This window comes from Triticum urartu, chromosome 3 (assembly GCF_003073215.2).
Source record: "Triticum urartu cultivar G1812 chromosome 3, Tu2.1, whole genome shotgun sequence".
NCBI classification, from domain to species: Eukaryota; Viridiplantae; Streptophyta; class Magnoliopsida; order Poales; family Poaceae; genus Triticum; species Triticum urartu.
The window spans coordinates 236379692-236451780 of NC_053024.1; positions in this window are offsets into that span (position 1 = coordinate 236379692).

Here is a 72089-nt window from a genome sequence, read left to right on the forward strand (position 1 = left end):
CCACCTCAGCCTGGCCCAGACGGGGGCAAGGCAGGGGCTCGAGAGCTTCTGATGACCCCAGGCGGAGTTTAGAATAGCAGGCCCCACCGGAGCTTGGAGCAGAGGGTTGAGCACGCCTCTGTCAACAAACACCCATCGCATACGAAACTCGCTCGTGGATGAAGGGATCTCGAAGTCGATCCCCATGCCTGCCGTCGCAGCCACAGCATAGAAACCCACGCACCCTGAGTTCTGCCGGGGACCGGTGAGATGCAACAAGAAGAAGTGGTGGAGGAGTGCCACGGAGGGGGTGATGCCCACCATGGCCTCGCACATGAAGGCGAAGACGGCAAGAAGGGTCACATCCTGAGGATCAAGATGGAGCATGTGGATCTGATAGTGCTCGAGCACCGCGTTGAAGAAGGCGGAGAAGGGAGGAAGCAGGCCAGCCCAGAGGGGATCAATGAAGATCGGGACCTCGGTAACTGCCCGAGCCATGCTGCTGCGAGACGTGGGACAAGCCGGCGTCTCTCCCCACTCGTTGAAACTGGAGGCGAGCATGGGGCGCACCTTGTCCATGGCCTCGTCGTCGAGCACTAGAGGCCGGCCGAGCGCCGGCTCGAAGGATGGAGGCGCAGTCGGTGAGGACAGAGGTTTCTTCCCCTTCTTTGTTTGTTTCGGCGCCATGGCGGTGAAGCGGGCGGAGCACAGGTCAGACTAAGAAGGTGGAGCAGGGCGTCGAGGCAGCAAGGAGATTGGAAGAGCCAGGCGTGGCGGAACAAGAATAATTGTGTAAGAGGCGGGGCCGCATAGCCAGGCAGATTCAAGGGCGGCGTGGGGAAGTGGAGGCGCCCACGTCCAATCATCCACCATGCGTCAATCGAGGCCACAGGCTTTGGGGGCTCGCGGTGCTCCGTACTTGGCCCTTGGCTTCGCCGCCAAGCCAAGCCCGAGCGCACCTTGGGCCCGGGGGCTACTGTCAGTGTCCTGGGAACGGGGGTCCCCAGACTTGCCTGTCTGCGGCCCACAGCGTGACCAAGCCAGCAGGTCGTACGGCCCATCTTCTCCAACAAAGCATCCAAGACCCTCGCGAGGGTCCAAGCCTCGCGAGGCGGACGGTGCAAGACCTCCTCGGGAGTAGCCTAGCTAGGCAGGCTCACGAGGAGTGGAGATATCAAGGCGGGGCAAACCTCACAAGACCCTCGTGACGTGAGCCATGACGCACGGCACCAGGAGGGTGCCAGCGCGCGCAGCGTCCTTGTTTCCTCTTTAGTGCTAAGGAGACCAGCACAGGCGAAGAGTACTGAGGCATCAGGCAAAGGTTGCTATATTGGTGCAACGAGACCAACACCAGGAGGACGGCAAGATGGAGGTCATCGTAGAGCCCAAGACGGCGTCACCACCAGAGCCCTTGGCAGGCGAAGACCACTTTTGTCAGGATAGCTTGTACTAGATGTCCCCCCTCGAATTAGCCCGCCATTGTTGGCTCCCTTCCCGCTCGATATTTGGGAAGAGGACCAGGGCCAATATAAATAGGACTAGCCATCACCTTAGAAAGGGACGGATCATTCAGACCATCCTCACTCACGCAAGCTCACCGAGCTCAAGAACACCTCAACCTCAGGAGGCTGTTCTTCCCTTGTACTGTTCATCATCAGCCCTAGAGGCAATCCACCACCACCACACTGGAAGTAGGGTATTACACCACAACGGTGGCCCGAATCGGTATAAATCTTGTGTCTTTCTGTGTTGCGAGTTCATCGAGTTTGTCAGCGAGATCTTAGCGAGCTAGGGCGTAGATCGGTGGGAGGAAAAGACTTCGCGCACACCCCAGTGTTCGAACCTCAAGGGTTTGCCGGAACCCCACATCCGACATCCTCCTCCTCCGTATTTCTTAGCGAAGCTTTGCTGGAGAACCACGAGCTCCACCACCACCACGCCATCGTGCTGCCGGAGTTCTCCCTCAACTTCTCCTCTCCCCTTGTTGGGTATTCCTTGTATCTCAGATCTTGAGGAAGATAGAACTTGATGAGGCTGTTGAACCTTCACTTCAACCAGAGAGTAGCGCATCACAGAAAGATGTTTCTGTGGCACTTACGTCAGTTGAAGAGAAAGCTAATGATGATGATCATGAAGCTTCATATCAAATTACTATCAAACCTCGTAGGTCGACAAGGGTGTGTACAACTTCTGAGTGGTAACCATGTCTTAAAGGCCATGTTGTTGGACAAGAATGAACCTATGAGCTATGAAGAAGCGATGGTGGGCCCAGATTCCAACAAATGGCTGGAAGCCATGAAATCCGAGATAGGATCCATGTATGAGAACAAAGTATGGACTTTGGTGGACTTGCCCGATGATCGGCAAGCCATTGAGAATAAATGGATCTTTAAGAAGAAGACAGACACTCATGGTATTGTCACCATTTATGGAGCTCGACTTGTCTCAAAGAAGTTTCCGACAAGTTCAAGGAGTTGATTGTGATGAGACTTTCTCAATCATAGCGATGCTAAAGTCTGTTAGAATTACGTTAGCAATTGTTGCATTTTCATTTACGTAATCTGGCAGATGGATGTCAAAACAAAGTTTCCTTGACGGTTTCCATGAGGAAAGGCTATATGTGATACAACCAGAAGGTTTTGTTGATCCTAAGGATGCTAAAAGGTATGCAAACTCCAGCGATCCTTCTAAGGACTGGAGCAAGCATCTCAGGGTTGGAACATATGCTTTGATGAGGTGATCAAAGCATTTGGGGTTATACAAAGTTTGCAAGAAACTTGTATTTGCAAGAAAGTGAGTGGGAGCACTACAACATTTTGATAAGTATATGTGGATGACATATTGTTGATCGGAAATGATGTAGAATTTTTGGAAAGCATAAAGGGTTGTTTGAATGGAGTTTTTCAAAGGAAGACCTGTGTAAAACTGCTTACATGTTGGGTATCAAGATCTATAGAGATAGATCGAGACGCCTGATAAGACTTTCACAAAGCACATACCTTGACATGATCTTAAAGGAGTTCAAGATGGATCAGTCAAAGAAGGAGTTCTTGCCAGAGTTGTAAGGTGTGAAGTTAAGACTTGAAGCTCGGCCATGGCAGAAGAAGTAGAAAGGACGAAAGTCGTCCCCTATGCATTAGCCATAGGCTCCATACGATATGTCATGTTGTGTACTGTGGTGTGCCTTGCCACGTGACTGGCAAGGGGGTATAAGAGTGATCCAGGAGTGGACCATTGGACAGCGGTCAAAAATTGTCCTTAGGAATAAAGAAATGTTTCTCGATTATGGAGGTGATTAAGAGTTCGGCGTAAAGGGTTACATCAAAGCATGCTTTAACACCTATCCAGATGACTCTGAGTAGCAAACTGGATACATATAGTGGATCAACCATTTGGAATAGCTCCAAGTGGAGCATAGTAGCAACATCTACAATATGAAATAGAGATTTGCGAAGAACACATGGATCTGAATTGTAGACCCATTGACTGAAACCTCTCTTGTAAGCATAACATGATCAAACCCTAGAACTCATTGAGTGTTAATCACATGGTGATGTGAACTAGATTATTGACTCTAGTAAACTCTTGGGTGTTAATCACATGGCGATGTGAACTAGATTATTGACTCTAGTAAACTCTTTGGGTGTTAGTCACATGGCGATGTGAACTATGAGTGTTGATCACATGGCGATGTGAACTAGATTATTGACTCTAGTGCAAGTGGGAGACTGTTGGAAATATGCCCTAGAGGCAATAATAAAATGGTTATTATTATATTTCCTTGTTCATGATAATTGTCTATTGTTCATGCTATAATTGTATTAACCGGAAACCGTAATACATGTGTGAATACATAGACCACAACATGTCCCTAGTAAGCCTCTGGTTGACTAGCTCGTTGATCAATAGATGGTTATGGTTTCCTGACCATGGACATTGGATGTCGTTGATAACGGGATCACATCATTAGGAGAATGATGTGATGGAGAAGATCCAATCCTAAGCATAGCACAAGATCGTGTAGTTCGTTTGCTAGAGATTTTCTAATGTCAAGTATCATTTCCTTAGACCGTGAGATTGTGCAACTCCCGGATACCGTAGGAGTGCTTTGGGTGTATCAAACATCACAACGTAACTGGGTGTCTATAAAAGTGCACTGTAGGTATCTCTGAAAGTGCCGGTTGGGTTGGTACAAATCGAGACTGGGATTTGTCACTCCGTATGACGGAGAGGTATCTCTGGGCCCACTCGGTAATGCATCATCATAATGAGCTCAATGTGACTAAAGAGTTAGCCACGGGTTCATGCGTTACGAAACGAGTAAAGAGACTTGCCGGTAACGAGATTGAATCAGGTATGTGAAGGAAATATGCCCTAGAGGCAATAATAAAGTTGTTATTTATATTTCCTTATATCATGATAAATGTTTATTATTCATGCTAGAATTGTATTAACCAGAAACATAGTACATGTGTGAATACATAGACAAACAAAGTGTCACTAGTTTGCCTCTACTTGACTAGCTCGTTGAATCAATGATGGTTATGTTTCCTAACCATAGACATGAGTTGTCATTTGATTAACGGGGTCACATCATTAGAGAATGATGCGATTGACTTGACCCATCTGTTAGCTTAGCACGATGATAGTTTAGTTTGTTGCTATTGCTTTCTCCGTAACTATACATGTTCCTGTGACTATGAGATCATGCAACTCCTGATTACCGGAGGAACACTTTGTGTGCTACCAAACGTCACAATGTAACTGGGTGATTATAAAGGTGCTCTACATGTGTCTCCGATGGTGTTTGTTGAGTTGGCATGGATCAAGATTAGGATTTGTCACTCCGATTGTCGGAGAGGTATCTCTGGGCCCTATCGGTAATGTACATCACTATAAGCCTTGCAAGCAATGTAGCTAATGAGTTAGTTACGGGATGTAGCATTATGGAATGAGTAAAGAGACTTGCCGGTAATGAGATTTAACTAGGTATTGAGATACCGACGATCGAATCTCGGACAAGTAACATACCGATGACAAAGGGAACAGCGTATATCATTATGCGGTTTGACCGATAAAGATCTTCGTAGAATATGTAGGAACCAATATGAGCATCCAGGTTCCGCTATTGGTTATTGACTGCAGACATGTCTCGGTCATGTCTACATAGTTCTCGAACCCGTAGGGTCCGCACGCTTAGCGTTCGGTGACGATTGGTATTTCGAGTTTATGTGTTTTGATGTACCGAAGGTAGTTTGGAGTCCCGTATTTGATCACGGACATGACGAGGAGTATTGAAATGGTCGAGACGTAAAGATCGATATATTGGAAGCCTATGTTTGGACATCGTAATGGTTCCAGGTGAAATCGGGAGTGTACTGGAGCACCGGGAGGTTGCCGGAACCCCCCGGGAGGTATATGGGCCTTATTGGGCCTTAGTGGAAGAGAGGGAAAAGAAGCAAAGGAGGGGGCGCCCCCCCCCAAGCCCAATCCGAATTGGGAGGGGGGCGCCCCCCCCCCCCACCTTTCCTTCCTTCTTCCTCCTCCTTCCTTCTCTCCTAGAACCAACAAAGGGAAGGGGAGAATCCTACTCCCGGTGGGAGTAGGACTCCCTTGGGGCGCGCCTATAGAGGCCGGCCCCCTCCCCCTCCTCCACTCCTTCATATACGGGGGAGGGGGCACCCCATAGAGACACATGATCTTTAGCCATGTGCGGTGCCCCCTCCACCATAATCCACCTCGGTAATATTGTAGTGGTGCTTAGGCGAAGCCCTGTTCCGGTAGCAACATCATCATCGCCATCACGCTGTCATGCTGATGAAGCCCTCCATCGAAGCTCTATTGGATCGTGAGTTCGTGGGACGTCACCGAGCCGAACATGTGCAGATCGCGGAGGTGTCGTATCTTTCCTACTAGATCGGTCGATCGTGAAGACGTACGACTACATCAACCGCGTTGTCATAACGCTTCCGCTTACGGTCTACGAGGGTATGTAGACGATATTCTCCCCTCTCGTTATTGTGCATCACCATGATCTTGCGTGTGCGTAGGAAAATTTTGAAATTACTGTGTTCCCTAATAGTGGCATCCGAGCCAGGTTTATGCGTAGATGTTATATGCACGAGTAGAACACAAAGGAGTTGTGGGCGTGGGTATATACATATTGCTTGCCATCACTAGTTGATTCTTGATTCAGCGACATTGTTGGATGAAGCGGCCCAGGCCGACATTACGCGTATGCTTACGCGAGACTGGTTCTACCGATGTGCTTCGCACACAGGTGGCTAGTGGGTGCTTGTTTCTCCAGCTTTAATTGAATCGGATTCAATGAACATGGTTCTTTTTGAAGATCAAAAAGCAATCACTATACCGTGTTGTGGTTTTTTTGATGCGTAGGTAAGAACAGTTCTTGCTCAGCCCGTAGCAGCCACGTAAAAACTTGCAACAACAAAGTAGAGGATGTCTAACTTGTTTTTGCGGGGCATGTTGTGATGTGATATGGTCAAGACATGATGCTAAATTTTATTGTATGAGATGATCATGTTTTGTAACACAGTTATCGGCAACTGGCAGGAGCCATATGGTTGTCGCTTCATTGTATGAAATGCAATCGCCATGTAATCGCTTTACTTTATCACTAAGCGGTAGCGATAGTCATAGAAGCAATAGTTGGCAAGACGACAACAGTGCTTCGATGGAGATCAAGGTTTCAAGCCGGTGACAATGGTGATCATGGCGCTGCTTTGGAGATGGAGATCAAAGGCACAAGATGACGATGGCCATATCATATCACTTATATTGATTGCATGTGATGTTTATCCTTTATGCATCTTATTTTGCTTAGTTCGGCGGTAGCATTATAAGATGTTCTCTCACCAAATTTCAAGGTATAAATGTTCTCCCTGAGTATGCACCGTTGCTACAATTCGTCATGCCGAGACACCGCGTGATGATCGGGTGTGATAAGCTCTATGTTCACATACAACGGATGCAAGCCAATTTTGCACACGTGGAATACTCGGGTTAAACTTGACAAGCCTAGCATATGCACATATGGTCTCGGAACACTGGAGACCGAAAGATCGATCGCGAATCATATAGTAGATATGATCAACATAGTGATGTTCACCATTGAAAACTACTCCATCTCACGTGATGATCGGACATGGTTTAGTTGATATGGATCATGTGATCACTTAGATGATTAGAGAGATGTCTATCTAAGTGGGAGTTCTTAAGTAATTTGATTAATTGAACTTTAATTTATCATGAACTTAGTACCTGATAGTATTTTTCATGTCTAGATGGCCCGTGCTGTTGTTCTGTTGAATTTTAATGCGTTCCTAGAGAAAGCTAAGTTGAAAGATGATGGTAGAAACTACACGGACTGGGTCCGTAACTTGAGGATTGTCCTCATTGCTGCAAAGAAGAATTACATCCTGGAAGCACCGCTAGGTGACAAACCCGCTGCAGGAGCAACGCCAGATGTTATGAACACCTGGCAGAGCAAAGCTGATGACTACTCAATAGTTCAGTGTGCCATGCTTTACGGCTTAGAACCGGGACTTCAATGACGTTTTGAACGTCATGGAGCATATGAGATGTTCCAGGAGTTGAAGTTAATAGTTCAAGCAAATGCCCGGATTGAGAGATATGAAGTCTCCAATAAGTTCTATAGCTACAAGATGGTGGAGAATAGTTCTGTCAGTGAACATATACTCAAAACGTCTGGGTACCACAACCACTTGACTCAACTGGGAGTTAATCTTCCTGATGATAGTGTTATTGACTAAGTTCTTCAATCACTACCACCAAGCTACAAGAGCTTCATAATGAACTATAATATGCAAGGGATGGATAAGACAATTCCTGAGCTCTTCGCAATGCTAAAGGTTGCGGAGGTAGAAATCAAGAAGGAGCGTCAAGTGTTGATGGTCAAAAAGACCACCAGTTTCAAGAAAAAGGGTAAAGGGAAGAAGGGGAACTTCAAAAAGAACAGCAAGCCAGTTGCTGCTCAAGTGAAGAAACTCAAGTCTGGACCTAAGTCTGAGACCGAGCGCTTATACTGCAAAGGAACTGGTCACTGGAAGCAGAACTGCCCCAAGTATTCGGCGGAGAAGAAGGATGGCAAAGTGAAAGGTATATTTGATATACATGTTATGGATGTGTACCTTACTAATGCTCACAATAGTGCCTGGGTATTTGATACTGGTTCAGTTGCTAACATTTGCAACTCGAAACAAGGGCTACAGATTAAGCGAAGATTGGCTAAGGATGAGGTGACGATGCGCGTGGGAAATGGTTCCAAAGTCAATGTGATCGCCGTCAGCATGCTACCTCTACATCTACCTTCGGGATTAGTTTTAGATCTGAATAATTGTTGTTTGGTGCTAGCGTTGAGCATGAACATTATATCTGGATCTTGTTTAATGCGAGACGATTATTCATTTAAATCAAAGAATAATGGTTGTTCTATTTATATGAGTAATATCTTTTATGGTCAGGCACCCTTGATGACTGGTCTATTTTTACTAAATCTTGATAGTGATACACATGTTCATAGTATTGAAGCCAAAAGATGCAGAGTTGATAATGATAGTGCAACTTATTTGTGACACTGCCGTTTAGGTCATATTGGAGTAAAGCACATGAGGAAAGTCCATTCTGATGGACTTCTGGAATCACTTGATTATGAATCACTTGGTACTTGCGAACCATGCTTCATGGGCAAGATGACTAAAACTCCGTTCTCCGGAACAATGGAGCGAGCAACAGAGTTATTGGAAATCATACATACTGATGTATGTGGTCCAATGAACATTGAAGCTCGCGGTGGATATCGTTATTTTCTCACCTTCACAGATAATTTGAGCAGATATGGGTATATCTACTTGATGAAACATAAGCCTCAAACATTTGAAAAGTTCAAAGAATTTCAGAGTGAAGTGGAAAATCATCGTAACAAGAAAATCAAGTTTCTATGATCTGATCGTGGAGGTGAGTATTTGAGTTATGAGTTTGGACTTCATTTGAAACAATGTGGAATAGTTTCACAACTCACGCCACCTAGAACACCACAATGTAATGGTGTGTCCGAACGTCATAACCGCACTTTATTAGATATGGTGCGATCTATGATGTCTCTCACTGATTTACCGCTATCGTTTTGGGGTTATGCTTTAGAGACGGCTGCATTCATGTTAAATAGGGCACCATCTAAATCCTTTGAGATGACACCTTATGAAATGTGGTTTGGCAAGAAACCCAAGTTGTCGTTTCTTAAAGTTTGGGGCTGCGATGCTTATGTGAGAAAGCTTCAACCTGATAAGCTCAAACCCAAATCATAGAAATGTGTCTTCATAGGATACCCAAAGGAGACTGTTGGGTACACCTTCTATCACAGATCCGAAGGCAAGATATGCGTTGCTAAGAATGGATCCTTTCTAGAGAAGGAGTTTCTCTCGAAAGAAGTGAGTGGGAGGAAAGTAGAACTTGACGAGGTAATTGTACCTTCTCCCTTATTGGAAAGTAGTTCATCACTGAAATCAGTTCCAGTGATTCCTACACCAGTAAGTGAGGAAGCTAATGATGATGATCATGAAACTTCTGATCAAGTTACTACCGAACCTCGTAGGTCAACCAGAGTAAGATCCACACTAGAGTGGTATGGTAATCCTGTTCTGGAAGTCATGTTACTTGACCATGACGAACCTACGAACTATGAGGAAGCGATGATGACCCCAGATTCCGCAAAATGGCTTGAGGCCATGAAATCTGAGAACAAAGTATGGACTTTGGTTGACTTGCCCGATGATTGGCAGGCCATAGAGAATAAATGGATCTTCAAGAAGAAGACTGACGCTGACGGTAATGTTACTGTCTACAAAGCTCGACTTGTTGCAAAAGGTTTTCGACAAGTTCAAGGAGTTGACTACGATGAGACCTTGTCACCCGTAGCGATGCTTAAGTCCGTCCGAATCATGTTAGAAATTGCCGAATCATGTTAGAAATCACCCGTAGCGATGCTTAATGTCAAAATTGCATTCCTTAATGGATACCTTAAAGAAGAGTTGTATATGATGCAACCAGAAGGTTTTGTCGATCCAAAAGGTGCTAACAAAGTGTGCAAGCTCCAGTGATCCATTTATGGACTAGTGCAAGCCTCTCGGAGTTGGAATATACGCTTTGATAGTGTGATCAAAGCATATGGTTTTGTACAGACTTTTGGAGAAGCATGTATGTCGGTGGGAACGACACCTATGGGATCACAAGAATCCCTACTACGGTTAGCGGGGCGCGGGGTCGTGAGAAGAGCGGATCAAACAGATAGTACACAGTTTGTTTATCCAGGTTCGGGCCGCGAGGATGCGTAAAACCCTACTCCTGCTTTGGTGGATGTGTATTCCTGTTCTTGAGCTAGCTCCGGGGCATTAGGAGCTCCAAAAAGCCGAATCCTCCTCCTGGTCGCCTCAGGCCTCCTTTTATAGAAAAAGGGGTTGCCACAGTGGCACGCAGGAGGTGAAAAGGGTACAGTGATGCGAGGTTATCCCTCGCATTACATGACAAGGCGCATTTAATGCGTCTTGCTTAGGTGTCCTTGCTTTATCGGGGACGGGGGAGAAACCTGTCTCGTCCGTCGCCGCTCCTTCTTGTGTCGACACGCGCCCTGGCCAGCGATGCCTGTGATGCCATGTAGGTAGGCAGGCAGCTGAGGTGGCGCAGTGGAGGGTCTTCATGAAGATCTGCATGCCGCCACGTAGGTGCCTGCCCAGCTGGTTGGGTCGGCAGCCGCATGCATACGGTGGTGGAGGTTTAGTCGGCGTGGGCCTGATGGTGGCCCTGCGGATGTTCTTGGCAAGAGCCTTGCCGGGGCCCCAGCAAGGGTCTTGCCGGGGCGCCTACTGTCATCCCCGGCAAGGCGCTTGCCAGGGGCCTTGTGGTCCTCCTCGGCTGGGATCCCGCCAAGGGTCATCATCTTCTATTGTACGTATCTGATCTTGAATGTCTTCACAAAGATCTGCATGCCACCATGGGGATGTCTCCCGAATCCTTGCCCCATGGGGGCAGTGGACTCAAGGGTGATTTGCTCCGTAGGCGTGGGGCGAGTTGTCGCGGCAAGGGTCTTGCTGTGGTTGCTAAAACTGTCTCCCGGCAAGGATCTTGCCAGGGGAGTCCACTTCGTCCCTTTGGCTCTTCGTGGTCTTGGCCTTGGCGTCGTCCTAGTTCCCTTGAGCTTCGGTCTTTCCCTGGCTCACCTCCCTTGCCTTGCTTGGTGTGGTGGTGCCCGTGGCTCAGACTGCCCGTGCATAGTTATAGGGGTACAAAAAAGTGTACCCCTCTTTTTGTACACCGACAGGAGCCCCCGGGCATGGGCCACACATAAGCGCAACGCGTTGTTGGGCTAGGCCCAAAAACGGTGCGCGGGCAGGCGGGGCGGTATTTTACTGCGGAAAGATTTTTCGCGCGTTGCGCTTCCCACGACTCCCGCATGTGGCGCGGCGTGGGGAGGTGCGTGTGATGTGGGCGGCATGCGTGGGGTTGGTTCCCGCGGGCATGCATCACATCACAGTTAATGTGAAAGGAGGCGGCCCGTGTTTTCCCCCATAAAAAAGGAATAACCGTGGGCGCGCTGCTCACTTTCTCATCTTTCCTCGTGCCTTCTCCAATCTCAGAGTCGTTGTTTCCTCTCTTCCTTCCTTCCTAAGCTTCCGCCGTCGCCCGCCGTCGTTGCTTCGCCATCCCCCTCCCTCAGTCCTCTAACTTTCTTAGCCACCATGGCGCCCAAATCCGTCAAGGGAAAGGGGGTGGCCAAGGGCGCTGGGACTGTGGAGCCGCCGGAGAGTGCGCTATTGGGGGACCGGACGAAGTCCGCCTTCTTCTTCCCCTTGACGGTTGATGTTCGTGAGCTCCGGTCCTCCTTCAGGCCTCTATGGGGAGTGAAGACGGGGGGAGAGAATTCGGGACATCCGGTGACGCGCGTCATTCCTGCCGCTTGCGCCAATCCTGCCCCAAATCGGTATCCCTTTTTCGTCGATTATCTTTCTTGCGGGTTATGCCCCCCTTTTTCCGATTTCTTCTGCGACATTATGCACACCTTCGGCTTTCGCCTCTTTGATTTTACTCCGAATGCGGTGGCGTGCATGGCTTTCTTTGCGCATCTTTGCAAAGGCTTTACCGGGGTGCAGCCAGACACGGCACTCTTCCGCCATTATTTCTCCCCTCGGATCCAGCCAGGAGGTGCCATCTCTGGTTGCGTCACCTGGATCCCAAGATCCAAGGGGGCGTACCCGGACAGTGCCATGAAGGAGAGGTGGGAGGAATGGCGTGGCCGGTGGTGCTGGATTGAAGATGAAGACCCGCCGGAATTCTGCAAGGTCCGCCGAGTGCCGCCGGTTCGCGGCAGCGATTGGGGTGATGTCGACGCCGCCGACGGGAGGCTCACTATCGCCACCACTAGGATTCTCCGGCTGACCCGGGCTGGACTCACCCTTGAGATGATTGGGGCGGACTTCATTCGCCGCCGGATCGCCCCGTTGCACAACAAGGGGAGGCCAGCCTAGCTCTTTACGAATCCGGCTGACATTATGTGACTCCGCCCTGGCCTCGACCATAATTTCACGGTGATGGCGCATGCCCACTTCTGCCAGCGGCTTTTTCAGCTTTATGTGGGTCACGACGGCGAGGTCGAACGGACCGGCAAGGCCGCGAGGGCTGCCGCAAAGGTCGGCAAGGCCCTCAAGGGGCCGTTTTTCAAGTTGCCAGCGGGGGTGGTCCCGTTGTGCAATAATTCACGTCGGTCTGAGATCATCGCTATGATGCCGAACTGTAATGCACACGGCCTTGTCCCGAGCTGGAAGGAGCCGAAGGATGCGGATGTGCAGCAATTCTTTGACACCCTGATCGAGGTATATGTCAATGCTGACGTCGAGCGGTGGCTTGTCATGGACACTACCCATGCAGAGCTGGACTACATCGCCACTAGGGCGAGGGAGGTACAGCTTTCCATGGAGGCCGACAGGGCCGGGGGTGTGGAGGACAAGGCCGCAACGGCTGCGTAGGAAGAGGAGCTCACTCGGTGGGCGGAGGCCTCCGGGGAGGTTAGCAGCGCTGACACGGGAGCTCCGCTTGTCGAAGATGCGGCCGACGAGTCATCGGGGGAGGAGGATGTGGTGGCGGGCTCGACGCCAGCCAGTGGAAGAGGGCGAGTCCTGCGGCGGTCTGGCTCCGGCGAGCTGGTCCGGCCTGGCAGGGCTACGCGGCCTCAATTGACCCTGGAGGGGTCCGGGCGTCACACGAGGGCCACGGTAGCGAAGAGGCTGACGAAGGCCGCTGAGAAGAAGAAGACAACAGTCCCTTCCTCATCTGGGCGCGCACAAACCCCGCCTTCTTCGCCTCCTCCGGCAGATGTCGACTGGGATGTCGATGCGGAGGTCGCTTTTGATCTCGAGCCTCTCAGCCCGAAGAGGAAAAGGAAAGTGGTGGAAGAGGAGGAGATGGATGACGAGTAAGTAATCCGTTCCTTACTGCCATTTCCATTCCCCCAAATTAAGTCACCTCTCCTGGTCGTTTTTGCTTTTGCAGGGATGCAGAGACGTTGGCCCAGAGGGTGAAGAGGGCGAAGGCCTCGGCGAGCAGTCAGCCCCCGGCTGGGGCTTCAAAGACGCCATTGGTGGTGTTGAGCAGCCCGGACAGCAGCCCCTGGCACAGCCCCCAGCGTAAGTTCATCACCCTCCTCTTATTCGACATGTGGTAGGCGTTCGATGATATGGTGTTGACCTTGTCGGGTTTGCAGGAGGGGAGCGGCAGCAGGAGGAGCCGCAGAGGGCTACCCCCAACACACCACCCCCATCGACTACGCCACCGCGAGGGGCGTCCCCGGCAAGGGCATCAAGCACGGAGCCCACACCCATGGAGGAAGAGGGGAACTTGGGCGCTCGTGACTCTGCCACGGCGCCAAATGCTGGCGGGGAGGGGACTTCTGCTTCACAGCCTGGCACTGGTGAGTCGCCTGTCCTCCGTCTCTGTTTTTCCCTTATTCTTTTTCTTGGCTTCATTGCTCCCATTACTGCCCAGGCCCTCCTTCAATAGATATGGAGGACGTGGATACTGTTGTTGGGAATATTGCTGAGGAGGCCACGGCGGAGGCCGACAGGATTGCCACCGAGGAGGCCGCCAGAGATGCTGACGAGGTCGCCGCCGATGAGGCCGCCAAGGATGCTGCCGAGGACACCGCTGCGGGGGCCGCCAAGGCGACCGGCGAGGCTTCTGCCGAGGGTGCCAGCGATGGGCCTGCCGGGGAAGCTGGCAAGGCCACCGCCGAGGAAGAGGTGGTTGATGATCAGCCTCCCTCCTCCTCAACCTCGGGCCCCGGCAGATATCTGAAGGTGGGCGACGATCTTTTCGTCCATCTTCCAGGGGCGTCAAGTTCCCGAGCGCCCGCCGAAGGGGAAGTCTTTGACGGTGAGGTGCTTGCTGCCACCGGGCTCGAGGTGGTCGATGAACCGGGCATTGGCGGTGATGGTTCTCCAGAAGAGCAGCTTTTCCGTGACATGGGGGCCAATTTCCGAAAGCTCCAAGTGCTCTACCGTGCTCACCTGAACAAGGTCAAGTCCAGGATGGCAACGGTGGACAAGGCGGAGGTGGACTTCAAGGCGCGCGTTGCTGAGACGCAGACCTGGTTTCACCAGACTCGCGAGGAGCAGAGGGCCTTTCAGGGGGAATTGGCCAAGCGCGATGTAGAGCTCACCATGAAGATGGCTGACATCGAGAAGGCCCAGGAAAAGGCAGCGAACTTGACTGCCGCGGGCGAGGCCGCCTGGAACCAGCATCAAGCCGCATTGGATTCCCAGGAAGAAGACCTCCTCGTGCGTGAGGCGAAGCTTGCCGCAACGCTCCGCGGCAAGGATGAGGAGCTCGAGGCCCTTGTCGGGCGACGGACTCGCGAGCTGGAGCAGAGGCACAAAGAGGCACTCAATGCCCAAGCTCTGGCCCATGCCGGCAAGGTGAAGGAGTTGGAGGTAGAGCGGGACGAGCTGAAGGAGCAGGCCCTCAAGCTATCCAACGAGAAGAGCACGATCAACAGCGCCTTGGTAGAGGCGCAAGGAGCGGTCATCAGCAGGGCTGGGGAGCTCTCCGAAGCGCAAAACTCCATCAGAGATCTCAAGTTGAAGCTGGAGAATCTCGAGAAGATGTTGTCGGGGAGCAGCGCTCGGGAGGAGACCTTGACCAGGAGCCTGGAGGAGGAGAAGCAGCTGCGGGCGAACAAGGCTGCCTCCCACCAGGAATATGTGGAGGGCGAGAACAGATGGATCAACCGTCTGGAGGACGTCGCCGGCAGGGTCACCTCGCAGTTGGCCACCATGGGGATGCCAAACGTGAGGTATGCCCCTGAGCGCAACGGGACCGCCAACGCCAAGCTGACCCAGTTCTTCGAGGGCGTCCTTGGAGCCTTGGCTTATCTTCACTCCAAGAGAGCGGCCACGTTGGTCGAGGAGGCCCGACGACTTTGCCGGGGGGTCATGACCAAGGTCCTCACCAAGATGGCGTACTAGAATCCCGACCTCGACTTCGAAGCCGCGATGGATAGCTTGCTGGATGGTACTGACCTCACGGTGCTCAAGGAGCGCATCAAGCCCATCATCAGCAGTATCGACGAAATCAAGAGGGTGGAAGGTCAGCGCCGGGATTAGGCATCCTGTTCTTCTTCGCTGCTGCAGGTTCCCGACCAAGACAAATTTTATCTTTAGTTAGAACCGTAGCAATGATGTGATGTAACATAACTTTTCCAGTACTCTTAATTTTCATGCACGTTATTTCCCTGTTCAATTTCTCTTTGTATGCGCGCCCTACGTCGATTGGGTAGGTTTGCCGGCGTGGAAGCCCCTAGCGGTGTTTTGGGGACGGATCCCCATGGGCCTGCCGGGTATGCGTGCTGCCGGATGAGCCACCTTACTGTTCTGAACGCGGCCGCTCGAACTGTCGAGCTTGACTCGAGTCAGAATCGAGAACGTTGTTGATCGCGAAAGGCTACTCTGCCATTCTTGACGCAGCCGCTTGAGCTGTTGAGCAGACTCGAAACAGGGCAAGGGCGTTGCCGATCGTGGGAGAGCCCCCTGGCGTGCAGGTTTCTCATACAAAGGCGTGACATCTTCGGGGGGAATAATCTCATATAAGAAGGATAGAACAAATAAGGGTTCAGTGCAACTTAGCTTCTGTTTGCAGTCGCTCTAGTGCCGATCTTCTGGCCTCCTTTCTTCTCCAAGGGCCACGAAGACGAAGGAGTGCTGGGCTAACTGCTAGAACCAATTCTCACAACTGCGCCCCCTAACTGGCACGCCAAAGATGTCGGTGGGAACGACACCTGTGGGATCACAAGAATCCCTACTACGGTTAGCGGGGCGCGGGGTCGTGAGAAGAGCGGATCAAACAGATAGTACACGGTTTGTTTATCCAGGTTCGGGCCGTGAGGATGCGTAAAACCCTACTCCTGTTTTGGTGGATGTATATTCCTGTTCTTGAGCTAGCTCCGGGGCATTAGGAGCTCCAAAAAGCCGAATCCTCCTCCTGGTCTCCTCGGGCCTCCTTTTATAGAAAAAGGGGTTGCCACAGTGGCACGCAGGAGGTGGAAAGGGTACAGTGATGCGAGGTTATCCCTCGCATTACATGACAAGGCGCATTTAATGCATCTTGCTTAGGTGTCCTTGCTTTATCGGGGACGGGGGAGAAACCTATCTCGTCCGTCGCCGCTCCTTCTTGTGTCGACACACGCCCCGGCCAGCGATGCCTGTGATGCCATGTAGGTAGGCAGGCAGCTGAGGTGGCGCAGTGGAGGGTCTTCACGAAGATCTGCATGCCGCCACGTAGGTGCTTGCCCAGCTGGTTGGGCCGGCAGCCACATACGTACGGTGGTGGAGGTTTAGTCGGCGTGGGCCTGATGGTGGCCCTACGGATGTTCTTGGCAAGGGCCTTGCCGGGGCCCCGGCAAGGGTCATGTCGGGGCGCTTGCTGTCATCCCCGGCAAGGCGCTTGCCGGGGGCCTTGTGGTCTTCCTCGACTGGGATCCCGCCAAGGCTCGTCATCTTCTATTGTACGTATCTGATCTTGAATGTCTTCAAAAAGATCTGCATGCCACCATGGGGATGTCTCCCGAATCCTTGCACCATGGGGGCAGTGGACTCAAGGGTGATTTGCTCCGTAGGCGTGGGGCGAGTTGCCGCGGCAAGGGTCTTGTCGGGGTTGCTAAAACTGTCTGCCGGCAAGGATCTTGCCGGGAGAGTCCGCTTCGTCCCTTTTGCTCTTCGTGGTCTTGGCCTTGGCGTCGTCCTAGTTCCCTTGAGCTTCGTTCTTTCCCTGGCTCACCTCCCTTGCCTTGCTTGGTGTGGTGGCGCCCGTGGCTCAGACTGCCCGTGCACAGTTATAGGGGTACAAAAAAGTGTACCCCTCCTTTTGTACACCGACAATGTATTTACAAGAAAGTGAGTGGGAGCTCCGTAACATTTCTGATATTATATGTAGATGACATATTGTTGATCGGAAATGATACTGAATTTCTGAATAGCATAAAAGGATACTTGAATAAGAATTTTTCAATGAAAGACCTCGGTGAAGCTACTTATATATTGCGCATCAATATCTATAGAGCTAGATCAAGACGCTTGATTGGACTTTCACAAAGCACATACCTTGATAAAGTTTTGAAGAAGTTCAAAAGGGATCGGGCAAAGAAAGGGTTCTTGCCTGTATTACAAGGTGTGAAGTTGAGTCAGACTGAATGCCCGACCACTACGGAAGATAGAGAGAAAATGAAAGGTGTTCCCTATGCTTCAGCCATAGGCTCTATCATGTATGCAATGCTATGTACCAGACCTGATGTGTGCCTTGCTATAAGTTTAGCAGGGAGGTACCAAAGTAATCCAGGAGTGGATCACTGGACAAAGGTCAAGAACATCCTGAAATATCTAAAAAGGACTAAGGATATGTTTCTCATTTATGGAGGTGACAAACAGCTTGTTGTAAATGGTTGCATCGATGCAACCTTTGACAGTGATCCAGATGACTCTAAGTCACAACCGGATATGTATTTATATTGAATGGTGGAGCTGTAAGTTGGTGCAGTTCCAAGCAGAGCGTCGTGGCGGGATCTACGTGTGAAGCGGAGTACATAGCTACTTCGGAAGCAGCAAATGAAGGAGTCTGGATGAAGGAGTTCATATCCAATCTAGGTGTAATACCTAGTACATCTGGTCCAATGAAAATCTTTTGTGACAATACTGAGAACCAAACACATCAAGAGACGCTTCAATTCCATCCGCGACTCAAGTCAAGGAGGGAGACATAGAGATATGCAAGATACATATGGATCTGAATGTTGCAGACCCATTGACTAAACCTCTCTCACGAGCAAAACATGATCAGCACCAAGACTCCATGGGTTAGAATCATTACTATGTAATCTAGATTATTGACTCTAGTGCAAGTGGGAGACTGAAGGAAATATGCACTAGAGGCAATAATAAAGTTGTTATTTATATTTCCTTATATCATGATAAATGTTTATTATTCATGCTAGAATTGTATTAACCAGAAACTTAGTACATGTGTGAATACATAGACAAATAGAGTGTCCCTAGTATGCCTCTACTTGACTAGCTCGTTAATCAAAGATGGTTAAGTTTCCTGACCATAGACATGTGTTGTCATTTGATGAACGGGATCACATCATTAGAGAATGACGTGATGGACAAGACCGATCCGTTAGCTTAGCATTATGATTGTTTATTTTTATTGCTATTGCTTTCTTCATGACATACATATTCCTCTGACTATGAGATTATGCAGCTCCCAAATACCGTAGGAACTGTGTGATATCAAACGTCACAACATAACTGGGTGATTATAAAGATGCTCTATAGGTGTCTCCGAATGTATTTGTTGAGTTGGCATAGATCGAGATTAGGATTTGTCACTCTGTGTATCGGAGAGGTATCTCTGGGCCCTCTCGGTAATGCACATCACTATAAGCCTTGCAAGCAATGTGGCTAATGAGTTAGTTGCAGGATGATGCATTACGGAACGAGTAAATAGACTTGCCGGTAACGAGATTGAACTAGGTATGATGATACCGACGATTGAATCGCGGGAAAGTAACATACCGATGACAAAGGGAATGATGTATGTTGTTATGCGGTTTGACCGATAAAGATCTTCATAGAATATGTAGGAGCCAATATGAGGATCCAGGTTCCGTTATTGGTTATTGACCGGAGATGTGTCTCGATCATTTCTACATAGTTCTCGAACCCGTAGGGTCCGCACGCTTAACGTTCGATGATGATTTGTATTATGAGTTATGTGTTTTTGATGACCGAAGTTTGTTCAGAGTCCCGAATGAGATCACGGACATCACAAGGAGTTTCAAAATGGTCGAGAGGTAAAGATTGATATATTGGAAGGTTATATACGGACACCGGAAGGGTTCCGAAAAAGATCGGGGATTTTTCGGAGTACCGGGAGGTTACCGGAACCCCCAGGAAAGTTATTGGGCCTAATGGGCCATAGTGGAAGAGAGGAGGCAGGCCATAGGAGGTGGGGTGCTCCCCTCTTGCCCCAATTCGAATTGGACAAGGGGAGGGGCACGGGCCCCCTCTTTCCTTCTCCCTCTCCCTCCTTTCCCCTTTCCCCCTCTCTGTTGGAAGGAAAGGGGGCGGATCCTACTAGGTTTGGAGTCACAAATCGGATACGTGTTTTTATTGAATAGTGGAGCTGTCAGTTGGTGCAGTTCCAAGCAGAGCGTCATGGCAGGATCTACGTGTGAAGCGGAATACATAGCTGCTTCAGAAGCAGCAAATGAAGGAGTTTGGATGCAGGAGTTCATATCCGATCTAGGTGTCATACCTAGTGCATTGGGTCCTATGAAAATATTTTGTGACAATACTGGTGCAATTGCCTTGGCAAAGGAATCCAGATTTCACAAGAGAACCAAGCACATCAAGAGACACTTCAATTCCATCTGCGATCAAGTCAATGAGGGAGATATAGAGATTTGCAAGATACATACGAATCTGAATGTTGCAGACCCGTTGACTGAGCCTCTCTCATGAGCAAAACATGATCAGCACCAAGACTCCATGGGTGTTAGAATCATTACAATGTAATCTAGATTATTGACTCTAGTGCAAGTGGGAGACTGAAGGAAATATGCCCTAGAGGCAATAATAAAGTTGTTATTTATATTTCCTTATATCATGATAAATGTTTATTATTCATGCTAGAATTCTATTGACGGTAAACTTAGTACATGTGTGAATACATAGACAAACAAAGTGTCACTAGTTTGCCTCTACTTGACTAGCTCGTTGAATCAATGATGGTTATGTTTCCTAACCATAGACATGAGTTGTCATTTGATTAACGGGGTCACATCATTAGAGAATGATGCGATTGACTTGACCCATCTGTTAGCTTAGCACGATGATAGTTTAGTTTGTTGCTATTGCTTTCTTCGTAACTATACATGTTCCTGTGACTATGAGATCATGCAACTCCTGATTACCGGAGGAACACTTTGTGTGCTACCAAACGTCACAATGTAACTGGGTGATTATAAAGGTGCTCTACATGTGTCTCCGATGGTGTTTGTTGAGTTGGCATGGATCAAGATTAGGATTTGTCACTCCGATTGTCGGAGAGGTATCTCTGGGCCCTCTCGGTAATGTACATCACTATAAGCCTTGCAAGCAATGTAGCTAATGAGTTAGTTACGGGATGTAGCATTACGGAACAAGTAAAGAGACTTACCAGAAATGAGATTGAACTAGGTATTGAGATACCGACGATCGAATCTCGGACAAGTAACATACCGATGACAAAGGGAACAACGTATATCGTTATGCGGTTTGACCGATAAAGATCTTCGTAGAATATGTAGGAACCAATATGAGCTTCCAGGTTCCGCTATTGGTTATTGACCGGAGGCATGTCTCGCTCATGTCTACATAGTTCTCGAACCCGTAGGGTCCGCACGCTTAACGTTCGGTGACGATCGATATTATGATTTTATGTGTTTTGATGTACCGAAGGTAGTTCAGAGTCCCGGATTTGATCACAGGCATGACGAGGAGTCTCGAAATGGTCGAGACGTAAATATCGATATATTGGAAGCCTATGTTTGGACATCGGAATGGTTTCGGGTGAAATAGGGAGTATACTGGAGCACCGGGAGGTTACCGGAACCCCCCCCCCCCCCGAGAGGTATATGGGCCTTATTGGGCCTTAGTAGAAGAGAGGGAAAAGAAGCAAAGGAGGGGGCACCCCCCCCCCCAAGCCCAATCCGAATTGGGAGGGGGCCGGCCCCCCCTTTCCTTCCTTCTTCCTCCTCCTTCCTTCTCTCCTAGAACTAACAAAGGGAAGGGGGCCCTCGACATTCCGACCATAGACCGGTAATTGTTAATACATAAGGCGTGCCGAGAATGGCGAGTGGAGGCGATCGGGGGTTTCGCTTTGAGGCTTGGTGGCTGCAAGAGGAGGGGTGCGGTGATGAGATTCAAGGAGCATGGGAGGAGGGATGCCTGAAGGAGAGAGGTGATGTCGCTACTGCAATGACTAATGTGGCTGGGAGGATGAGGAAGTGGAGCAGGGAGGTGGCGGGAAAGTTAGAGGGGAGACTGAGGAAAGCCTGACGTGAGTTGGAAACATGCATGCGACACCGGTTTCAGCGGCAAAGGTTGAGGAGTGGGCTCGGCTGAGATGTCTTGTTGAGGAGTTGGAGGACAAGAAAAACACCAAAGCTAAACAATATTCCCATGTCACGTGGCTACGGGATGGGAACAAAAGCACAAAATATTTCATGGCCGTTGCTTCAGCTAAGAGGAAGGCTAACCGGATTAAGAAGCTAAGCAGGGAGGATGGCTCAGAGGTGAAGGAAGGGGAGGAGTTGACTAACTATGTCTGTTGGTTTTTTCAGGATCTCTTCACTTCCGCGGGTGTCAACCGCCTGCCGGAACTCATCAATAAGGTTCAACCCTGTGTGACTCCTGCAATGAGAGCAATCCTGGAAGCAGAGGTCACACGGGAAGAGGTGAAGGCGGCGCTCGACCACATTGGTGATCTAAAGGCCCCGGGTCTTGACGGAATTCCCTTGATCGTCTACAAGAAGCATTGGCATTTCATGGGGGACAAAGTGGTAGATGAGGTGATTGCGGTGCTAAACGGAGGAGCTATGCCGCCAGGGTGGAATGACACGGTTGTGGTTCTCATTCCCAAGTTCAAGAATCCCAACCAAATCAAGGACCTATGGCCGATAAGCCTCTGCAACGTGATTTACAAGCTAGTTTCCAAGGTTATTGCCAACCGCCTCAAACTAGTGCTCCCAGACATTATCTCCTTGAATCAGAGCGCTTTTGTCCCTGGTCGGATGATAACCGACAATGTGTTGGTAGCTTACGAAGTGTCACACTACCTACTGAACAAAAAGAAAGGGAAGGAGGGCATAGCAGCAGTGAAAGCGGATATGAGGAAGGCATGTGACAGGGTTGAGTGGGAGTTCTTGAGGGCAATGTTGACTAAACTGGTATCGACACTCGTTGGATTGAATTGTTCATGCACTGTGTTTGCTTCGAAAGGTATCAGATCAAGGTCAATGGTGTTCTAACCGAATAGTTTTCTCCCTCCCAAGGTCTCAAACAAGGGGATCCGGCCACGCCGTACCTATTCATCATCTGTGCGGAGGGATTGTCAGCCCTGCTTCATGATGCGGAAGAGGCCGAAAAGATCATCGGGGTCAAGATCTGTCCACAAGCACCGGTGGTGTCGCACCTACTCTTCGCTGACGACTCAGCCCTACTGTTGAAAGAAAACAATCTGAGGCCCAAGAGTTGCGCCGCTTACTGGATCTCTATGAGGACTGCTTGGGGCAGTGCATCAACCTCGAGAAGTCAGCAATAATGTTTATCCCTAACACCGGAGCGGCGGCCAAAACGGCTGTCAAGGATGCCCTATAAATCCAGAGTGAGTCTTGGAACGAGAAGTACCTGGGTCTGCCTGTTCAAGTTGGTAAATCAAGAAGGAAGGCTTTTGCTTTCGTCAAAGGTGCTATGGCAGGCCGAGTGTCTGGTTGGAAGGAAAGGCTCATTGTGAAGGCTGGCAAAGAAACTCTGGTCACGACGGTTGCTCAGGCTATCCCCACCTTTGCTATGTCTTGTTTCTACCTAACAAAATCCTTCTGTGACGAACTCAGCTCATTGGTAGGAGATTATTGGTTGAGCCAACAAGACAAGCATCATACCACCCATTAGATCAGCTAGAAAATGCTCATTAAGACAAAAGCACAAGGGGGGTTTAGGGTTCCGCGACATGCATGACTTCAACATAGCCTTGCTATCCAGGCAGATTTGGCGGCTCGTTCAACATCCAGACTCTCTCTGTGCTAAAATACTACAAGCTCGGTATTTTCCAAACGGCCAGATTCTCGATGTTGCTCCTAGGGACGGCATTTCGTATTCCTGGCATAGCCTACTCCATGGGCTGCATCTTTTCCGGGATGGGTACATTTGGAGGATTGGCGACGGTACTCAACTGAAGATTTGGTCTGATCCGTGGATACCTGATACGTCTCCAACGTATCTATAATTTTTTATTGCTCCATGCTATATTATCTACTGTTTTGGACTATATTGGGCTTTATTTTCCACTTTCATATTATTTTTGGGACTAACCTATTAACCAGAGGCCCAGCCCAGAATTGATGTTTTTTGCCTATTTCAGTGTTTCGGATAAACGGAATATCAAACGGAGTCCAAACGGAATAAAATCTTCGGGAACGTGATTTTCTCACCGAACGTGATCCAGGAGACTTGGACCCTACTCCAAGGAGCAAAAGAGGCGGTCACGAGGGTGGGGGGCGCCGCCCCGCTAGGGCGCGCCCCCCTGCCTCGTGGGCCCCTCGTTGCTCCTCTGGCGTACTTCTTCCTCCTATATATACACACGTACCCCCAAACGATCAGAACAGGAGCCAAAAACCTAATTCCACTGCCGCAACTTTCTGTATCCACAAGATCCCATCTTGGGGTCTGTTCCGGAGCTCCGCCGGAAGATGGCCGTCATCACGGAGGGCTTCTACATCATCATAGCCTCTCCGATGAAGTGTGAGTAGTTTACCTCAGACCTTCGGGTCCATAGTTAGTAGCTAGATGGCTTCTTCTCTCTCTTTGAATCTCAATACAAAGTTCTCCCCCTCTCTTGTGGAGATCTATTCGATGTAATCTTGTTTTTGTGGTGTGTTTGTTGAGATCGATGAATTGTGGGTTTATGATCAAGTCTATCTATGAATAATATTTGAATCTTCTCTGAATTCTTTTATGTATGATTGGTTATCTTTGCAAGTCTCTTTGAATTATCCGTTTGGTTTGGCCAACTAGATTAGTAGTTCTTGCCATGGGAGAAGTGCTTAGCTTTGGGTTCGATCTTGCGGTGTCCTTACCTAGTGACAGAAGGGGCAGCAAGGCACGTATTGTATCGTTGCCATCGAGGATAACAAGATGGGGTTTATTTCATATTGCATGAATTTATCTCTCTACATCATGTCATCTTGCTTAAGGCGTTACTCTGTTTTTAACTTAATACTCTAGATGCATGCTAGATAGCGGTCGATGAGTGGAGTAATAGTAGTAAATGCAGAATCGTTTCGATCTACTTGTCAGGGACGTGATGCCTATATACATGATCATGCCTAGATATTCTCATAACTATGCTCAATTCTGTCAATTGCTCAACAGTAATTTGTTCACCCACCGTAGAATACTTATGCTCTTGAGAGAAGCCACTAGTGAAACCTATGGCCCCTGGGTCTATTCTCATCATATCAATCTCCATTACTTTAATCTTTCTTTGATTTTTACTTTGCTTTTACTTTTTACTTTGCATCTTTATACCAAAAATACCAAAAATAATATATCTATCAGACCTCACTCTCGTAAGTGATCGTGAAGGGCTTGACAACCCCTAATCGCGTTGGTTGCGAGTAGCTATCGCTTTGTGCAGGTACGAGGGACTTGAGCGTGGCCTCCTACTGGATTGATACCTTGGTTCTCAAAAACTGAGGGAAATACTTACGCTACTCCGCTCCATCATCCCTTCCTCTTCGGGGAAAACCAACGCAAGATCAAGACGTAGCAAGAAGGATTTCTGGCGCCGTTGCCGGGGAGTCTACGCAAAAAGTCAACATACCAAGTACCCATCACAATCCCTATCTCTAGCATTACATTATTTGCCATTTGCCTCTCGTTTTCCTCTCCCCCCAATTCACCCTTGCCGTTTTATTTGCCCTCTCTCTCCCTATCCTCCCTCTCTATTTGCCTCTTTTTTCCCATTTTCTTTTTGTTTGCTCGTGTGTTAGTTTGCTCGTCTGTCGCGATGGCTCAAGATACTACTAAATTGTGTGACTTCACCAATACCAATAATAATGATTTCCTTAGCACTCCGATTGCTCCTCTTACCGATGCTGAATCTTGTGAAATTAATACTGCTTTGTTGAATTTTGTTATGAAAGATCAATTCGCTGGCCTTCCTAGTGAAGATGCCGCTACTCATCTGAATAGCTTCGTTGATTTATGAGATATGCAAAAGAAAAAAGTTGTCAATAATGATGTCGTTAAATTGAAGCTATTTCCTTTTTCGCTTAGAGATCGTGCTAAAGCTTGGTTTCGTCTTTGCCTAAGAATAGTATTGATTCATGGAACAAGTGCAAAGATGCGTTTATCTCTAAATATTTTCCTCCCACTAAGATCATCTCTCTTAGAAACGATATTATGAAATTTAAACAACTTGATCATGAACATGTTGCAAAAGCTTGGGAGAGAATGAAATTAATGATACATAATTTCCCTACTCATGGTTTGAATTTTTGGATGATTATACAAAAAATTTATGCCGGATTGAATTTTTCTTCTAGAAATCTTTTAGATTCGGCCGTGGGAGGCACTTTTATGGAAATCACTTTAGGAGATGCTACCAAACTCCTAGATAATATTATGGTTAATTATTCTCAATGGCATATTGAAAGATCTTCTAATAAAAAAGTGCATGCGATAGAAGAAATTAATGTGTTGAGTGGAAGGATGGATGAACTTATGAAATTATTTGCTACTAAGAGTGTTTCTTCTGATCCTAATGATATGCCTTTGTCTACTTTGATTGAGAATAACAATGAATCTATGGATGTGAATTTTGTTGGTAGGAATAATTTTGGTAACAACGCTTATAGAGGGAATTTTAATCCTAGGCCATATCCTAGTAATCCTTCTAATAATTATGGGAATTCCTACAATAACTCTTATGGAAATTATAATAAGATACCCTCTGATTTTGAATCTAATATTAAAGAATTTATTTCTTCGCAAAAGAATTTCAATGCGATGATTGAAGAAAAATTGCTTAAGATTGATGATTTGGCTAGGAACATTGATAGAATTGCTCTTGATGTTGATTCTTTGAAATTTAGATCTATTCCACCTAAGCATGATATCAATGAGTCTCTAAAAGCCATGAGAATTTCAATTGATGAGTGTAAGGAAAGAACCGCTAGGATGCGTGCTTCCAAAGATGCCTTTATTAAAGCGTGTTCTTCCAATTCCTATGAAAATCAAGATGAAGATCTAAAAGTTATTGATGTGTCTCCTATTAAATCTTTATTTTGAAATATGAATCTTGATGAAACTGAATATGATCTTCCTTTACCTAGAAAGCGTTCTAAAAATTCGGAGTGTTTAGATCTTAATGATGAAATTGATGAAAGTGGGGTTGAAAGAAATAAAAATCTAGATGTTTCTAAACCCACTATATTGGATTTCAAGGAATTTAATTATCAAAGTTGCTCTTTAATTGATTGTATTTCCTTGTTGCAATACGTGCTAAATTCTCCACATGCTTATAGTCAAAATAAAGCCTTCACCGAACATATTGTTGATGCCTTGATGCAATCTTATGAAGAAAAACTTGAGTTGAAAGTTTCTATCCCTAGAAAACTCTATGATGAGTGGGAACCAACTATTAAAATTAAAATTAAAGATCATGAGTTTTATGCTTTGTGTGATTTGGGTGCTAGTGTCTCTACTATTCCCAAGACTTTGTGTGATCTACTAGATTTCCGTAACTTTGATGATTGGTCTCTAAACTTGCATCTTGCGGATTCCACTATTAAGAAACCTATGGGAAGGATTAATTATGTTCTTATTGTTGCAAATAGGAATTATGTGCCCATATATTTCATTGTTCTTGATATAGATTGCAATCCTTCTTGCCCTATTATTCTTGGTAGACCTTTTCTTAGAACAGTTGGTGCGATTATTGATATGAAGGAAGGGAATATTAGATTTCAATTTCCATTAAAAAAGGGCATGGAACACTTTCCAAGAAAGAAAATAAAATTACCATATGAAACTATCATGAGAGCCACTTATGGATTGCCTACCAAAGATGGCAATACCTAGATCTATCCTCGCTTTTATGCCTAGCTAGGGGCGTTAATTGATAGCGCTTGTTGGGAGGCAACCCAATTTTATTTTTATTCCTTGCTTTTTGTTCCTATTTAGTAATAAATAAATTATTTAGCCTCTGTTTTGGTTGTGTTTTTTTGTGTTTAATTAGTTTTTGTGCCAAGTAGAACCGTTGGGAAGACTTGGGGAAAGTCTTGTTGAACTTGCTGTAAAAAACAGAAACTTTAGCGCTCACGGGAACTGCTGTAATTTTTATTTGAAGAGTGATATTTAGTTAATTATTTTTGAAGATGATTAATAGATAAATTACTCACGTCCAGAAATTTATTTTAGAATTTTTGGGTTTCCAGATCTTGCGCTAGCTACAGATTACTACAGACTGTTCTGTTTTTGACAGATTCTGTATTTCGTGTGTTGTTTGCTTATTTTGATGAATCTATGGCTAGTAAAATAGTTTATAATCCATAGAGAAGTTGGAATACAGTAGGTTTAACACCAATATAAATAAAGAATGAGTTAATTACAGTACCTTGAAGTGGTCTTTTGTTTTCTTTCGCTAACGGAGCTCACGAGTTTTCTATTTTGAGTTTTGTGTTGTGAAGTTTTCAAGTTTTGGGTGAATTCTTTTGATGGATCATGGAACAAGGAGTGGCAAGAGCCTAAGATTGGGGATGCCCATGGCACCCCCAAGATAATCCAAGGACACCAAGAAGTCAAAGCTTGGGGATGCCCCGGGAGGCATCCCCTCTTTCGTCCACTTCCATCGGTAATTTACTTGGAACTATATTTTTATTCACCAACATGATATGTGTTTTGCTTGGAGCGTCTTGTATTATTTGTGTCTTTGTGTCTTAGTATGCCACAATCATCCTTGCTGTACACACCTTTTGAGAGCCATACATGAATTAAAATTTGATAGAATACTCTATGTGCTTCACTTATATCTTTTGAGCTAAGTAGTTTTGCTCTATGTGCTTCACTTATATCTTTTGAGCTAAGTAGTTTTGCTCTATGTGCTTCACTTATATCTTTTGAGCATTATAATTTTGCTCTATGTGATTCACTTAGATCTTTTAGAGCACGGTGGTGGATTTGTTTTAAAGAAACTATTGATATCTCATGCTTCACTTAAATTATTTTGAGAGTCTCTTAATAGCATGGTAATTTGCTTAATAATAATATGCTTGGTATTCAAGATTTGTGAAACCTTCTTTTGAGTGTGTTGAATACTAAGAAAAGATTGAAGCATGATAATTGTTTTGAGATATGGAGGTGATAATATTAAAGTCATGCTAGTTGAGTAGTTGTGAATTTAAAGAATGCTTGTGTTAAAGTTTGTGATTCCCGTAGCATGCACGTATGGTGAACCGTTATGTGATGAAGTCGGAGCATGATTTATTTATTGATTGTCTTCCTTATGAGTGGCGGTCGGGGACGAGCGATGGTCTTTTCCTACCAATCTATCCCCCTAGGAGCATGCGCGTAATACTTTGCTTTTATAACTTCTAGATTTTTGCAATAAGTATATGAGTTCTTTATGACTAATGTTGAGTCCATGGATTATACGCACTCTCACCCTTCCACCTTTGCTAGCCTCTCTAATACCGCGCACCTTTCGCCGGTATCATACACCTACCATATACCTTCCTCAAAACAGCCACCATACCTACCTATTATGGCATTTCCATAGCCATTCCGAGATATATTGCCATGCAACTTTTCACCATTCCGTTTATCATGACACACTCCATCATTGTCATATTGCATATCCCGGTACACCGTCGGATGCATTCACATAGAGTCATATTTTGTTCTAAGTATCGAGTTGTAATTGTTGAGTTATAAGAAAAATAAAAGTGTGATGATCATCATTATTAGAGCATTGTCCCACTGAGGGAAGAATGATGGAGACTATGATTCCCCCATAAGTCGGGATGAGACTCCGGAAAAAAAAATAAAATAAAAAAAGGCCAAAGAAGCCCAAATAAAAAGAGGCCATAAAAAAAGAGAAAAGGCCCAAATAAAAAAATGAGAGAAAAAGAGAGAAGGGACAATGTTACTATCCTTTTACCACACTTGCGCTTCAAAGTAGCACCATGATCTTCATAGTAGAGAGTCTCTCGTGTTATCACTTTCATATACTAGTGGGAATTTTTTATTGTAGAACTTGGCTTGTATATTCCAATGATGGGCTTCCTCAAAAATTTCCCTAGGTCTTGATGAGCAAGCAAGTTGGATGCACACCCACTTAGTTTCTTTTTGAGCTTTCATATACTTTCTAGTGCATCTGTTGCATGGCAATCCCTACTCACTCACATTGATATCTATTGATGGGCATCTCCATAGCCCATTGATACGCCTAGTTGATGTGAGACCATCTTCTCCTTTTTGTCTTCTCCACAACCACCATTCTATTCCACCTATAGTGTTATATCCATGGCTCACGCTCATGTATTGCATGAAGATTGAAAAAGTTTTGAAAAAGTTAGAGTATGAAACAATTGCTTGGCTTGTCATCGGGGTTGTGCATGATTTAAATACTTTGTGTGGTGAAGATGGAGCATAGCCAGACTATATGATTTTGTAGGGATAACTTTTTTTGGCCATGTTATTTTGAGAAGACATAATTGCTTTATTAGTATGTTTGAAGCATTATTATTTTTTATGTCAATATAAACTTTTGTATTGAATCTTTCTAGTCTGAATATTCATACCAAAATTAAGAAGATTTACATTGAAATTATGCCAAGTAGCAATCCACATCAAAAATTCTCTTTTTATCATTTACCTACTCGAGGACGAGCAGGAATTAAGCTTGGGGATACCTGATACGTCTCCAACGTATCTATAATTTTTTTTATTGCTCCATGCTATATTATCTACTGTTTTGGACTATATTGGGCTTTATTTTCCACTTTCATATTATTTTTGGGACTAACCTATTAACCAGAGGCCCAGCCCAGAATTGCTGTTTTTTTTGCCTATTTCAGTGTTTCGGATAAACGGAATATCAAACGGAGTCCAAACGGAATAAAATCTTCGGGAACGTGATTTTCTCACCGAACGTGATCCAGGAGACTTGGACCCTGCTCCAAGGAACAAAAGAGGCGGTCACGAGGGTGGGGGGCGCCGCCCCGCTAGGGCGCGCCCCCCTGCCTCGTGGGCCCCTCGTTGCTCCTCTGGCGTACTTCTTCCTCCTATATATACACACGTACCCCCAAACGATCAGAATAGGAGCCAAAAACCTAATTCCACCGCCGCAACTTTCTGTATCCATGAGATCCCATCTTGGGGCCTGTTCCGGAGCTCCGCCGGAAGAGGGCCGTCATCACGGAGGGCTTCTACATCATCATAGCCTCTCCGATGAAGTGTGAGTAGTTTACCTCAGACCTTCGGGTCCATAGTTAGTAGCTAGATGGCTTCTTCTCTCTCTTTGAATCTCAATACAACGTTCTCCCCCTCTCTTGTGGAGATCTATTCCATGTAATCTTATTTTTGCGGTGTGTTTGTTGAGACCGATGAATTGTGGGTTTATGATCAAGTCTATCTATGAATAATATTTGAATCTTCTCTGAATTCTTTTATGTATGATTGGTTATCTTTGCAAGTCTCTTCGAATTATCCGTTTGGTTTGGCCAACTAGATTGGTAGTTCTTGCCATGGGAGAAGTGCTTAGCTTTGGGTTCGGTCTTGCGGTGTCCTTACCCAGTGACAGAAGGGGCAGCAAGGCACATATTGTATCTTTGCCATTGAGGATAACAAGATGGGGTTTATTTCATATTGCATGAATTTATCTCTCTACATCATGTCATCTTGCTTAAGGCGTTACTATGTTTTTAACTTAATACTCTAGATGCATGCTGGATAGCGGTCGATGAGTGGAGTAATAGTAGTAGATGCAGAATCGTTTCGATCTACTTGTCACGGACGTGATGCCTATATACATGATCATGCCTAGATATTCTTATAACTATGCTCAATTCTGTCAATTGCTCAACAGTAATTTGTTCACCCACCGTAGAATACTTATGCTCTTGAGAGAAGCCACTAGTGAAACCTATGGCCCCCGGGTCTATTCTCATCATATCAATCTCCATTACGTTAATCTTGCTTTACTTTTTACTTTGCATCTTTATACCAAAAATACCAAAAATATTATATCTATCAGATCTCACTCTCGTAAGTGACCATGAAGGGCTTGACAACCCCTAATCGTGTTGGTTGCGAGTAGCTATCGCCTTGTGCAGGTACGAGGGACTTGAGCGTGGCCTCCTACTGGATTGATACCTTGGTTCTCAAAAACTGAGGGAAATACTTACGCTACTCTACTGCATCATCCCTTCCTCTTCGGGGAAAACCAACGCAAGCTCAAGACGTAGCAATACCTCGGCCCTGGTCACGACGAGTCTTGACCCCCAAAGGGCAGAACCTGCTGGAGCGAGTCTGTGATCTAATTGATCCAACTACCGGACAATGGGACGAGAAATTGGTGCGAGACACCTTCTGGGCGGATGACATCAAACATATCCTTCAAATACTGATACGGGAGGGGGTCCAAGATTTCATTGCATGGCATTATGATCCCAAGGGTGCCCACTCCATCAAGAGTGCTTACAAGCTCCAGCGGCAGCTTGAGCTACATATGCATAATGGTGGGGTGGGGGAAGTGACTCATACCCTAGTAATCTGGACACTGCTAAGGATGACTCCTGGAAGCGCCTTTGGAAATTTTCGTGCCCAAAAAACATCCAAATGTTCACGTGGAGGCTTAAGCATGATTCCCTCGCCCTTCGCACCAATGTAGCACGCAAGGGAAACCCAATAGCCGACACGAAATGTTTGTTCTGTGGTAAGGCTGAGGAGGACGGAGCACATCTGTTCATAAAATGTAAGGCAGCAAAGGAAGTGTGGAGGGACCTAGCCATGGAGAAGGAACGTATGCAGCTGGAGACTATTACATCCGTGCATGTGATGATAGATTATCTTTGGGGTCTCGATGAAAAAAAGCGGCTACATGTGTTCACCTTTTGGTGGTTGTGGTGGTCAAACAGGAATAAACTCAGAGAGGGAGAATTGCCTCTTGTGACAGCAGAAGTGGCGAGGCGAACCAGGAGCAATGTTCTTGAGTATCTGCATATCTTTGGGACAGCAGCTGTCAAGGATAACCCGGAGAGATGGCATCCTCCGGGGAATTCTGAGTACAATATAAATGTGGATGGACCCTTTGTGCCTGGTCAGCATCATGTCGGGTGGGGAGTTGTGGTAAGAGCAAAAGAGGGCAACCTGATATGTGCCCGGGCAGGGAGAAGCGATAATGTAAATGATGCCTTTGCTACTGAAGCTGTAGCTATGTCACATGCGATCAATATGGCAGCAGAGATTGGTATGGTTCGAGTTGAGTTCGAGACCGACTCGCAGCTACTGGGTGAGGCGTTGGATCTGCGCAGGGTGGACTCTTCGGCGTACGCAGCTATGATCGAGGACATGAAATACCAATTGAAGCTATGGTTCTCTCACTTTGATATCTCTGTTTGTCGTCGTAGCACGAATTATGTCGCTCATGAACTGGCTAGCCTTGGTCGTTTGTGTGAACCGGCCCACTGCATGCAGTGGGAAACTGATGTACCCGCCCAAGTGGGCGATTGTGTTATGGGCGATTTGCCTGCACGTTGAGTAATAAAGCCATGTTCTTTCAAAAAAACAAAGGGAAGGGGGGAATCCTACTCCTGGTGGGAGTAGGACTCCCTTGGGGCACGCCTAGAGAGGCCGACCCCCTCCCCCTCCTCCACTCCTTTATATACGGGGAAGGGGGCACCCCATAGAGACACAAGTTGATCATTGATCTTTAGCCGTGTGTGGTGCCCCCCTCCACCATAATCCACCTCGGTAATATCATAGCGGTGCTTAGGCGAAGCCCTGTTCCGGTAGCAACATCATCACCGTCATCACGCTGTCGTGCTGACGAAGCTCTCCCTCAAAGCTCTACTGGATCGTGAGTTCACGGGATGTCACCGAGCCGAATGTGTGCAGATCGCGGAGGTGCCGTATCTTCGGTACTAGATCGGTCGATCGTGAAGACGTACGACTACATCAACCATGTTGTCATAACGCTTCCGCTTATGGTCTATGAGGGTACGTAGACGATACTCTCCCTTCTCGTTGTTGTGCATCACCATGATCTTGCGTGTGCGTAGGAAAATTTTGAAATTACTGTGTTCCCCAACAGTATGGGGATACCGACGATCGAATCTCGGGCAAGTAACATACCAATGGACAAAGGGAATTGTATACGGGATTGATTGAATCCTCGACATCGTGGTTCATCCGATGAGATCATCGTGGAACATGTGGGAGCCAACATGGGTATCTAGATCCCACTATTTGTTATTGGCCGGAGATATGTCTCGTTCATGTCTGCATGGTTCCCGAACCCGTAGGGTCTACACACTTAAGGTTCGATGACGCTAGAGTTGTAATGGGAATAGTATGTGGTTACCGAAGGTTGTTCGGAGTCCCGAATGAGATCTCGGACATGACGAGGAACTCCGGAATGGTCTGGAGGTGAAGATTGATATATTGGACGAAGGGTATTGGAGTCCGGAATTGTTCTGGGAGTACCGGGTGACGACCAACGTGACCGAAAGGAGTTTCGGAGGCCCCGACAAGCATTTGGGGGCCTTATTGGCCAAGGGGAGGGGGCACACCATCCCACTAAGGGGTTGTGCGCCCCTCCCACCCTAGGGCAGCCGCCCCTCCCGGCTTGGGGGGCAAGTTTCCTAGGGGTGGGGGCGCCCAAACCCAACTAGGGTTTCCCCTATGGCTATCGCCCCTCCCCTAGGGAAACCCTAGGGCACCTCCTCCTCCCCCTTCCCCCTATATATAGTGAGGGAGAGAGAGGGTAGTGGAAACTCCTTCCCTGGTGCAGCCCCTCCCTCCTCCAACACCTCCTCCTCCGTAGTGCTTAGCGAAGCTCTGCCGGAGAACCACGAGCTCCACCACCACGGCGTCGTGTTGCCGGAGTTCTCCCTCAACTTCTCCACTCCCCTTGCTGGATCAAGAAGGAGGAGACGTCCCCGGGCTGTACGTGTGTTGAACACAAAGGCGTCGTCCGTTCAGCTCTTGGATCGGATCTTCCGCGATTTGAATCGCCGCGAGTACGACTCCATCAACTGCGTTCTTGTAACGCTTCTGCTTAGCGATCTTCAAGGGTATGAAGATGCACTCCTTATCTCTCATTGCTAGCATCTCCTAGATTTATCTTGGTGACACGTAGGAAAATTTTAAATTATTACTACATTCCCCAACACCGAGAAGGAGCAAGGAACCTTGTGGTGGAGCGTGTGCATGCATAATATTTTATATTATTCAGCGATATAAAATCAACCAATCATCTCCACAGTAGACCGGAAGAGTACGAAACACGGCAGCCCAGTGTAGTTACATCATACTACATGGCTAACCTACACTATCACCACATTTCTTGGCCTCCATGCGACACCTAGCTCTAGTAATCCAGCAGCCCGTATCGCTTCTCGCTCCTCGTCTCTCTCAAAGTGCGGCGGGCTGGCGTTTTTGCCGTCTATTGAGGTCGGTTAACTCATCACATGTTAGCGACATGCCAAGAGCATTCTAAAAACATTATTGTATTCTATTGTTATGCACTCAATATTGCTGCATGGCAGGTGGAGCCGGATGAAGGATGTCCCACATGTCGGTGAAACGAAGTTGAATTGTTTCTGGCATTGCTATCAATCCTTCAGGATTTGTTTATATGTACGCATAATTTTAATGAAATTGTACTGTGATGCTATGAAGGTTTCAACTTTGGTTCCCGCAGGAAAAAAAGGTTTCAACTTAGGATTCATGTGTCCTCTTGCCTCAAGATTATCTCGTTACAATATTCCATCAAATACAAATGAAACTACCATGGCTGCTAATGCATCTCAATGGTTCGCAGATCAGCGCCAATATCCACATCACAACTAAAGACAAAATTGTGAGAAGGTTTACAAATAAAGAAAAATATATAATTGATCGATGTTGTTCGTAGGCATGGCTCCATTTCCTGGTCACAGTGTTCACTGCTTGGCAGCTAGTTTCACCCAGCTTTGTAGGCAGAAAAAAGGTGTATGGAGGACACCACAATCCGATCATTTTGTGCAGCTCCACTAAAATCGAGTTGACCATCCCTGTTTGCAAAGATATCCAGTCAGTGTGATTACAATAATAGTGGAACTAGATGATGAAACATAACACACACAAATAGAAGTCGATCACCTCTGCGATCTCTCTTTAGGACTAACTACTTCTTGGAGAAGATTAGGCACGGAGTTGGATGAGGAGGATAGCAAAAGCAATATCCCTTTCTGCAGTCCCACAGAAATGTAAAAACATTGCCCATGTGACATTTTGGCGGAACTGCACAAAACACTTAAGAAAAAAAGTGATTTGTGCAGATCACCAAAAGGTCGCAATAGCAACGATGTGAAATGGATAGCCCTGTTTGCAAAAGGAGGTAGAAAGGAAACAATTACTGCCCAATAACACGAGTTGAAGACACATACGCCGACAAAAAAGAAGCATATTCCATGTAATAAGGGAAAGATAGCAGCATGGTGGTTTATCAAAAATGGTTTGAGGACGAGATTGCAAGATGGAAAGTACGCCGGCCAAGATACGTTTTAAGCAAACAACAAAAGAAGATCCACATGCAGCAACGTGGGAATATGGGCAGTGGGGCAAGGCCGGAGGAAGCTATACCTGAGGGTCATCGGGATGTTACTAGGAGGGCGCCGGCGGCCGGGATCTGCCCATACTGCGGCAGTGAGCAAGTGGTGAAGGCCCTACCGCGTCGGAGCTTGGCCAGAGAGAATGGCAAGTACCGCAGATCGGGACGTGCTGCCTCAACGCCGTCGAACGAAGAAACGTTGCACATCCTCCCTTTCCGCTGACGAACGGGATGCGGACGGATCACTGACCAACAGCGAGAGAGAGAGGCCACCGCCGCCTTGTGTGAGATGGTGTGACAAGAGACAACCCCCGGTAGGCAGGCTCCGTTGTATATAGTGGAGCGGATTTTTCCATTTTCCCCACAGCAATCGTTTTATATTCTAAACGTGCCATTAAGGAAAATATAATTTTATTTAATACTAATGTGTCAAGTCAAACTTTGTTCTGTCTAGACGTGGTACCCGACCCTCCTTCGAGTAAACAACCGCTACACGCGTCAAATTATCACGTGAGCTGCCTTTTCGTACAGAAACGAACTCCACCATGTCCCGCGCGGGTGTGGCCGGGAACGAGACGTGGGTACGTCCGTCCTGCGCGCACCTCTTCTTTAGGTGCAGGTACGTACCTGGGTGGGTGTGAGAGAGATGGTTCTTGATAACCCACAAGTATAGGGGATCGCAACAGTTTTCGATAAGTAAGAGTGTCGAACCCAACGAGGAGCTAAAGGCAGAACAAATATTCCCTCAAGTTCTATCGACCACCGATACAACTCTACGCACGCTTGATGTTCGCTTTACCTAGAACAAGTATGAAACTAGAAGTACTCTGTAGGTGTTGTTGGATAGGTATGCAAGATAATAAATAGCAAGTAAATAAAAAGTAGAGGCTGTTTAGATAAAGACACAACTAAGTTAGGTTTAGTAGAGAGTTTGTTGTTACGAGAAAGTTATTTGTCCCTAGGCAATCGATAACTAGACCGGTAATCATTATTACAATTTTATTTGAGGCAGAGGCATAAGCTAACATACTTTCTCTACCTGGATCATATGCACTTATGATTGGAACTCTAGCAAGCATCCGCAACTACTAAAGATTCATTAAGGTAAAACCCAACCATAGCATTAAAGCATCAAGTCCTCTTTATCCCATATGCAAACAACCTACTTACTCGGGTCTGTGCTTCTGTTCACTCACGCCACCCACCATAAGCAAATTATAAACATATTGCAACACCCTACAGCGGGAATCCCTCACGCTTGCGCGACACGGAGAGCACCATAGGACAGCACCAATAATAAAACATGCAACTCAAACCAATCTTGATCATCAAATAGCCATTAGGACAAAACGGATCTACTCAAACATCATAGGATAGCCATACATCATAGGGAAATAATATATAGCGTTGAGCACCATGTTTAAGTAGATATTACAGCGGGTAAAAGAGAGGTTACACCGCTGCATAGAGGGGGGAAGAGTTGGTGGTGAAGGCGGTGAAGTTGTTGGTGAAGATGACGGTGATGATGATGGCCCCCGGTGGCACTCCGGCGCCACCGGAAGCAAGGGGGAGAGGGCGCCCCTTCTTCTTCTTCCTTGACCTCCTCCCTAGATGGGAGAAGGGTTTCCCCTCTGGTCCTTGGCCTCCATGGCGTGCGAGGGGCGAGAGCCCCTCCGAGATTGGATCTGTCTCTCGGTCTCTCTCTGTTTCTGCATTCTCTTCTGGCTCTGTCTCCGATTGGCCTGAAACCTTCGCCGTGATTTTTTTCTCCGAAAATTAGCTTTCTTGCGGCAAAAAAAGAGCGTCAACCGCCTTACGGGTGGCTCACGAGGGTAGGGGGCGCGCCCCTGCCTCGTGACCACCTCGGGCACCGTCTCGCGTGGATATTTCTTCCGGAATTTTCCAAATATTCCAAAAAGTATCTCCGTCCGTTTTTATCCCATTTGGACTCCGTTTGATATGGATATTCTGCGAAACCAAAAACATGCAACAGACAGGAACTGGCACTAGGCACTGGATCAATATGTTAGTCCCAAAAATAGTATAAAAAGTTGCCAAAGTATATGAAAGTTGTAGAATATTGGCATGGAACAATCAAAAATTATAGATACGACGGAGACGTATCAATGGTTTGTGCGAAACAGAGGCAATGTGTCGATGATATCTCAAACAAAAAAATGTAACATATGCAATGTGTGTGAAACAGAGTCATGGATATATCATATATAGAGGGAGCGATCCACGAGAAGAGAGTGGAGGGATCATCTGTGTGAGATATCTATAGAATCGAAAACAGGGATGAAGTGTGTGGCTGCGCGATCGATAAAGAGTGACATCGAATTTGTGTTTGCCCACGTCAAAGATACAGGGCGGCTGGCCTACTGGAATTTGAGACGGCAGAGGTGCAGATTTTCTCTGTGGCATGGATACCTACCTACAACGTTCGACTATCGATGTGTGTGGGGGGCAGAGACCTAACTATAGAGAGGTAGATCGACTAGTATATGTGTGGAGAAGGAGAGAGACCTAGCTATGTATTGAGGGAGATCGATCGGCATCCATGGATATGTGTAGAAGAGGAATAAGGTTGGGAGAAAGATAGAGGTAGAGTGTCAGAGGGTTGGTGGTGGAGTGGCGTCTCACAAATGGGGGGAGAGGCCTGCTAGACAAACGGGGGGTACGAGTGCAATATCAATAAGAGAGGGCCGGGGATGTCTATTTGTCTACACACGTGCGTGTGAGAGACGGGTCGGGAGGTATGCAAGGATGATGAGGGGACACGATATGGTTGTGGTAAGCATACGTAACTACATAGGAAGATCAACCATCATGTGTTCGAGAAAGGGAGAGACATAACTAGTGAGGTAAGTCTATCGGTGTGTGGGGAAAACGAATTATAGTCGACCTAGCTATTTGTAGGGAGATCGGTACGTATACATGCATGCATGTGTTAGAAGCAAATAAGGTCTGGAGGGACAAACAGGGGGATAGGGGTGCGGCTAGGAGGTGGTGCGAGAGGCCTACCATGTCGAGGGGGGAGGAGTGTGCGAGTATGATATCGATGAAAAGAGGGGCGGGAGTGTGCACCTGTGTGGAACTGTATTGGACATAGGGGGGCATGGACGGTGAGCACACTTTGCTAGAGAGGTATATCGACCAGTGTGTGCCAGAAAGAAGGAGCCGGGGGGCCTACACACACCACGGGTGAACGACCTAAAGAGAAATAACAAATGTGCGCAATGGAGGGGACGCTGAGGGAGGGTGAGAGGGGGGCGGGCGTGTGCATGCATGATTGAAAGTTAGTGCTAGCTAGCTACAAAGAGAAGAGGATCGTGAAGGTGTAAAAGACGAACAGAGATCATAATTCATTATAAAAAAGTGGATACGGATACTTGAAGAAGATATCATAATGTAGAACATTGATTATATTTTGGGCTAATGTGTGGCTTTTGCAGCTCGGGCCTAAATACTTGTCATAATGTAGGGGGCAGGGCACTATACTCTGTGTGATAAACACGATGTACATATGGAACATGGTTTAGATTATGAATATATAGTTAGTACATCAAATGTACTATTATTTGGAATCAACATCAAGTGTATTCAAAAAAATTATTTCAAGTTCATATAGTACACATAGTTCATATCTATCTCTATAGTAATCATGGGGTGTGTTGTTAAGGTAATACACGAATGATGGTTGAAGTTGGCAACAATCATGATTGTAGATTCTTATTGAAATAGAAAACGAATTCAAATTTAGTTCAAATTGCAGCGGTAGTATAGACATTTGGAATGCACAAAAATGTTGGTATGAGTAGGTTACATGCTGTCAGGACCCCGATTCCAAGTCACACCGATCTAGCCGGTAACACCTCATATCACTTTGCGGCCTCACGCACGGTATCCCACGGGTGTCGCCTTACCATGGCCCGGGACCGTTTGCGCCTTTTGGCTCATGTATATGATAGTGTCGCTAGCATCCATATGACAGAGAACCCGGGCCGACATGGCTAGTCGCGAACCCAAAGCGGCACAGACCTATGGAGACAGGCATACATGTATCACATCGAGCATGTCGGTCATCAACGAGTGATTCTGGGCTGTAGCACTGGGCTAACAGGACTCCGGGGGACCCGGGCTGTAGCAGGCTAGGCAGGACTCCGGAAATCACTGCGTGACATTTCCCCAAAGGGACAGACATAGGAACGAAGTGAAACACATGCCGGCCAGTCAAGTGTCCTGAACAGTAGTGCTGGGCTAGCAGGACTCCGGTGAACCGGGCTGTAGCGGACTACTATGGCTCGAGGAACACTAGACTACATTTCCCCATAAGAAAGGCTGCCAAGGATAAACAACTAGATTGTCGGATCCCACTCATACCAAGCATTTCAATCATACACACAATATGCCCGATATGAGTACATACAACATGGCATCACAACATAACTCTACAACTCAAGTACTTTATTTAAAGGCTCCAGATAGCCATACATAACATGTTCATACAGATAGGGGTCACATGACCCGACACTCAAGTCATACAAACATACAAGCACATGCGGAAGCAACTAGTCTGAGTACAGACTCTAGAAGTAAGAAGGCTTCTCGAAGCCTGTCTATCTACATAAGGCCCTCCATGGCCAGGATCACCACCTGGGTGGCTAGTCACTCGTCGACGTCAAGGTCTACGTAGAACCCATCAGAGTGGGCAGTGTCATCTGAAACAGTAATTAAGCAAACATGAGTACAAAGGTACTCAGCAAGTCTTACATCAGAACCTACTATACATGCTTATTCTCAAGAAGGTGGTGGGGTTAATGCAGCAAGCCAGCCTTGACTCTTGGCTAAGCTATCCTACGGAACTTCACCAGTAAAATAGTTTTCGCACACGAGTCCACTACTCACCAACACAATACTCCACCGTGGATCCTCCCTCGTCATCCTACGATAGGGCCATCCTCGATACTCACACTTATCTTGAGTCTTTTAGTAGTATCCATTAACTTGTCTATGAACTGTATAGGCAACCAAGTAGTCCTTTACCGAGGACGCGGCTATTCGAATAGTTTTATACCCTGCAGGGGTGTACTTCTTCATACACGCTTTCACCACTTACCGCCACTTACACGACATGTACTCGGCAACCTTCAAGCGGAAGCCCAGCGAGGGTGTTGGCCACGGCCTACCTAAACACTTAAGTCTCTAGTCCAGGTTTATCGCCTATCCAGGTTCCATCCGCAGGGAGTCCGGCCGAGGTTTCCACATACGGCCCCGAACGATGTGAACAGGGTCCCGAGATGCCAAACGGGTGCCCGGCATACCTGGCCACGGTGTATCTACCGCAACATAGCCCACCCCTAGGGTCAGCGCTACGCACGGCCACCAACACATAACCTACAAACACCAGAAACTATTTGCAACTCCTGGACAGAGTACTAAGGTGATTAAGAAGCCGAGAGGGTCCATTGGTATCGGGCCCAATGTACGGTAGTAACTGCATCTTAAATCACACATACAGATCTCAGTTCTTAGGGACGGCCTCAATGAAACAACCCACCATGTACTCCTACATGGCCTCTCATCGATACCTTTACCAAAACAATGTTCAACACATCCCTCACATTACCGACATAAGTATTTCACTCTAGCCCATCACCCAGATGAACCAGACCTGACACAACTCTAAGCATAGCAGGCATAGCAAGGTAGGAATCACATACATGGCTCAATCAACTCCTACACATGCTAGTGGGTTTCATCTAGTTACTGTGGCAATGACAGGTCATGCAGAGGATAAGGGTTCAACTACCGTAGCACACAGCAGTTTGAATCGCGTTGTCTTAATGCAGTAAACAAGAGCAGAAGCGAGAGCATGGGTTTGTATCGGAATGATCAATGGTTGCTTGCCTGATGGAGTGGTAGTGGGATACTGCCCTTCAGTTGGATACTCGTGAATATCCTCGGAGGCAGAACCTACCACGAAGAACACATCGGAGCACAATCAGCACATGACGATATGCAACAATATGATGCATGCTATGACATGGCAATATGAATGTGTCTTGGCCTAATGCAAGTTATAATAGAGAGGAATGAACTCATTTGAATCAAAGATTCAAATATTAGCTCATTAAACATGGCCTTAATAGTGCATTTCCTTATTCTGCTTAAACAGCAAGGTAAACTTGTTTTGTCATGCATGAAACCATTACGGATGGATAGATTGAATTTTTCTGATCATTTTTCATATATAATTCTTTGCATTTGGAGCTATGGTTGATTTTCTATGATTTTTAGAAGTTTGAACTATTTTCTGGAATTTCCTGTATAAAAATAAATCCAGAAAATGCATTACTGCGTCAGCATTGCGTCATGCTGACCTCAGCAGGTCAAAGGCGCCAGCCCAGGTCAAACCTGACTGGTGGGCCCCTTCTGTCAGCCTCTCAGTGCACTAACTACGTTTAGTTAGCCTAATTACTGGGCAGGGCCCACTAGTCAGTGACTGTACTAATTAAACTAACTAATTTTAGTTAGAAACTAATCTGGATAATTAGCAGAGGGGGGCCCACTTGTCATTGACTCAAAGGAGTCAACCTGGGCCCACCCAGGGGTCAAACTGGGTCAACTCGCCGGCGGCTCGACGCCGGCGAGGCCCGAGACGGCGGCACGGCTCGGAAAACACCCTCCGGCGACCAAATCGACTACGAAGACCACCCGTGCGAAGCCCAGGCTCTCGCGCATCCAATGGAGCAAGTGTGAGGAGCTGGGGTGGAGCAAGCTCGCCGGAATCGAGCTCGTGGCGGCGGCCGGAGTTCGGGCGAGATCGGTTTCGACGCTACGGTGCACGGGAGGAAGAGCTGGTGGTGGCTACGGGTTCCTGGTGCTGCACTAAGCACGGTGAGGCGCTCCGTTATGAGCTTGCACGGCTGTGGCCACGGCTGTGCCATGGCCGGCGGTGAGAAGCTCTCGGCCGCGGTGGAAAATGGAGCTAGGGGACGAGCGCGAGCACGAGAGAAGAGGGGAAAGGAAGAGGAGCTCACAGCGGGGTCGGAGAGGGGGTCAGCGGGCTCGGGGACGGGCTGGAGAAGAGGTGCGGTCGCCGGTGATCTCGGATGCCCGAGGTTGAAGGCGAGGGCGAAGGCGGCGTTGCAGGGCTTCCGGCAAAGCGTGGCTCGGTGGGGAGGTCGAGGGAGTCGAGGCGGAGCTGATGGGCTCATCGGAGGGGCGAGGGGAGGTCTCTGGCGGCGACTACGGCGATCGGTGGCGAGGGACGCGCTCGGCCATCGTGGGAGAGGATGAGGGAGACGAGGGGGAGAGTGAGAGAGGATGAGAGGGAGACGTGGGGGTCGCATGGCGTCCTCTGGGCGTCTCCCGGCGTCGGCAGAAGCAGGAGGTGGCCGGCGCGTGGCCGGCGCGCGGCGAGCACGCGCCCCTGCCTCCTGGCGCGAGGTAGGGGGTGACTGGCCGAGCCAGTAGGCTGGGCCGAGCCAGGTAAGGCCCAGGTGGGCTTCTTTCTCTTTTTTTTTGATTTAGTTTCTGTTTTCTATTAAACTGCAACTATTTAGCTTTATTTAAAATACTAGAACATTTCCAAAAATCCTGAAATAAATGTGGTCTCTGTTTAGATTATTTCCAACAGGAAACATTTACTCCCAGAATTATTTGAGCATTAAATTATTTTATAGCATTTAAATGCCCAAATTCAAATACTTATGATTTAATTCAATGACCTTGACCTAGAAAATTGTGCACCAATTTTGCCAGAGGTTCTAACCTAAGACAAAGAGAGTGAACATTTTAGAAGGGCATTTCAGGTTCATTGAAATTATTTTTAGTAAACCCTAGTTGATTTCAAAAGGGTGCTGGGGGTTCTTCCTTCCCCAATTCAAGTTTTTGATGAAAAGTAAACATGATGCACACTCTAATGCATGGACTAGCTAGGGTGTGACACATGCATTATACAGCCAACGAGAAAAATTAATTGGACATAACATGTTGGTATGAGTAGCTTTGAATAGCATTCGTATAGTAAAACAGGACAAGACTCTCTCTTTGTGTGGTGTGAATAGTTTTATTTTTTTGTTTTTTCGAGGGAAGTGTGAATTGAATTGGTACGTACAAGTACAATATTACACGTTAGGCTTGTCCGTAAAATTAAACCCGCGCCTTGTTATCCCAAAAATTCAAATATCATGCTCCCAAAACTAGCGCCTTCACAACCCGCGCCTTGCTTTCCGGAAATTACAACGCGCGCGAAAACTCTCTCCAGCTGCCAAATCCCGACACGCGAAATCCCCCTTCTAACCCTGAGCCGAAAGGGCCACTAGTTCAAATCGGTGGGGGTACTTTTGTAACACACCCTACATTTTGGACAAGTGCGTCCCTAAGTCATGGTTCCCCCCTCCCATCGCCTCCTTTTCGCCATTCGAAATCCCAGGCTGCCATAACCTCTCCACTCCAGCCGCGAAACCCCACCCTCCTCCGTCCGCCACCTCACTGCTGCCTAGCCAGAGCCTCTTCCCTGACGACGACGTCCATCACAACAGCTCAACGTCCCTCATCCACCTCCCCGGATGAGGATCCGTCGTCCATCTCGTCCTTCCGCCGGTTCAGCCGCCCCGTCCTCCACCTCCAAGGAGCTGCTCCGATGATCGCCTCGTCTATCGTGGCTGCTCCATCCCAACAGCGCCGGCTTAACCTGCTCCACCAGAATTGTAGCATCCTCACCGACTCCTCGGACAAAGCCGAGGCCTACTCGGCGCCACCAAAGAGGTTGTACACTCATCGCATCACACCTTCTCCTTAACTCGACCTCCCGGCACCGACGGTGCTCCATCCCGCACCCCCATGGAGCTGCTACCTCAAAGCCAGCGCCGCAGGCGACATCTCCACAGCGGCTCTCCCCCAGTGTGAGGCCCCTTCGACGGCAGCGTCCATACCAGCCGGGTCTGCTATTGCTGCCCCGGCTCTCGCTTGCTCGTACAGCTGCTTCTACTCCGGCTCTCACTCGCTCGCGCTGTTGCTGCTGCTCCGGCTCTCGCTCACTAGCTCGTGCTGCTGCTGTTGCTCTTCCCCTTGCTCGTGATGTTGCTCTTCTCTGATTTAGCTACACTTCAGTCGACTGAGTTGACTTTTGGGTCAGTCGATTTTTAGGGGGGGTTCGCCGGAGTTAAGGAAGAACCACCCACTGTGGGGAGGGGGGCTCACCGGAGAGGTACCCCACTATCTATCTTAGGGTTCAGGGTGGGGGCGATGGTCGCCGAAGATAGGGGGGCACGGTGGTGGGGAGTTGTTTCGGGGCGGTGAGGCGGTGGCGGACCGGCGGTGGGGAGTTGTTTCGGGCCGGCGAGGCAGCGCGGGGGCCGGCGGTTTGGCCGGTGGTGGCTGGCGGCTTAGGGGGGTGCAGGTTGAAGATGAACTGCAGGCCCTCCCTAAACTACATGTGAAGTGCCTCTCAGCTACAATTTCATTCAGTTTCGACAGTAACATTCAGATTCCATAGTAAATTTCAATTTCGACAGTTAAGTTCAGAGTCAACAATTTTTACCTCATCTGTCGTAGTCAGGTGGTTTTTGGTGATATAAATTTTGCATCTATCACTTTTTGGTAATGTATTTTACATCATCTATTGGAGATTCTATTACAATCCCACTTGAGATTAACGATGTTTGTCTTGTGTTGCTTTAGCCTTGATGTCTTACAGCTCACCGGAGCTGCTCCAACGACAGAACGATCCATCACAACAGAGTAGTGCCCTGGATGCCATCTACAGATTCCTCAGATCTTCCTCCACACCTCCGACAGCCACCTCTGCCTCAACTTCTTCAGCGACTAACCCAATGATGCTGAGGTCAACACGGCTACGGCAAAGAGGTTCTACACTTGTTGCATCACTTATTACTCTACACTCATGTTGATCCATTAGGGCTATTTTGGTTCAACGGAAAAACATAGCAATAGGAAATTTTCCTATGGCACTCTACTATTCAATTATTCATGAATTTTGTTGAAAGGAATGGAGCAAAATATCCACCTGGACCTACTTTTCAAAATCCTATGCATGAAAACAAGACCAAGTGCATTAGTGGCAGAATAACATTCTAACTGTACACGCTTTCATATGGTTTCACTTTATTTTGGCCATGTTTCTTTGCATTCTTCTGCTCTTCCAATTCCTGTGAACCAAACACCCAAGTTGATAGAAATCATGTGTTTACAAATGCTCTGTTTACCATGTGCATTCCTATCCTATTTTGGTGTTTCTCCTATCCCTGCCTTTTTAGAATCATGCAAGCTAAATGAGCCCTTACAGAATTACTTCAGTTACAGGTAGGTGTCGAAGGAAACATTGTGTGGTTTGTCCTACTCCTGTCGCGACGTCGTCCACCTCACCTAAGCTGCTCCATCGACAGAAGAATCCACCAAACCAGAAATCACAACTCCTGACCGTCTTTCGCCGCCTCAGATCTCCTTCCCTACCGCCAGCACCCACCGCAGCGGCATCACCATCATCGACTTAGCAGATGAACCTAGGGAGTACACGGGTCCACAAGAGAGGTCGCACTCTTTTTTTCTACTTATGTTATGCATTGCTTAAAATTACCTGCTACTTTATCATCCTATTCACCTCTTAGACTCCAAGTCATGTCCAAATTAATGTTCAAATTTGAGTTCTAAATTAGTTGTGGGGCACATATCGAGGCAGCAATAAATAGTATCTCTGTCTAATATCTGGTTCACCTAGGGTATGCCTATGTTGTTCATCTTGGGTGGGAAACAAATAGTAAAGCAATCATCATCTGTCTTTTTATTAAATTAAAGCATCATCGGCCTGCTATCATTATTTTTGGATCCATCCACTGGTTGTTACCATCACTCTAGATTTCTGCATGCTCTCCTTACATAATCTCACCATATTTTTTTCGTATGCATGTCAGATATTGTACACAGTCATGCTGAACATGTAGAGAAAAAGAGAAGAGTTTTGCGCGGCAATACAATGTCAAGCAAACATCGCTCCAAGGTGGGTTTTGATGGAAAACCCTCCCCCCCTCTCCAGATTGTAATCCAGAGGAAGATATCTGTTCTAAGGCAGATTTAGACGCAACTGACCACTCCTATTTACCCCCCAAGGTGTTTGCTCTACCTTGGCATGATGATGTTAGTCATATCATGCATATGTTGCCTTGCAGTGCCTACTTTTGACATCATATATGTCATCTGCTTAGTTTAGACATGTTCTATAATGCCACATATTTAGTTTCTATATCATATATGGGAATTATGCATTCTCATGTCTTTTAGCCAGCCATAATATATGTGAATTGTGCAATGCCATCCTGTTTAACCAAGCATCATATATTTGAATGATATCTTGCCCATCCTTTTCTTCATTACATTTCCATTTGTCGACAATGTTTGTACATTAAACTACTCTTCCGGTGAATCAGCCATTTGGGTGGGAGATGGAAAAATCTGGAGTGAAAACAAGGCCTTCAGAGCAGACAGCGCTACTTGTCAAAGCAGATCTCTTGTTGGGTCCCGATAGCTCCTCAGAGATGGATTCAGAGACATATGACCAGTCCTATTCCCCCACCGAGGTGTATGCTCTAACTTGGCACGGTTATACTTCTCATATCATGCATATGGTGTCTTGCATTGCATAGTTTAGACATCATATACACAATATTCAAAACCATGTTCTTAGTTCAGACATCATATATGCGAAAGCCCTTTGTTTAGCATATAAATCACATATGTGAATTAAATCATGCGATCTTGATTGCTTAGATAACATGTATGTGAATTTTGTCATGCGATCCTGTTTAGTTATTTATCATATCTCTGAATTATGTTATGCTATGCTATCCAGTTTAGATAGACATCATATATGTGAAATTATGTCATGCTATTCATTTTAGTTAAACAATATACATGCCAACTATTTCATGCCCTCTTTTTCCGCACTATCTATTGCATCTGTCAATCATACAATGTATGTACATTCAACTATCACTACTGCAGGATGCTGCTAACGTGACACTACGATTAGAGACCCTTTGAGAAACTATGTGCGATGCAATAATCACAAACGGTGGTGTATGAAAACCGTCAAAAAAGGTGAAAAGGTTTGCGATGGAGGATGCATCAAACACGGTTCAGATTTTAGTTGCGTGTATGATGAAGGGCATACGGTTCAGTTCAGTTAACTGTTTGCGATGAGGAGAAACAAAAGAAACAGGTAGCCAGATGAAGGCGTGTGCGATACACATCATACGGTTCACTCGGATGAATTGTTTGTGATTAGGCAACACAAAAGAAACGGGCAGCCAGATGAAGGTGTGTGTGATATACATCATACGGTTCACTTAGATGAAATGTTTGTGATTAGGAAACACAAAAGAAACGGTCAGCCGGATCAAGGTGTGTGCGATATACGGCATGCGGTTCACTCGGATGAACTATTTGCGTTAACACAAGAGAACAGAAATGGTTCATCTTAACAAGACATGTGTGTTGTGCGATGGGATTGCATGCGGTTCACTCGGCCCTTGTCATCAGTGTGTGACCTCTGTGGCAACTGTTCGCTCCCCAGGCGCCTCTTCATGTACCGTGGCAACCGTCCACCGACTCTTTGTCGTTCCCTCTCGATTTAGAACTGTTGTCGCACACTAGCTCTTCCTCCCTCCTCCATTTGCCTTCACCCTTCCTTCTGCCATTGTTTGATCGTCTTCTCCATGGAGGGAACAAGCCAGAAACGACCCCGTTATTCTTGCCCCGATCTGAATAATGACGTGGTGGAGGAACTCATTGATCAGTGCGACGTCATCACCTCGGCTAGCATGGCAGGTTCGTTCAAGACCATTCTCGACTCAACTAATAACATCATTACAAGGAACCCAATGGTACAGGAGCGGTTTGATCTCCCCTATCTTCTTTGCCGTGACCCTGCTGACTGGCGTGGGGACGAGGGAAGCCTCGTCTTGTGTAAGTTGATGCCGCTTGATAATGATACGTATGATGTTAAGATGCCATCGCTTGAGGGAAAGGCTTGGTCAGGCACAAATGGAGATTGGGTTGTTTATATTGGGTACAACTGCAAGTGGGAACTTGTGAATGTGTACACTCATCACTGGGTTCCACTTTGAAAAATCTTAGACGACTGCCCATAGGTTGAGTACACCGGTATTCTATGTGAGTTCAAATACGATCATGCTGACTGTCGTCTACGGAAGATAGCAATTTGTCGAGTTCCCAACCGCTCTTGGGGTTATAGGAATGCTTATGTTGTCTCTATCTTCGACAAGCTTGTTGTCGTCCTTCATGGTTCGACTCAATGGATATTGCTCAAAAATCAGTTTCTATACACTGATGAGTACTGTGATGCAATTCAATACGAGGGTCTTGTGTTTGCTGCCACCAGTCGTGGCACTGTTTTTGCATGGAATCCTTATGATTTCGGTATGTTTGTCTTCCACCATAATTATAATTGTTTCATCCACATGCATGCGGGTTAGCTAGTTTCCCTTTACTAATTAACCTTCTTGTGTTTCCAAGGTCCTGTGAACATTCCACCACCTATACTTGAAAATTTTATTCACGAGCATGAGGACGAGCAAGACCCATATAATCAGGGGCGTCTGGCAACTTATTCCGATGGATCACCTCTTCTTGTCTGTATACGGAGCACTGCTGATGCTACCAAGGAAGCAGGTGTTGTCTCGTATGGTCGCACTCTCCGGACCTATTCCAACATCCGTTGCAGGGTATTCGGGATGGATACTAGTGTACTAGCGCCAACACCTTCTCCCTGGTTCAGTATTGAAAGTCTTGGAGGAAACTCGCTCTTCCTTGGACAAAACTATCCAATGATGGTGGAAGGCGATCCAGCTGCTGTTGACACAACGTTACTACCATATATGAGAAGCAATTGTATCTATACCTCGGACATTACTATGCTTCCCTACTGTCCCAATATGGGTCCTGACATAGGCCGCTTTAGCCTGAAGGATCAGTCCTGCGTTGGTCTCGAGATTGACAGTAGTTGGCACTTCCCAGAGAATCACTTCTGGTTCAAAGCAAGCGTTTCCAACGCCGACGAGTGGTTAAGCTAAAGTTCATTTCATCGCTTTGTTATTTGTTGTGTGAGAAAAACTGTACTAGAATGTTTTGTTGGAAATGATCTATAATCCAACGTGTATCCTCATTGTCGTTGTGGGTTGATGACTTGTTGTATGTAATCAATGGTACATTTGCATATGCGTCCATGAACTCACGTCTGCTAGTGGTGTCCATATGAACAGTGCTAGTGATTTTAGTTGCAAAAATTAGATAGTGCTAGTGATTTGTAGCTGCATATTTTGACAAATCACAGTGTTACAAGGTTGACAAATGGCAATGTTACTAGATAAACAAATGTCAATCTTTCCAGTTTGAGAAATGGCAACATACCCAAAATGACATATATGCAAATCTTACCCAATTGTTTGTACGTGGTTGCACACGGGTCATGAAAAACAACCGTTTGCGTTGAAGGGATGCAGAAATCCTGCTCGGCACATTTTCCCTTGGCTTCCTGTGGAAGCTGTCGGTTTGCATACGGGTGTTCTAACTAAAACGTTTGCCATGAGTGTTTTATATTTAAAAACCGTTGACATTTTTTTCAAAAGAAAATCGTTTGATAAGTCTATACATTAAGAGAGAAAACGCAAGTTCGTTCAAACCATATCTTTCATTCAGTCACACTGTGAATTTATATTCATATGATCGAGAATTCGAGATACAGTATTAAACCCCAAAAAACTATTTCCGGCGGCGGCGGAGGCGGCGTGCCACGCCGTCGTTGTCGTTGTTGTCCTCCGGGGCGCCGTTGTTGAAGTCTTCAAGGCAGCACAAAATGTTCTTCACTTGTAAATCAAACATCATGTCGTCGCACGATCGACGGGTGGGGCGCGGGAGGACGGCAACTGGCGCCGCTGAGAGGTAGCGGTCGATGGCAGCGTCCCATGCCGCTGAGGGTGGGGGCACGCACGGGCACGGGCATGGCAGGTGTAGCCAAACGCACGGGGACTGGTGCCGCGGTGGGTGGAGGGGCGCGCACGGGCACGGGCACGGGCGCTGGCATGTACATGAGCTCGCACTGGTCTGCGGAGACCTCGCTGATGCCCGGGGCTTCTATCTCTGTGATAGTGCTCGGCGACCAGCCCGTCAATGCTACGGGGATGGTCGCTAGCGCGGGCGCGGGGATGGGAGCTGGGACGGGAGCGGGGGCGGCAACCGCCACGGCCAGCTCGTTCTGGGCCATGTCCATGAGGCCCCATTCCTCCTTATTTTCTATCTCCTCTGGCTCGGAGTCGACTTCACCAAACTTGAAGACTGGTGGTAGATGATCATTCTGCGCCATGGCAGTGGAGGTTTGCGGGGGGAGGGGAATGGGAGGAGAACAGTAAGGCCACCCGTATTAAACAGCGGCTCGGGCGCCATTAATGGAGAGGAAGGCGGGCGGCCATGGAAGTCAAAGGGCTCGCTTCCCAGTGAGCCTGCGCAGCGTACAGCTAGCACACTTCCTGGTAAGCATGTGCATTGGAGGACAGCTTGCACACCTCTCGGTCAGCCTGCGCACCGGACTGCGCTCGCACGCCTCCCATTCAGTCAAGGTCAAGCAGCTGTCCGCACGGCACCTCCTACAGCCATTAAAACCAAGACACGTGGCATCACGTGAATGGTTAACAGAACGCACATGGTTTGAATTATACAAACATTTGAGATATTAAAGTGGCAGCTATTTTTTCAAAATGCCTTTGTTGGCTATCATTATTCGAGTGTGCCTTCTCTCAAAATGGACACAAAAAATACCACATCACGTCGGGTGCCCCTCCATGAAAGCATGCCAAGTTTCATGAACTTCAGTCGAGTTTTGGATTTACTAGAATTTAAAAGCGAGGCATCTCAATGTTTTGTCGGCAATCAATGGTGCCCTGTGCTTGAAATTCATTCCCATTTCTTGCATGGGACCTAAGCATGCACCCAAGGACACATATTTGATTTTTCAACCAATTTATATGCACTTGAGCATGTGCATGTAGTTCAAATTTGAATTATGCACATAAATGCATTGAAAACTCAGTTAATGCATAAAAATGTCCAAACAAACCCCGAAAAATCCCAAAAATTGACACAACACTCCTGTTGTTCTATGTTGACACAAGAACTTTTTTGAAAGCAATAAGAGGCAATGGATATCGTTTCCTCCCCAAAGGTGGGACGTTCCCTACCGAAACCATCATGCTTGTTGTGAGAAGCTCTGGTTTGTGAGAAGCATATACCCGAACCTGCCCCAAATGGGACAAATGTTTTAACATGGCATGTTGATGCCGCTCCATGATAGCATGCCAAGTTTCATGAATTTCAGACGAGTTTTGGATTTACTAGAATTTAAAAACCAGGCATCTCAACGTTTTGCCGGCAATCAACAGTGCCCTGGTGTTTGAATTTCATTCCCATCTCTTGCATGGGACCTAGAAATTCACCCAAGGACACGGATTAGATTTTTCAACCAACCTTAGTGCATTAGAGCATGTGCTTGTAGTTCAAATTTGAATTATGCACATAAAATGCCTAGAAAACCCAGTTAATGCATAAAAATGTCCAAACGAACCCCGAGAAATCACAAAAATTGACACAACACTCCTGTTGTTCTATGTTGACACTAGAAAATTTTTGAAAGCAATAAGAGGCAATGGATATCGTTTCATCCCCAAAGGTGGGACGTTCCCTATCGAAACCATTATGCTTGTTGTGAGAAGCTTATACCCGAACCTGCCCCAAATGGGACAAATTTTTTACCATGGCATGTTGATGCCGCTTCATGATAGCATGCCAAGTTTCATGAATTTCATACAAGTTTTGGATTTACTAGAATTTAAAAACCAGGCATCTCAACGGTTTGTCGGCAATCAACAGTGCCGTGGTGTTTGAATTTCATTCCCATCTCTTAAATGGGACCTAGAAATTCACCCAAGGACACGCATGTGATTTTTCAACCAACTTTAGTGCATTGGAGCATGTTCTTGTAGTTCAAATTTGAATTATGCACATAAAATGCCTAGAAAACCAGGAAATGTATAAAAAAGGCCAAACGAACCCCGAAAAATTCCAAGATTGAACACAACACTCCTGTTGTTCTATGTTAACACTAGAAATTTTTTGAAAGCAATAAGAGGCAACGGATATCGTCCCGTCACCAAAGGTGGTACGTTCCCTATCAAAACCATCATGCTTGTTGTGAGAAGCTCTAGTTTGTGAGAAGCTTATATCCGAACCTGCCCCAAATGGGACAAAATTTTCACCACGGCATGTTGATGCCGCTCCATGATAGCATGCCAAGTTTCATGAATTTCAGACAAGTTTTGGATTTACTAGAATTTTAAAACCAGGCATCTCAACGTTTTGCCGGCAATCAACAGTGCCATGGTATTTGAATTTCATTCCCATCTCTTGCATGGGACCTAGAAATTCACCCAAGGACACACATGTGATTTTTCAACCAACTTTGGTGCATTGGAGCATGTGCTTGTAGTTCAATTTTGAATTATGCACATAAAATGCCTAGAAAACCCAGTTAATGTATAGAAAGGCCAAACGAACCCCGAAAAATTCCAAGATTGAACACAACACTCTTGTTGTTCTATGTTGACACTAGAAAAATTTTGAAAGCAATAAGAGGCAACGGATATCGTCCCGTCCCCAAAGGTGGTACATTCCCTATCGAAACCATCATGCTTGTTGTGAGAAGCTCTGGTTCATGAGAAGCTTATACCCAAACCTGCCCCAAATGGGGCAATTTTTTCACCACAGCATGTTGATGCCGCTCCATGATAGCATGCCAAGTTTCATGAATTTCAGATGAATTTTGGATTTACTAGAATTTAAAAACCAGGTATCTCAACGTTTTGCCGGCAATCAACAGTGCCCCGGTGTTTGAAATTCATTCCCATCTCTTGCATGGGACCTAGAAATTCACCCAAGGACACACATGTGATTTTTCAACCAACTTTAGTGCATTGGAGCATGTGTTTGTAGTTCAAATTTGAATTATGCACATAAAATGCCTAGAAAACCCAGTTAATGTATAAAAAGGCCAAACGAACCCCAAAAAATCATTCCCATTTCTTCCATGGGACCTAAGCATGCACTGGAGGACACAGATTTGACATTTCAACCACTTTGTATGCACCGGAGCATGTGCATGTAGTTTAATTTTGAATTGTGCACCTGAAATGGCTAGAAAACCAGTTTAATGTATGAAATGTCCAAACGAATCCTGAATAATTCTAATTCTTTTACGACACACATATAGTTGCATGTTCACTACAGATAAAAGGTCTAGCAATTCAAACACCGTCCATTGCCGCTGTGACCCCATTTTGTAATTCAAAACAAGTAGATCCCACACATTTTATTCTCACCAACCATGTGAGATGTAGTACAAAATATCTTAGAGCACCGTCGGTGTATAATACGCCTATGGCTTACGCGAGAAGGTGCGTCGGCTACAGTCCACAGCTGGCGTGTCAAGCACACTATCTCGCTCCCCCAAAACTCCCGACTCTGCATCCCTCGCAATCTCGAAAATATCTACCGCCTGGAAGGTTTTAATGTTTGATAGCACACGATTAGTATGTGCGGACCGTGTGCGATGTCTGTTACTCCCGCTCTGCTTCAGTCCCTTGATTCAAATTTTCAGTAGCCCCGGCATTTTACTCCCGCCTCTGCATCCCTCGCAATCTCAAAAATATTTGCTCGTCCTTGATCCAAATTTTCAGTAGCCCCGCCTTGTTACTCCCGCCTAGTAAAATTTTCAGTTGCCGCAGTATTTCCTCAAACACAACCTCCGCTCACACACACACAACCCTCGAAACCATTGGTAGGTCACCGCCTTCGTCGGCGCCTCCATCCTCAACCTCTGCCTGTGTGTCGGGGAGTTCGAGTAGCCAATGGCCAAAAAGAGGTTTATCGCGGCCTTTTCGCCCGACGCCGGTGAGGTGGCCGCCGAGGTGTCCCCGTCGTCCTCCGCAGGCCCGATCCGCCGTCGTCGGTCCCCCAATCCGCCTGCCGCCGCTCCCCTATGCCGGTTCGAGGACTTCTCCGTCCTCCCGCGAACCCGACAGCCGACGAAGTCCTACCTCGGGGTCCGGCAGCGGCGGTGGGGGATGTGGGTCCCCGAGATTACAGATCGAGAGACCCACACCCGCCGGTGGCTTGGTAGCTTCCACACGGCCGAGCTCGCGGCCATGGAGTCTGACCGTTGGCAGGTCCGCTACCACGGCGCGGCGGCTAGGCTCAATTTCCCCTTCGGCACACGTCCGGTCCACCTCGTTGCGCCGGAGCCAGGGTCGTGAGCTCGGCTATGGGGCGGGAGGACCGCGACAAGTGGGAGCATCTCAAGGCCGAGGTCGAGGCCGCCGACGAGGCCTACATGCAAGAGCTCTGCCAGCAGCACCCGGAGCTCGTGGAGGCGGAGCGGGCGATCTTTGCCAGCACGGAGGGTGGCGAGGTTATCGCGCTCTCCTCCGATGACGAGGTCGAAGGCGGCGAGGATGGCGATGCGGAGGGTGGCGAGGTTATCGCGCTCTCCTCTGATGACGAGATCGAAGGTGGCGGCGATGACGGCGCGGAGGGCGTCAAGGTGGGCCCCGAGGATGAGGAGATCGACATCGATGAGTGGAGGAGTGCCTTCCCCAACGACCCCGATGACGGTACTGGCCCGGACCCGGCTCGCGGCACACCGTACATGACGAGGAAGGATTGGCTCGACCTCTACTTCGACCGAAAGTAGTTTAGCTTAGTTTAAATTTATGTTTTATGTTCGGTTATGCAAAACTATATATGTTTATGTTTGAATGCATGCTACTTTCAGTTGAACCTGCTTTGAACTTGGTCAAATTGAAGTTTACAACCTTAAGTTTAGGGGATCGACTAGAAAAGGCCAAAAATTGCTGGAGTATATATATATATCCACTAAGGGTTTTAGTCCTTTAACTTTTTAAAGATCGCCTAGAGATGTCCTTATGACTTGTTTATTTCAGTTCTTCATAATGTGATGCTCTATATGTGCAACCATTTGCTGTGTAGTTCGATTTCATCAATAACAGTTTCAACAATACCACTATGAATTACGATATTTGGTTGTTGTTAAGGATATTGCAGTTAACATGCCTTTTCATTTTTCAATTGTTGTTTAGCAACATGCATGTACTGAATGACTAAATATGCAATCCCAGGCTACATAGCAACAAGGAAGAGTGCTACCTTAATGTTCTGATGATGTCTAGATATACATGTAATAAAATATTATATAATGGGATGGATGGAGTGCTGTACTACATCATTTTTCAATTGTTGTTTAGCTTCTAATATTAACTTGGTGCTTTTAGGTACATATATCATTGCCAAAGATCCACACTTCGACCCTTTCTGCGTATGGGGCAATGAGATATTCATGAACCAGCATCAAGTGAGGAAACTGGTAAAGATTGTTACTAAAATGGGTCAAAAGATGTCAATCAAACTATTTGTTTACACTTTATGCAAGACAACAGTGAACTGCAGGATGGTAAGTAAGAACCATGTAGCCTTCTTTTTACTGCCTGTAATGAGTTGTGTTAGATGACAATATCTGAATCTTTTTTCTTTTGCAGTGGATCCTGAAGCAGTTTACTCGAGATTACCTCTCAAACTACATGATTGGCGGGCTGCCATCACAAGGGGTTGGACTAGAGTCCTGCATGCCTTCTGCATCCAGGAGAGCATGGTAGGGCCATTCCTCTTCACCTTGTTCAGCAACTGGAATGTTTGTCGCCTCTTTCTTTACCATCTGTAATAGTACAAGTATAGAACCCTGGTACATCATTCTTTATTTGGTGCTTCCGTAATTCTTAAACATATGTACCTATGAATTGAATAATGCATTGGTTGTTTGAACCTGATGGATATGTATAAAGCTATAGCCTACTTTCAAGTTTAAATTAGGTACAATTTTAAATAGTAGCAATTAAATTAGGGCGAAATTACGTTCTGCAGGTCATTACGGCACACACGGTTGGTAAAACACAAACGATTGCGATATACACCATAATCCAAGACGGTTCACAGAGAGGAAACATGTGCAAGCATGCACACAGTTGCCGTTTGCAAAGCGTGTGTGATGTCAGACACTATCACATATGGTGCGGGAAGACTAAATGTGTGTGATTCTCTACCTAACGTACACGGTTTATAATCATGAACTGTTTGTGATGTGCCAGGCATCGTAAAACCCTCGTGCCTAGAATCTGCCTATAAAACTCCCGTGCCTGGAATCTGCCTAGTTTTAGGCAGAACCAGAAAGCTCCGACTGCGATGGCCATGCGAGCACAAACGAGTAGCAAGGATGAAGCGTTTGGGATATTCGAGATATCGAAAACGGTTATACAGGGACAACTATATGCATCAAGGCTCCCTATCCCTGACGGTTTCTAGGTCGTGTGGGAAGGACCCCCCTGTCGCCCACACTCACTTGGAGACAGTTCCATATGCCGTCGCAGAAAGGGGTTAAAACCGTTTGTTTAGGACCAACACGCACCAGTGTATGTTTCCTTTATCAGCCATTTCAATTGGAGCAGGTGATGCCAATATCCAACGGAGTAAAAACACGGTCTTCAAACAAAACAGTGCTACCTCTTGGTGGAGATAGCACCCCGGTTGTACATGCATGAGAACCAGCCCTACCACCACATAACCCAGGCTCTCGTAGATTGTACCCCTACTGCGATGGACAGAGAACCAGCTTCACCCAATCTAACCCCAACCCCAGCAGATAGTAACCCAGTTCCTGTTGACATAGCACCATCTCCACCACAGAGCTCCCAAACAAGAGCAGTTAGTAAGGCGGCTCCAGTGCACAAAGGGACAGTACTACCACGGCGAATCCCAACTCCACCAGTTAGTACGCCTATTCCCGTGGAGGAAGCACAACCAGCCAGTCATAGTGTAACACCCACGATGCGGCTATATCTCCCACGTGTTGGAGCACGACTTAGAGGGATAACCGCATAGTAGGAATGTCACAACAGGGGTAATCTTTACACATCCCATGTACTGAATAAGAAAGGATAAAGAGTTGGCTTACAATCGCCACTTCACATAATACCTAAATATAGCATTACATCATCCAGAATACAAACAAGGTCCGACTACGGAACCAAAATAAAGAAAGACCACCCCTATTGCTAGGTCCCCGATCGCCCCAACTGGGCTCCACTACTGATCGAAAGGAAATGAAACAACCCAACGAACACGATCTTCATCGAGCTCCCACTTGAGCTCAGCTGCATCATCTGCACTGGTATCAACGGCACCTGCAACTGGTTTTGGAAGTAATCTGTGAGTCACGAGGACTCAGAAATCTCACACCCTCGCGATCAAGACTATTTAAGCATAATGGGTAGGAAAAGGTAGTGAGGTGGAGCTGCAGCAAGCACTAGCATATATGGTGGCTAACTTACGCAAATGAGAGCGAGAAGAGAAGCAAAGCACGGTCGATAAGCTATCATGGTCAAGAAGTGATCCTGAAACTACTTACGTTCAAGCATAACACGAGACCGTGTTCTCTTCCCGGACTCCACCGAAAAGAGACCATTACGGCTACACACGCGGTTGATTCATTTTAATTAAGTTAAGTGTCAAGTTCTCTACAACCGGATATTAACAAATTCCCATCTGCCCATAACCGCGGGCACGGCTTTGGAAAGTTCAAAACCCTGCAGGGGTGTCCCGACTTAGCCCATCACAAGCTCTGACGGTCAACGAAGGATATTCCTTCTCCCAGGAAGACCCGATCAGACTCGAAATCCCGGTTACAAGACATTTCGACAATGGTAAAACAAGACCAGCAAAGCCGCCCGAATGTGCCGACAAATCCCGATAGGAGCTGCACATATCTCATTCTCAGGGCACACCGGATGAGACATCCTATGAGTAAAAACCAAACCTCAAGTTTCCCCGAGGTGGCCCCGCAGTCTACTCGGTTCGGACCAACACTTAGAGAAGCACTGGCCCAGGGGGGTTAAAATAAGATGACCCTCGGGTTAATTACTCCCAAGGGAAAAGTTTAGGTTGTTAGGCAAATGTAAAACCAAGGTTGGGCCTTGCTGGAGGAGTTTTATTCAAGGCGAACTGTCAAGGGGTCCCCCTAACACCCAACTGTGTAAGGAACGCAAAATCAAGGAACATAACACCGGTATGACGGAAACTAGGGCGGCAAGAGTGGAACAAAACACCAGGCATAAGGTCGAGCCTTCCACCCTTTACCAAGTATATAGATGCATTAATTAAATAAAATATATTGTGATATCCCAAACATATCAATGTTCCAACATGGAACAAACTTCAACTTCACCTGCAACTAGCAACGCTATAAGAGGGGCTGAGCAAAGCGGTAACATAGCCAAACAACTGTTTGCTAGGAAAGGTGGGTTAGAGGCTTGACATGGCAATATGGGAGGCATGATATAGCAAGTGGTAGGTATCGCGGCATAGCCATAGAGCGAGCAACTAGCAATCAAAGATAGAAGTGATTTCGAGGGTATGGTCATCTTGCCTGAGATCCCACAAGGAAGAAGAACGAGTCCATGAAGAAGACAAACGGTCGTAGTCGAACGGATCCTCACAAACGCGACGTTAACGGAACCAACCCGAAGAAGTACACCGGAAAGAAGCAAGCAACATGGTAAACAACCACCACATAAACATGGCATGATGCACAACCAAGTATGATGCATGTCCATTTTAAAGAGGGCATGGCATGGCAAAGTGCACAAGCAATTCTACAAATTAAGTGGAGCTCAATATGCAACGAGTTGCATATTGATGAAACACCACAACAAGTTATTTAGTTCGATCTCGTTTATGTACTCAACAATATTAAATGTTGTTTAGCATGGCAAGTGGTGAAGCAAAGTAAAACTACCTATCTAGGCAAGTTTAAATGATGCCGGAACAACAAACAACAAGTCTGGAAAAATCCTCATGTGCATATTTTAGGTTTGATACTGTTCTTCCCTAAACCATATTTTAGAGTTGTTAAACATGCAAGATTAGTGCACCATGATAAACTAGGCATTTTTCCACCCCATTTACATATAAAGTTTATTAAGTTTGGAGCTACGGTTATTAAGTTATGAAATAAATCATTTTACATGGCATAGGAGCAAATTAATGCAAATAGCAGTTTAAGCAATTTAAACATAGATGAAAGTTGCAAATTATGAAACTAGACGAAATTCTAGTCATGTTTCACATATAACTTATTTTAACCCGGTGCACGGATGATGAGTTATTAAATGCATGAAGCTAGGGGGGTTTTCTGTAAATCTTCCGTTCTCTGGATAAAAAGGAAAATCGCTGAAAGGAAAAAAACAGAAGCGGCCCAAAACTGCTGGGCCCAAGGTGCACAAGAGAGGGGGCGGCTCACCCATGGGCTGTGGCCCGGCTCGGAGGAGAGGCTGGGCTGCAGCTGGGAGGGCCCACGCGGTCGCTGAAGCTAGGCCAGGGTGAGGGTGAGGGCACGGTCAACGAACGGCTGGACCGGGCAAGCTCCTCTCGCTTGATCTGGAACAACGGGGAGGCACTGAAACGGTGGCGTTCATCTGCTCGTCGGAAGCAGAGCAGCAGCGGCGCTGGACGGGAAGGCAGCAGCGGGGTCCGGCGAGGCAGCGGGGTCCGGCAGGATGCAGGGATGGAGCAGACGCAGGTCGGTCAACACAGACGGGCCGAGCGGGCGCTGCTCCTGGCGGCGCACCATGGCTCCTGTCCTGTGAAGGTTCAGAGGGAGATAACTGCGTAAGGGGAAGAAAACAGAGGGGGGAAGGAGAAATAAGGGGAGGCGGCGAGGATGGCCGGGAACGAGGCAAAGCTCCGGCGCGGTCGTGGCATCTCCGACGGCATGAGGCTGAAGATGGCGGGGCGTGGCGGCGAGGTTGCAGCGAGGCTGCTCGGGCACGAAGGAGCAGAGAGCGCAAAGGGGTCCTCCGTTGGCTAGCGGGCAGAGCTTTGGTGGCTGGCGACGAGGGACTCCGTGGTGGGGAGCTGCGACTTCGGAGGCTCCATGGAGGTTGGAGTCCAGCCTGAGCAGGACTTCAGCGAGCAGGCGCGAGAGACGAAAAGCTCGGGAAGGAGAGCGCTCGTCTCCTTGCACGGGCGCATGAGGCAGGGTCTTTGGCGGATCCAACGCTCTGTGCTACGTCTTGAGCTTGCATTGGTTTTCCCCGAAGTGGAAGGGATGATGCAGCAGAGTAGCGTAAGTATTTCCCTTAGTTTTTGAGAACCAAGGTATCAATCTAGTAGGAGGCCACGCTCAAGTCCCTCGTACCTACACAAAACGATAGCTACTCGCAACCAACGCGATTAGGGGTTGTCAATCCCTTCACGATCACTTACGAGAGTGAGATCTGATAGATATAATATTTTTGGTATTTTTGGTATAAAGATGCAAAGTAAAAAGTAAAGGAAAAGTAAAAAAGCAAAGCAAGATTAAAGTAATGGAAATTGATATGATGAGAATAGACCCGGGGGCCATAGGTTTCACTAGTGGCTTCTCTCAAGAGCATAAGTATTCTACGGTGGGTGAACAAATTACTGTTGAGCAATTGACAGAATTGAGCATAGTTATGAGAATATCTAGGCATGATCATGTATATAGGCATCACGTCCATGACAAGTAGACCGAAATGATTCTGCATCTACTACTATTACTCCACTCATCGACCGCTATCCAGCATACATCTAGAGTATTAAGTTAAAAACAGAGTAACGCCTTAAGCAAGATGACATGATGTAGAGAGATAAATTCATGCAATATGAAATAAACCCCATCTTGTTATCCTCGATGGCAACGATACAATACGTGCCTTGCTGCCCCTTCTGTCACTGGGAAAGGACACTGCAAGATCGAACCCAAAGCTAAGCACTTCTCCCATGGCAAGAACTACCAATCTAGTTGGCCAAACCAAACAGATAATTCGAAGAGACTTGCAAAGATAATCAATCATACATAAAAGAATTCAGAGAAGATTCAAATATTATTCATAGATAGACTTGATCATAAACCCACAATTCATCGGTCTCAACAAACACACCACAAAAAGAAGATTACATCGAATAGATCTCCATAGGAGAGGGGAGAACTTTGTATTGAGATTCAAAGAGAGAGAATAAGCCATCTAGCTACTAACTATGGACCCGAAGGTCTGAGGTAAACTACTCACACTTCATCGGAGGGGCTAGGATGATGTAGAAGCCCTCCGTGATGACGGCCCTCTTCTGGCGGAGCTCCGAAATAGGCCCCAAGATGGGATCTCGTGGATACAGAAAGTTGCGGCGGTGGAATTAGGTTTTTGGCTCCTGTTCTGATCGTTTGGGGGTACGTAGGTATATATAGGAGGAAGGAGTACGTCGGTGGAGCACCGAGGGGCCCACGAGGCAGGGGGCGCGCCCTAGGGGGGCGCCCCCCACCCTCGTGACCTCCTCTTTGACTCCTTGGAGTAGGGTCCAAGTCTCCTGGATCACGTTCGGTGAGAAAATCACGTTCCCGAAGGTTTTATTCCGTTTGGACTCCGTTTGATATTATGTTTCTCCGAAACACTGAAATAGGCAAAAATATCAATTCCGGGTTGGGCCTCCGGTTAATAGGTTAGTCCCAAAAATAATATAGAAGTGGAAAATAAAGCCCAATATAGTCCAAAACAGTAGATAATATAGCATGGAGCAATCAAAAATTATAGATACGTTGGAGACGTATCAGGCATCCCCAAGCTTAATTCCTGCTCGTCCTCAAGTAGGTAAATGATAAAAAGAGAATTTTTGATGCGGAGTGCTACTTGGCATAATTTCAATGCAAATCTTCTTAATTATGGTATGAATATTCAGATTAGAAAGATTCAAGACAAAAGTTTATATTGACATAAAAATAATAATAATTCAAGCATACAAACAAAGCAATTATGTCTTCTCAAAATAACATGGCCAAAGAAAGTTATCCCTACAAAATCATATAGTATGGCTATGCTCCATCTTCACCACACAAAGTATTTAAATCATGCACAACCCCGATGACAAGCCAAGCAATTGTTTCATACTCTAACTTTTTCAAAACTTTTTCAATCTTCACGCAATACATGAGCGTGAGCCATGGATATAGCACTATAGGTGGAATAGAATGGTGGTTGTGGAGAAGACAAAAAGGAGAAGATGGTCTCACATCAACTAGGCGTATCAACGGGCTATGGAGATGCCCATCAATAGATATCAACGTGAGTGAGTAGGGATTGCCATGCAACGGATGCACTAGAGCTATAAATGTATGAAAGCTCAAAAAGAAACTAAGTGGGTGTGCATCCGACTTGCTTGCTCATGAAGACCAAGGGCAATTTGAGGAAGCCCATCATTGGACTATACAAGCCAAGTTCTATAATGTAAAATTCCCACTAGTATATGAAAGTGATAACATGAGAGACTCTCTACTATGAAGATCATGGTGCTACTTTGAAGCACAAGTGTGGTAAAAGGATAGTAGCATTGCCCCTTTTTATTTTTATTTTTTTTGGGCCTTCTTTTTTTCTTTGGCCTTTTTTCTTTTTTTATTATTTTTTTATTGGGACAATGCTCTATTAAATGATGATCATCACACTTTTATTTATTTACAAATCAATGATTACATCTTGATTCTAAAACAGAGTATGACTCTATATGGATGCCTCCGGTGGTGTACCGGGATATGCAATGAATCAAGAGTGACAAGTATGAAGAAATTATGAATGGTGGCTTTGCCACAAATACTATGTCAACTACATGATCATGCTAAGCAATATGACAATGATGAATGTGTCATGATGAACTAGATGGTGGAAATTTGCATGGCAATATATCTCGGAATGGCTATGGAAATGCCATAATAGGTAGATATGGTGGCTGTTTTGAGGAAGGTATATGGTAGGTGTATGATACCGGCGAAAGGTGTGCGGTATTAGAGAGGCTAGCAAAGGTGGAAGGGTGAGAGTGCGTATGATCCATGGACTCAACATTAGTCATAAAGAACTCATATACTTATTGCAAAAATCTAGAAGTTATCAAAGCAAAGTATTATGCGCATGCTCCTAGGGGGATAGATTGGTACGAAAAGACCATCGCTCGTCCCCGACCGCCACTCATAAGGAAGACAATCAATAAATAAATCATGCTCCAACTTCATCACATAATGGTTCACCATATGTGCATGCTACGGGAATCACAAACTTTAACACAAGTATTCTTTAAATTCACAACTACTCAACTAGCATGACTTTAATATTATCACCTCCATATCTCAAAACAATTATCATGCTTCAATCCTTTCTTAGTATTCAACACACTTAAAAGAAAGTTTCACAAATCTTGAATACCAAGCATATTATTATTAATCAAATTACCATGCTATTAAGACTCTCAAAATAATTTAAGTGAAGCATGAGAGATCAATAGTTTCTTTAAAACAAATCCACCACCGTGCTCTAAAAGATCTAAGTGAAGCACATAGAGCAAAATTATAACGCTCAAAAGATATAAGTGAAGCACATACAGCAAAATTACATAGCTCAAAAGATATAAGTGAAGCACATAGAGTATTCTATCATATTTTAATTCATGTATGGCTCTCTCAAAAGGTGTGTACAGCAAGGATGATTGTGGCATACTAAGACACAAAGACACAAATAATACAAGACGCTCCAAGCAAAACACATATCATGTTGGTGAATAAAAATATAGCTCCAAGTAAATTACCGATGGAAGTGGACGAAAGAGGGGATGCCTCCCGGGGCATCCCCAAGCTTTGACTTCTTGGTGTCCTTGGATTATCTTGGGGGTGACATGGGCATCCCCAATCTTAGGCTCTTGCCACTCCTTGTTCCATAATCCATCAAAAGAATTCACCCAAAACTTGAAAACTTCACAGCACAAAACTCAAAATAGAAAACTCCTGAGCTCCGTTAGCGAAAGAAAACAAAAGACCACTTCAAGGTACTGTAATGAACTCATTATTTATATATATTGGTGTTAAACCTACTGTATTACAACTTCTATATGGATTATAAACTATTTTACTAACCATAGATTTTCATCAAAATAAGCAAACAACACACGAAAAACAGAATCTATCAAAAACAGAACAGTCTGTAGTAATCTGTAGCTAGCGCAAGATCTGGAACCCCAAAAATTCTAAAATAAATTGCTGGACGTGAGGAATTTATCTATTAATCATCTACAAAAATAATTAACTAAATAGCACTCTTCAAATAAAAATTACAGCAGTTCTCGTGAGCGCTAAAGTTTCTGTTTTTTACAGCAAGTTCAACAAGACTTTCCCCAAGTCTTCCCAACGGTTCTACTTGGCACAAACACTAATTAAACACAAAAAACACAACCAAAACAAAGGCTAAATAATTTATTTATTACTAAGCAGGAGCATAAGGCAAGGAATAAAAATAAAATTGGGTTGCCTCCCAACAAGCGCTATCGTTTAACGCCCCTAGCTAGGCATAAAAGCGAGGATAGATCTAGGTATTGCCATCTTTGGTAGGCAATCCATAAGTGGAACTCATGATAGTTTCATATGGAAATTTTATTTTCTTTCTTGGAAAGTGTTCCATGCCATTTTTAATGGAAATTAAAATCTAACATTCCCTTCCTTCATATCAATAATCGCACCAACCGTTCTAAGGAAAGGTCTACCAAGAATAATAGGGCAAGAAGGATTGCAATCTATATCAAGAACAATGAAATCTACGGGCACATAATTCCTATTTGCAACAATAAGAACATCATTAATCCTTCCCATAGGTTTCTTAATAGTGGAATCCGCAAGATGCAAGTTTAGAGAGCAATCATCAAAATCGCGGAAATCTAGTAAATCACACAAAGTCTTGGGAATAGTAGAGACACTAGCACCCAAATCACACAAAGCATAAAACTCATGATCTTTAATTTTAATTTTAATAGTTGGTTCCCACTCATAATAGAGTTTTCTAGGGATAGAAACTTTCAACTCAAGTTTTTCTTCATAAGATTGCATCAAGGCATCAACAATATGTTCGGTGAAGGCTTTATTTTGACTATAAGCATGTGGAGAATTTAGCATGGATTGCAACAAGGAAATACAATCAATTAAAGAGAAAATTTCATAATTAAATTCCTTGAAATCCAATATAGTGGGTTTAGCAACATCTAGATTTTTATTTCTTTCAATCCCACTTTCATCAATTTCATCATTAAGATCTATATACTCCGAATTTTTAGAACGCCTTCTAGGTAAAGGAAGATCATATTCAGTTTCATCAAGATTCATATTGCGAAACAAATATTTAATAGGGGACACATCAATAACTTTTAGATCTTCATCTTGATTTTCATAGGAATTGGAAGAACACGCTTTAATAAAGGCATCTTTGGAAGCACGCATCCTAGCGGTTCTTTCCTTGCACTCATCAATGGAAATTCTCATGGCTTTGAGAGACTCATTGATATCATGCTTAGGAGGAATAGATCTAATCTTTAAAGAATCAATCTCAAGAGAAATTCTATCAACGTTCCTAGCCAAATCATCAACTTTAAGCAATTTCTCTTCAAGCAAAGCATTAAAATTCTTTTGTGAATTCATAAACTCTTTAACACTATTCTCAAATTCAGAGGGCATCTTATTATAATTTCCATAAGAGTTGTTGTAGGAATTCCCATAATTATTAGAAGGATTACTAGGATATGGCCTAGGATTAAAATTCCCCCTATAAGCGTTGTTACCAAAATTATTCCTACCAACAAAATTCACATCCATAGATTCATTGTTATTCTCAATCAAAGTAGACAAAGGCATATCATTAGGATCAGAAAAAACACTCTTAGTAGCAAATAATTTCACAAGTTCATCCATCTTTCCACTCAACACATTGATTTCTTCTATCGCACGCACTTCTTTATTAGAAGATCTTTCAGTATGCCATTGAGAATAATTAACCATAATATTATCTAGGAGTTTAGTAGCATCTCCTAAAGTGATTTTGTCGGATTTCGGGTTCCGGCAGACCCTTGAGGTTCGAACACTGGAGTGCGCGCGGAGATTTCTCCTCCTACCTACCTGCACCCCTCCGCCACGCTAAGATCTAGGCTATGGGAAGAACGACACAAGGGACACAGGGTTTATACTGGTTCGGGCCACCATTGTGGTGTAATACCCTACTCCAGTGTGTGGTGTGGTGGATTGCCTCTTAGGCGGATGATGATGAACAATACAAGGAAGAACAGCCTCGCGAGGGTCTGTTCTTGGCTGGGGGGGACGAACTGCTAGGAGGAGTTCAGTCACCCTTCTCTCTCTCTCTCTAATTTCGACCTTCTCTTCTTCGTCCTTAGCCTCTGCCTCTCGGATTTCGATCTCCTCTCTGCCTCTGCCTCTCGGATTTTGATCCCTCTTCCTACTATGGTGGCTAGTCCTATTTATAGAGGCCCTGGTCCTCTTCCCAAATATCGAGCGGGAAGGGAGCCAACAATGGCGGGCTAATTTGAATTCATCAAAATAAGCAAACAACACACGAAAAACAGAATCTGTCAAAAACAGAACAGTCTGTAGTAATCTATAGCTAGCGCAAGATCTGGAACCCCAAAAATTCTAAAATAAATTGCTGGACGTGAGGAATTTATCTATTAATCATCTGCAAAAATTATTAACTAAATAGCACTCTTCAAATAAAAATTACAGCAGTTTTCGTGAGCGCTAAAGTTTCTGTTTTTTACAGCAAGTTCAACAAGACTTTCCCCAAGTCTTCCCAACGGTTCTACTTGGCACAAACACTAATTAAACACAAAAAACACAACCAAAACAAAGGCTAAATAATTTATTTATTACTAAGCAGGAGCAAAAGGCAAGGAATGAAAATAAAATTGGGTTGCCTCCCAACAAGCGCTATCGTTTAACGCCCCTAGCTAGGCATAAAAGCGAGGATAGATCTAGGTATTGCCATCTTTGGTAGGCAATCCATAAGTGGCACTCATGATAGGCGTCACCACCAGAGCTTTGTGCAGGCGAAGACTACTTTTGTCAGGATAGCTAGTACTAGCTGTCCCCCTTCAAATTAGTGACGCCGTCTTGGGCTCCACAATGACCTCCGTCTTGCAGTCCTCCTGGTCTTGGTCTTGTTGCACCGAAATGGCAACCTTTGCATGATGCCTCGGTACTCCACGGCTGCGCTTGCTCCCTTTGCACCAAAGAGGAAAGGAGGACACTGCGCAGGCTGGCGCCCGCCTGGCGCCTTTGGTCGTCATGGCTTGCGTCACGGGCACCTCGTGAGGTACCCCGCCTTGATCTCTCCGCCTCCTCGCGAGCCAGCCTGATGAGGCCGTGCCTGAGGAAGCTCCGTGTCGTCCGCCTCGCGAGGCTTGGCCCCTCACGAGGGTCTTGGGTCTGTGTTGGTGAAGATGGGCCGTGCTGGCCCCCCCCCCTTTTAGCCACGCCGCAGGCCGCAAGCAGGCAAGTCTGGGGACCCCCATTCCCAGAACGCCGATAGTAGCCCCTGGGCCCAAGGCGTGCCCGGACTTGCCCGTGCAGGGAGGCGAAAGGGTAAGCGCGAAGCACCGCGGGCCCTAACAGCCTGCGGCCTTGGGCGCCGCGTGGCGGTTGATTGGACGTGGGCGCCTCCACTTCCCCATGGCGCCTCGGCAACTGCACGGATTGGACAAGTCCTTGCATGCAAAGCGGGTCATGATTACCTGTGATCATGGAGGTTGGCGGTTGGCCTTCGCTGACTATAAGTACGGAACGGCGCGCGCCCTTCCAGTCCATCCCTTCTTGCTTCTCCTTCTTCTCGGTCCTTGCTCCGTCTTGCTACAATGGCTCCGATCCGCCGGTTCTCGACGACAAAGAAGGAAAAGGCTCCCCGAGAGGAACCAGACCCGCTCCCGCCGAAGAAACGGCCCGTCCTCCGCGGCCCGGACGAGGGGGCTCATCAGGTGGTGTCGAGGCCCTGGTGCGAGCGGGCACCACCGGGGTTCCCGCTTCCCTTGTACGCCCACAACGAGGGCCCTGAAGGAGCTGATGCTGATCGCCACGGGCGGCGCTGCCGTCGGCGCCGACGGGTCACGAAGGTGTGGGCCATCCCCCCTGGGGTCCACACGGAGGGCTCCTCCCAAGAGTTCGTGTTCCACGTCGCCATTCCTCCTCAGTCTTGGATTCGCCTTCCTCCCTTCTTCGCCTCCATCATCCCGCAGGGAGAGCCCCTGGAGCTTTGGCTGCAGCACGCCGGCTGCAGCACCCTCGTGACCGAGGCAGAGGTCACGGTCGTTGCCCCGGGCGAGGTCTTCATGACTCGGGGCTGGAGCGAAATCGCCCGGGTTTGCAGGACAAGGGGCGCCTTCGCGATCCACTTGGATTACAACGGTGCTTCGGTGATGTTCTTCAAGGTCTTTGATGCGAACGGGCACCGGCTGGAGTGCTGCCCCGGGAGAGGTGGCCGGGACCCTGCTGCAGCGAGGACTGGGCCCGCCGACCGCTCCCTTGGCGGCTCCTCAGGCGGCGGAGGCGGCGGAGGTTCCAGCGACTCCGGTGAGCTCTTCGCGACTCCGGAGACGAGCGACGACAGCTACGAGCCCCCGAGCCGGCTCCACTCCTGGAGCAGGGCGGGCTCGTCAGGCCGCCGCTGACTCTGATCTGGATGGGGTTGGCGCCGGTGATTGACGGCCCACTGTTGATGATGGCGTCTTCTGCAGCGGCGCGCGTAGCTAGTGTCCCTTTAGGATCTGTTCCCTGCGAGGAATCAAAGACGCGTCCCGTGGGGGCTTGTAAGGTGCCTGTGATCCTGTTTTGTTAATATAACCCTTGTCGTAGAATTGTGCGAGTTGCTCATTCCGTCTTAGCTCAGTCCTCCCTTTCGAACCTCACGAGGGCTTGGTGCTCTGCACCGACAGGTCCCAGTCCCAAGGCGGCTTCAGCCGTCGCTGGTATGCCAGGTCGCGATGCCGTGGTCAAGGCCAGGAGGTGAGCGACCCGGAGTCTGGTAAGAGCCCCTGAGTCGCGATGCTCAGGAGGTCCCCTTTGGTGCCCAAGCAGCCGTCGTTCGATGAGAAAGGAGAACGGCGTCGCTAACACGGGATTGCATTAGGTGCGGGGATGGTGCCACGGTAGCTGGCGCTTCCGGGTGATGACTTATCTCGAGAATCAGGGGCCGCTCTCTGGTGTGTCGCCGGGTCCGTGCATTGGCAGGCGCGAGGTTGCTCGGCGAGGTCCTCGTGTGTCCCTCCCCTCCCGCCTTTGCTCCCCTTTCTGCTCTACGTCCTCGGGTCCCGGCCCTCGAGCGAGTCTCAGCCGTCGCTGGTATGCCAGGTCCCGATGCCGTGGACAAGGCCAGAGGGTGAGGGCTGGAGAGCCAGTAGGAGCCCTGAGTCGCGATGCTCAGGCACCCCCCGTTAACGTGCAAGCGGTTCGCGCGGATGAGAGTGGAGGAGATACCGCAAGGGCCTCGCCTGACGCAGCTCCTTTAAGAGATCCTGTAGGCCCATCAGAGAAAGAACGAGGGGTTGCCATGACAATTGACAGTCAGCCGTTGGTTGCTTCCGAGGGGTAACGAGGCACTGAAGGCTTGACGAGGTGGCGCCATGCGCGGCTGCCGCGGCCAGAGCTCAGCCATTCAGGTTTTTCGGCGTTGCAGGGACGGACCCATGCGCAAGCGTCGTGCCGTTTGGGAGCAGTTTCGTCAGTTGGCGTCAGTTGAGCGGGCGGCTAGGTCAAACACATTAGCCGCGAAGGAGTGGATTCATCCAAATAGATGCTGGGAAGGCGGACATCACTGGGCCAGGCCCGAGCGACTTGGGAATGATGCAGCCCGAGGGGCGCTCCCAACAAGGTAAGTTAACAACATGAAATAAAAGGGATACATGCCGCAGGGACGGACCCACGCGGCCTGGGAATAATGCAGCCCTGGGGGGCGCTCCCAGCTGGAAGTGAAACTTGAAAGATGTCACCTGATGACGTTGAGGACGAAGGGGTGTTGGTGTAGCAGACTCGGTGGGCTGCGGAAGCCGATCCTCACGAGCCCCCAGGCCCAGGGGCCTCGGGAGGCTCCGGTGGCGCTGGTGGCTCCTCGCGGACCATCTCCATCTCCGCCAGGGCCGCGGAACGCCTGGACTCTTGTGCCTCCATGATGCCCCTCATGAGGTGCTGGTACGTGGCAGCCGCGTTCGGCAAGCCGTAAGGCATGCGAACGTAGCTGTGGGGTGGACCTCCGCAGCGCCCCACTCGCGAGAGCCAAAGGCGCTCCAGAGAGACGACTCGGTTGAGCCCTGGTATGTCGATGCAGACGCGCAGCCCACCATCCTCGCCTGGATGGGGAGCCACTGCTGGTAGGCGGCGGCCGCCTTTCATGACTCTTGACTCCTGTAGCTCCTGAATGGCCTTGCTGACGAACTCCTGAGGGTCTGGCTCTCCTTGCCTTACTCCTTCTTGAGGGAAACGTGCTTCGAAACACGCCTCCACGTGGTGCCCAAGCGCCTCCCTCATGACCCTAGCCAGGTCGGTGGCCCTCCAAGGGAGAGCCTCCGAGCCCTGCCTGAGGAGGGCGTCGGGCGCGCTTTCCTATGCGATGGAAGGAGGTTCCCCCTGGGCAGGCACGGGCCCAGAGGGGCCTGCCTCCTGAGGGGTCCGGCCGGACGATGTCTTCTTCTTCTTGGGGGCGGTCTCGGGAAGCCTCCTGCTTCCGCGATCCGGGTCTTCCAGTGATGCAGCCTGAAAGGCTCGTTCCAAGGAACACACCGCATCCTTCTCTTCACAGGGCACCGTGATG